The following is a 71741-nucleotide window of genomic DNA, read 5'->3' as shown; positions in this document are numbered from 1 at the left end:
GACAAAATAGAAAACTGAAAACAGATCTCAGAAATACATGACCAGATTGGTTTCCCGATTTTCTGGACTTGACCTGATCGGTGGAAGGGGTGCTTTGCAAAAAAAATATAGCTTTACTCTTATATTCTGAAACAAATGCTAAAAAACAATAGGCATTATAGAAAGGAACGGAGGGAGTAATAAATAAAGTAAAGCTAGCAACTAATTTTTTTGTGTTTTGTTTTAGTGCAACAAACAAAATAGTAAATAAAGTAAAGCAAGGCAAAAACAAAGTAAAGAGATTGGAAGTGGAGACTCCCCTTGCAGCGTGTCTTGATCTCCCCGGCAACAGCGTCAGAAAAAGCCTTGCTGCTTGTGACGGTAAAGCACACGTCCGTTGGGAACCCCAAGAGGAAGGTATGATGCGTACAGCGGCAAGTTTTTCCCTCAGTAAGAAACCAAGGTTATCGAACCAGTAGGAGTCAAGAAGCACGTTGAAGGTTGATGGCGGCGGAGTGTAGTGCGGCGCAACACCAGGGATTCCGGCGCCAACGTGGAACCTGCACTACACAACCAAAGTACTTTGCCCCAACTTAACAGTGAGGTTGTCAATCTCACCGGCTTGCTGTAACAAAGGATTAGATGTATAGTGTGGATGATGATGTTTGCAGAGAACAGTAGAACAAGTATTGCAGTTGATTATATTCGATGTAAAAGAATGGACCGGGGTCCACAGTTCACTAGTGGTGTCTCTCCCATAAGAAATAGCATGTTGGGTGAACAAATTACAGTTGGGCAATTGACAAATAAAGATGGCATGACAATGCACATACATGTTATGATGAGTAGTGTGAAATTTAATTGGGCATTACGACAAAGTACATAGACCGCTATCCAGCATGCATCTATGCCTAAAAAGTCCACCTTCAGGTTATCATCCGAACCCTTCCAGTATTAAGTTGCAAACAACAGACAATAAATTAAGTATGGTGCGTAATGTAATCAACAAATACATCCTTAGACATAGCATTGATGTTTTATCCCTAGTGGCAACAGCACATCCACAACCTTAGGGGTTGCTGCCACTCCCCCAGATTTAATGGAGACATGAACCCACTATCGAGCATAAATACTCCCTCTTGGAGTTACAAGTATCAACTTGGCCAGAGCCTCTACTAGCAACGGAGAGCATGCAAGATCATAAACAACACATAGATGATAGATTGATAATCAACATAACATAGCATTCATTCTTCATCGAATCCCAACAAACGCAACATGTAGCATTACAGATAGATGATCTTGATCATGTTAGGCAGCTCACAAGATTCAATAATGATAGCACAATTAGGAGAAGACGACCATCTAGCAACTGCTATGGACCCATAATCCAGGGGTGAACTACTCACTCATCAATCCGGAGGCGACCATGGCGGTGTAGAGTCCTCTGGGAGATTATTCCCCTCTCCGGCAGGGTGCCGGAGGCGTTCTCCTGAATCCCCCGAGATGGGATTGGCGGCGGTGGCGTCTCTGGAAGGTTTTCCGTATCGTGGCTCTCGGTACTGGAACTATTATCGATGAAGGCTTAAGTAGGCGGAAGGGTAGGTCAGGGGGCGCCACGAGGGCCCCACACGCCAGGGCCGCGCGGCCAAGGCCTGGGCCGCGCCGCCCTGTTGTGTGGGCGCCTCGTCGCCCCACTTCGTATCTCCTCCGGTGTTCTGGAAGCTTCGTGGAAAAATAAGATCCTGGGCGTTGATTTCATCCAATTCCGAGAATATTTCCTTACTAGGATTTCTGAAACCAAAAACAGCAGAAAACAGCAACTGGCTCTTCGGCATCTCGTTAATAGGTTAGTGCCGGAAAATGCATAAATATGACATAAAGTATGTATAAAACATGTGAGTATCATCAATAAAGTAGCATGAAACATAAGAAATTATAGATACGTTTGAGACGTATCAACAATGAATTGTCTCATCATGCATCTCAACAGCAGTGTACTCTTGTGGCCTTGCACGAGACCTTGTGGTACCTCAAAGGCCCCACACGACCTTGTGCTAGCACATAGACACACTCAGGTGTCCTGCACAACCTTTGGAAAATCATGATTTCTTTTTCCAATGTATTATTGAAAGATCTATATTGTCCTTTTAATATTTAGAAAGCATACGAAGTAAGGGGTTTCTGCGTGTCTGCAAGGGACTGCCAAAAAAGGCTCCGCACCATGTATGTTCTCTAAAATAGTAGGCCCATCCCAAAAAAATAGTGGGATTGGGGAGTAACTGAATGAACATAGACCGCTTGCTGGCAGACACGCATGCGGCCTTAGCACACCGCACAATAGGAGGATTGGTATTATTAGACCTGATGTCGTTTTTTGCTAGATCTAGATCGAGACCGATAATTAAGATGGCCCCTCGCCAAATCAGGATCCACTATAAAGGATGGATTTCTAGAATTCTAGGGCCTCGGCAGATCAACCATGGCACTTGATCTCCTACACACTATGTTATCTTGTGTTCTCCGCATTAGAGATGAGTTGGAGAGATGGAGACCCCATCTGCCAAGTGTACAATCGCCGATCGCTGTGCAACAATGCCTAGAAGCCTAGTTGTTGAGAAGGTACTACACTGCATCCACTAGCCACTGCGACGGTGTGATTCTAGGAAAGGTATAACTCTATATGTAGGTAGTTTATGTGAAGGATTTATTCCCTAGAGGCAATAATAAATATTATTATTTAAATCCAATTTAATGATTAAAGTTTATTTGTTTATGATATAATTGCTATGCATGTGTCTTGAATAGGCGATTCAAAGGAAAACTCATATGCATTTGTAAACAAATAAACAAACATTTGTTCTTAATTACACCTCTAGGACTATCTCATGTGTTGAATAATGACCAAATTTTCCTAATCATGGGAAAAGTTATTGTAAGAAGGTTGGCATCAACAATGAGAGTAGATTGGTAGCAGAACAATTGTACTGAAAATATTTTAGTATATTTGTTATGCTATGAGACCTATTGTTATTTTTATTAGTATTAGCTTGATGTGTTTTTCATATGAACAAGTCCTTAGAACATTAGTATATCATGTGCCCTCATGCTGGAAAGTATGATTTAGAGTCATCAAACGTTACATAGTAATTGGGTAATCATAATGTATATTGGAAAGTATCTCTGGGACATGGATAGTTTAAGAATGGATGTTGGATGTTGCTCCTCCAGACAATGAAAATATATACTCTGATCTTAAGGTATATATCACCATTTGGCTGGCCATACACATTTTCATAGTGATCACAGGGACATTAGAATACAAAACAAGATAAAGAATGAAAACAAAACGAGGATAACTAGTAAAGTGATAAAAAAAAGTTTGCATCACGGAGATACCAATGTCTCACATCGGGTACTCATAATTTCGCAAAGCAAAGGGAATGGCATATAGGTATCACACGGTTCGCTCAAAGTTATTCGTACGTACAAGAGCCATCATGGGCGTGCATGGTCTCACTGTTGGTTATTGATCCGAAAGAGCTTAGGAGTCATGTTTATACGGTATCAAATCTGTTGGGTCAAATGCTAAAGTTTCTCTTATCTTTATAGTAATAGATGCATGAAAGAGTATATTGAATTGGGAATTAATCGGAATTATCTTGATGGATTTTATGAAGGAGAAGAGGGCATCCGGATTCTATGTGGAAGTGCTGGAGAGGGTCTTAGGCTGGCTGAACTGGCCTGGACCCCTAGGGGTGGCCGCATGGGCCGTTAGTGGCCCATATGGGCTAGCCGACCATGTCCCTTGGCCCCAAGGGGCCAGCTAGGTTTGACAATGAGGGGGCAATTGCACCCTGACCAACCCCTTCCATAAATTGGGGCGGCCTAGGGCTTGGGTGCACCATCCGATGAACCAGGTTCAATTTTAATCATAAGAAATATATTTTTGTTGTATTTATCTTACTTTTTATTTGCAACACTATTTTAATTTGAAATACAAAAAAAGTTAGTTATCTTAATTGCACACAAAACCCAAAAGCAATTAACTATTTACTATTTTTACTTAGTTTACTTTATTTGTCTAGTCTACTTTGCTTGTGTTACTGCTATTATTTACTATTACTAATATGAAACCTTGTGCTGGACAACACCGGTGGACTTCAGGATACAAGGCTTTATTTTATTTTGCGGGATTGCTAGAAGAAGAGGAGGAGAGATAGCTCTTTCCTAATTTCCCGAGAGTTCGATAACCCTCGAGTCACCCTTGTGGGGAAAATAATATGCTAACTCAACACTCTGCACATGGAGTCCCAACGTCATCAGAGACTTGCAGCGCTGGTCCTAGGGCGAGCCGAGAGGAAGGGCGGGAGGAGAGCGGCCGGCGGCGGGGCGGGAGGAGAGCGGCCGGCGGCGAGGCAGGAGGAGAGCGGCCGAGGTCGGGAAGAGGGCGGTGATACGTCTCCGACGTATCGATAATTTCTTGTGTTCCATGCCACATTATTGATGATATCTACATGTTTTATGCACACTTTATGTCATATTCGTGCATTTTCTGGAACTAACCTATTAACAAGATGCCGAAGAGCCGGTTGCTGTTTTCTGCTGTTTTTGGTTTCAGAAATCCTAGTAACGAAATATTCTCGGAATTGAACGAAATCAACGCCCAGGGTCCTATTTTGCCACGAAGCTTCCAGAAGACCGAAGAGGAGACGAAGTGGGGCCACGAGGCGGCCAGACTACAGGGCGGCGCGGCCTAGGTCTTGGCCGCGCGGCCCTGTCATCTGGGCCCCTCGTGTGGCCCCCTGACCTGCCCTTCCGCCTACTTAAAGCCTCCGTCACGAAACCCCCAGTACCGAGAGCCACGATACGGAAAACCTTCCAGAGACGCCGCCGCCGCCAATCCCATCTCGGGGGATTCAGGAGATCGCCTCCGGCACCCTGCCGGAGAGGGGAATCATCTCCCGGAGGACTCTACGCCGCCATGGTCGCCTCCGGAGTGATGTGTGAGTAGTCTACCCCTGGACTATGGGTCCATAGCAGTAGCTAGATGGTTGTCTTCTCCCCATTGTGCTTAATTGTCGGGTCTTGTGAGCTGCCGAACATGATCAGGATCATCTATCTGTAATTCTATATGTTGCGTTTGTTGGGATCCGATGAATAGAGAATACTTTTTATGTTGATTATCAATTTATGTCTATGTGTTGTTTATGATCTTGCATGCTCTCCGTTACTAGTAGATGCTCTGGCCAAGTAGATGCTTGTAACTCCAAGAGGGAGTATTTATGCTCGATAGTGGGTTCATGTCTCCGTGAATCTGGGGGAGTGACAGAAACCTCTAAGATTACGGATGTGTTGTTGCCACTAGGGATAAAACATTGGTACTATGTTCAAGGATGTAGTTACTGATTACACTACGCGCAATACTTAATGCAATTGTCTGTTGTTAGCAACTTAATACTGGAGGGGGGTTCGGATGATAACCTGAAGGTGGACTTTTTAGGCATAGATGCATGCTGGATAGCGGTCTATGTACTTTGTCGTAATGCCCAATTAAATCTCACTATACTCATCATAATATGTATGTGCATGGTCATGCCCTTTCTATTTGTCAATTGCCCAACTGTAATTTGTTCACCCAACATGCTGTTTATCTTATGGGAGAGACACCTCTAGTGAACTGTGGACCCCGGTCCAATTCTCTATACTGAAATACAATCTACTGCAATACTTGTTTTACTGTTTTCTGCAAACAATCATCTTCCACACAATACGGTTAATCCTTTGTTACAGCAAGCCGGTGAGATTGACAACCTCACTGTTTCGTTGGGGCAAAGTACTTTGGTTGCGTTGTGCAGGTTCCACGTTGGCGCCGGAATCTCTGGTGTTGCGCCGCACTACATCCCGCCGCCATCAACCTTCAACGTGCTTCTTGACTCCTACTGGTTCGATTAAACCTTGGTTTCTTACTGAGGGAAACTTGCCGCTGTGCACATCACACCTTCCTCTTGGGGTTCCCAACGGACGTGTCAACCACACGCATCAGGCGGCCAATGGCGGGCGGGAGGAGGGAAGCCAGGGGCGAGCGGGAGGAGGATGACCTGCTGCGAGCCGAAGATGGCCGGCGACGGGGACGGTGGGCCGGAGACATGGAAGAGGATGCCGGCGGCGCTTGTGTTGGATTTCACAAAGACAAGTTGCGCGTCCCAAAAATTAGCCCTAACCTGGGCTCTCGTACCATGTTAGAGGAATAGCAGTGTCTATTTCACGGGAGCCAAAGGCCACACTATATAGTACATCTACAGGTGTGCAATAATGCAATATGCACGAAACCCCTAACTACTAAGGAATATAGAATATATAAATAGCTCGTTAACACCGCTGCCTGCAACCTGCAAGCCCACCATCAACTGATCGGCCACCAGCGAGGCAGCGAGCGGCGCACCGCTCACAGCACAGTTGGCTGTCCGCACCGATCAGCGATCCCCATCGCCGTCCACTGCCGCCGGTAACAGTTCGCGACATCTCACTATTTTTTTTCTTTCTAAGTATTTTTTCTCTAATTCTGAATTTTTGATGGTCAGTTCGTCGACTCATCATCTGGTTGATTTTCTTTCCCGACAATAGAAGCCCAACGGTACACACATATATATTACCGATTTCACCAATCTAAGGTATATTAAATATTGTGTTACTATTTCCTAATTTCTACCTTCACATATATAATGTATAGTTAGCGTCATTAAACATTTGATGTAGTTATTTTGCAGCATGTGCTTGCCATAACCTAAATCTCACTCTTTGTGATATGGCAAAATCATGTGGGAAAGCATTTACATTTTTTGGAATTGTTCAAAGCATATATGTATTATTTGCTATTTCTAAAAGAAGGTGAAATGTCTTGCTTAAACATATTCTCGGTTTAACCGTGAAATCATTGTCAAATACTAGGTGGGAGAGTCGACTCAAAAGTGAGAAAGCAATAAGACATCAAGTTACTGAGTTAAGGTCAGCTTTGTCCCAGTTATGTCATTCTTCTCATGTTGAGGCTAAGGATAAAACAGACGCGAAATATTGTTTTGATGCGCCTCGCCGCATTGAGTTTCTAATTGATATGTTCATTTGGCATGATATTTTATTTGCAGTAAATAAAGTCAGCAAGATGTTGCAATCACCATCCATGTGCACTGAGCCTACTTTGAAGCAATACAAAGTATATAGGAATTTTTTGAGAACTACAAAAATGTGGGGTTTTCTTTAAGTTTGAACAAGAGAAATTGCAACTAAAATGGGCGCAGAGGCATTTTCCCAAACGTCGTGCTAAGAGGAAGAATTAGTTTGATGAAAGTAATACTCATGAAGAAATTCTAGAAGCTGAGAAGGCTTTTCAAGTTGAATATTTTTATGTTGTGGTTGATATGGTGAGAACTTTTTTGAAGGAGAGATTGAAAGAACTCATGATGTTTAAAGATGTCTTTGGTTTTTTATTCAGCTCGCGCACCCTGAAATCTTTAAGTGATAGCCAACTTGAAGAGGGTTGTGGAGGGGGCTCTCGGATCTTATCATCTCTCCCCTCCACAACCCCCTGAGAGTCCACCGCCTTCTCCCGGTGCTCCCCCGTCTCTTCTCTAGCGGCCGTGCCGCTAGGGATGAGATTGAGCGGGTTGTCTGGCCTGTACAGAGTATCCTAGGTCTAGTCCTCGGCGAGCTGCTGGTAGTTCGCTCTATGACTGTAGTTGGCTTTATGCCAGTAGTAGTAGGGAGGGCGCTGCCCGGGAGCTCTTTTCCCCGTCAAGTTGTTCCGATGGTCGGAGCTGAAGATAGTGGGGAGGAACTCACCCGTGGACTCCTTCAATAAGGCTCCTTCTCGTGGCGGCGGCTTCAGTTGTCGCGTCAACTTTGGTGTTCTTCTTCTACCTCGTCGGTGTGGTGCCGACAAAGAGGAGAAGGCCCCTAATGTTACTGTCGTCGACTTCGGCTGGCCGCGGGGAAGATCGATGTTGCTACTTGGAGATCTCCACGTTGGCGCCATGGCTAGCCACCGTGATATTTGGCCGAGCGGATGGTCTCTCTATACGCCGACGATGGCGTCGTCTCAACCTCTGATTTGGAGGCCCTTCAGTAGATCTGCACCGACAATCTTCGTTCTCGTCTCTCCAACTGGTCTTATCCCTGGTAGCGATGAGGATGGCTGGCGATGGAATCTGTGGTGCGGTGGTGGAGCAAAAGGACCTGATCGCGTTTTCTTTATTTTTTAGGGTCTTTTTTGCATATTATAAGGGTCTGCTCTATAATTTTCCTTTCTGTTGTTGTCCCTCTTGTACCCCCACCGACAATGTTAACGAAGCAGCGAGGCCCTTCTGGGCCTTTCCCTTGGTTAAAAAAAGAGGGTCGTGGAAGATTTGGAGAAACTTTCTCTCTTGAAGATGGTTCATGTGATGTTGGGGTATATGATCTTATTTCTATATTAAAGATGATGAGATTCACCTTGCGATGGTGTAATGTCTACCATGGATATTTTTGAGCATATTAGAGAAATGGATTGTTATCCTAATATCTCCATTGCTTATCGCATCTTATTTACTAAACCGTTGCATTGGCTGAAAGGAGTTTTTCAAAGTTGAAATTATTTAAGAACTATTTAAGGTCAACAATGACTCAGCAGAGGTTGGTTTGGCAACATTATGCATCGAGAATAAATTATTGGATGACATCGACATCGATCCCATCATTAGACGCATCAAGAAATGTTACAAGAAAATTTTAGGGTAATATGTATAAAGTATTATATATGCTATGGTGTTTGGATGCATTTAAATGTTATTGACAACATGTATTTTAATTATATATTCATTATTATTATTATGGTGTCTATATTAAAATCCAAAAAATTTAGTCTCGCGTAGGCTCCTAAAATCTTAGGACCGGCGCTCCCCTCAGGGAGTATTGTCGCCGCCATTCCTCATCGATCCTCCCTTGCCTCTCTAAACTAGCAGTGGTTGTCTCCCTGCACCACCTCATTCGGCTATTGTTGGCAGGCTGGCCACGCTAACAACGTCTCTAACAGAGCCCGTAAATGGCCTAAAACCGAAAATAACTACTAATTTATGGGTTTAGGCCGAAAAACGGCGCCGATCAGTCACCATAAACGAGCCAAAACCGGAAAAAAAGTTTTGGCCGAGACTCAATTTGGCATGTAATTGTGAACAGAATGTGGATCCATTCTAGGGCACACTGAATTTTCACCTCATGCAACCGCTAAGTCTCTCCCTCCTCCCGCGCACCGCCAGCACACTTCGCCACCGCCAGCGCCGCACCGCCCGATTTGGTAGAGCCCGGCGAAGCGAAGCTGGCGTAGGTTGCCCCACATCCCGCCCGCGGTTTCTCGCTCAGCTCCGGATCCCGCCGTCGCCGCTCCAACCGAATCAAGGATGAGCTCGGCCGACGAGATCAATGACGTCGATCTATCCGATTCGTCGAGCTCGGACGATTCCGACCTCGACGAGCTGCTCCATGACGATGACTTGGAGGCCACCCTCCTCGTTCTCTCCATCAAGGAGCTGGAGGACCACACGAAGCCGCTGAATCGGAGGGCTCGGTGATTGGCCGGAACTACATCCAACGGAATCGCCTACTCGGCCACGAACAACTGATGGAGGACTACTTCGCTAAGGTACCTACCTATCCACCACATCTATTCCGTAGGAGGTATCACATGCGCCGTAATTTGTTCATCACAATCGTGAAGGCCTGCGAAGCAAACTCAAATTACTTCAAGCATCGTAGAAATGCTGCCGATGTGATGGGTTTCAGCCACTTTCAAAAAATCTCGGCTGCCGTGAGGGTGATTGCGTATGGCATCCTGATACGTCCAATTTGCATCACTATTTTATATCATAATTTGCTGTTATTCATTGATATATTTCATATTTGGACATAATACTTATGTTATTTCATCTATTTTGCATGTTTCATGATTATTGAAGGATCGAGCACCGGAGCCAGGATTCTGCTGGAAAAAGCGCCGTCAGAATGCAATATTTCGGAAGATCAACAGTTGATGGAAATTATATCAAAAATCCTATTTTTCCAGATGACGAAGGGAGCCAGAAGGGGGAGCCGAGGGGACCCGAGGTGGGCCCACCCCATAGGCCGGCGCGGCCCAAGGCCTGGCCGCGCCGCCCTATGAGGAGGGGGCCCACAGCCCCCTCTCGCCTCCTTTTCTTCGCGTACGCCTTCGTCCCGAAAACCTAAGCTCCAGAGGGAACCTCGCGAAGAGTTACAGCCGCCTCTGCGGGGCGGAGAACACCAGAGAGAAAAGAGCTCTCCGGCGGGCTGAGATCCGCCGGGGAAATTCCCTCCCGGAGGGGGAAATCGACGCCATCGTCACCGCCATCAAGTTGGACATCATCTCCATCACCATCATCATCATCTTCATCATCATCACCGCCGTCTCCACCGCTGCACATCGTCACCGCTGTAGCAATTTGGGTTTGATCTTGATTGTTTGATAGGGGAAACTCTCCCGGTATTGATTTCTACTTGTTATTGATGCTATTGAGTGAAACCGTTGGACCAAGGTTTATGTTCAGATTGTTATTCATCATCATATCACCTCTGATCATGTTCTATATGATGTCTCGTGAGTAGTTCGTTTAGTTCTTGAGGACATGGGTGAAGTCTAAATGTTAGTAGTGAAGTATGGTTGAGTAATATTCAATGTTATGATATTTAAGTTGTGGTGTTATTCTTCTAGTGGTGTCGTGTGAACGTCGACTACACGACACTTCACCTTTATGGGCCTAGGGGAATGCATCTTGTACTCGTTTGCCAATTGCGGGGCTGCCGGAGTGACAGAAACCTAAACCCCCGTTGGTATATCGATGCAGGAGGGATAGCAGGATCTCAGAGTTTAAGGCTGTGGTTAGATTTATCTTAATTACTTTCTTGTAGTTGCGGATGCTTGCAAGGGGTATAATCACAAGTATGTATTAGTCCTAGGAAGGGCGGTACATTAGCACAGGTTCACCCACACAACACTTATCAAAACAATGAAGATTAATTAGCCGTATGTAGCGAAAGCACTAGACTAAAATCCCGTGTGTCCTCGAGAACGTTTGGTCATTATAAGTAAACAAACCGGCTTGTCCTTTGTGCTAAAAAGGATTGGGCCACTCGCTGCAATTGTTACTCTCGCACTTTACTTACTCGTACTTTATTCATCTGTTACATCAAAACCCCCTGAATACTTGTCAATGAGCATTTACAGTGAATCCTTCATCGAAACTGCTTGTCAACACCTTCTGCTCCTCGTTGGGATCGACATTCTTACTTATCGAAGATACTACGATACACCCCCTATACTTGTGGGTCATCAAGACTATTTTCTGGCGCCGTTGCCGGGGAGTGAAGCGCTATTGGTAAGTGGAATTGGTAAGGGAAACTTCTACTGTTTGTGCTGGTTTTATTTCTGCCTGCTGCCATAATTCATTATGGAGAGATCTTCTCTTGAGTTTTTATTTGGAAAATCTGCTACTACTGCAAAGGTAGTGGATGAGGCGCCAGGTGAGGAAGAAATACCATACAAAATACCTATGAAAATTATTGAACGTGTAGTGGATAACCGTTATACAGATGATGGAACTGTCCACCCTAGAGATCATTTACTGTTCTTACATGAATTATGCGGTTTATTCAAGTGTGCAGGTATTGCTATGGATGAAGTGAGGAAGAAACTATTCTCTATATCGCTGTCTGGTAAAGCGGTGCATTGGTATAAATTACTGGATAATGGGGATTCTCTTGAATGGAATGATATTGTGCCCCGGTTTTATTCTAAGTTCTATCCTCCAAGTGAAATTCACAAGGATCGGAACCGCATATATAATTTTTGGCCTCATGATGGAGAAAGTATTGCCCAAGCATGGGGGAGATTGAAGTCTTTAATGCTCAAATGCCCCATTCATGAGCTTCCTGGTAATGTTATTATTGATAATTTCTATGCAAGACTTTCTTTTGAAGACAAGACCTTGCTGGATACTTCTTTTTTTTTTTGAGAACACAGTACAACGCAGACGCTCACAAACACGCACGTACAAACACACCCCTATGAACGCACGCACGCACACCCTACCCCTATGAGCACCTCCGAGAGACTGAGCCGGCATATCTTGAGATTGACGAAGTCACCACTGACGCCTCGCTGTTGACGGGCACGTCACCTACCACTGAAAGCATAGCCCCGGTTAAATCCTGGAATAAATCCAGGTAAATGCAAACACCCATGTCAAGTCTAGGACTTGAACCTGGGTGGGCTGGTTCCACCACAAGGGACCTAACCACAAGAGCCAAGCTCTGTTTGCTTGCTGGATACTTCTTGTTCTGGATCATTTACACGCAACAAGGAAGAGTTTAAAAGGGACCTTCTTAATGGGATCCAGGAAAATACTGAAGGATGGGAGAACGACAAAGATAGAGAATCAAGTATAAATTATGATTATAAATGCATTGAAGCTTTTATGGATACTGATAAATTTCGTAATATGAGTGCTACTTATGGCCTTGATTCTCAAGTTGCTGCAAATCTTTATAAAGCTTTTGCCTCTCATTATGAATTGCCTAAGAAGAATTTTGATAAGTATCATGAACCATATAAATATAAAATTGATTCATCTATTAATAAATGTGTTGTAGTTGAAACTGTTGATCATGTTATTCCTGAAGCTTATATTGAAAAAAATCCTTTCCCTGCTAAAATGAAGGAGTACTCTGTTATAAATAGTGCGGTTAATAAAAGTGAAAAGAAACCTATAGAACCTGAAGAACAAATAAAAGTTGAACCTGCTGTTGCAATAGTTAAAGATCTTGTGACTGAAAATGTGGAGGATGGTCATATTATTTTCTGTGAAGATGCTTCTAATATTGTTTCACATCCTAATAAGTCCAAGCAAGCTAGTGTTCCTATGCTATCTGTTAGAATTGGTGATCATTGTTATTATGGTTTATGTGATATTGGTGCAAGTATTAGTGCTATTCCTTATGAGCTTTACACGGAGATTATGTACGAAATTGGTTCTTGTGAACTTGAAGATATTGATGTGGTTATTCGGCTGGCCAATAGAGAAACTATCTCTCCAATTGGTATTGTTCGAGATGTGGAAGTTCTATGCGGTAAGATTAAATATCCTGCTGACTTTTTGGTACTTGGTTCTGCTGCTAGTAAATATTGTCCTATCATTTTTGGTAGACCTTTTCTAAATACTTGTGGAGCTATTATAGATTGCAAGAAAGAGAAAATTTTGACTAAATTTGCTGGTGAATCTTATGAGTTTAACTTCTCTAAATTTACCAAAACTCCTTATAAAGCTGATTTGCCTAATAATGATTTTAAAGTTGAACAGTGTGCATCTATTGTTCTTGCTCCTAATAATCCTTTGCAGCAACATTTGGAGAATAGTGAGAGTGAAGTTTTTAGGGAAGAAAGAGATGAGCTTGATGAAATTTTCCTTCGTCAACCTATTCTTAAGCATGATTTACCGGTGGAAGATCTAGGTACAACACCGCCACCAAAGGAAGATCCTGTCTTTGATTTAAAACCATTGCCTGATAATCTTAAATATTCTCATATTGATGATAAGAAAATATATCCTGTTATTATTAGTTCTAAGCTTACAGAGTTTGAAGAAGAAAGGTTATTGGAAATATTGAAGAAACACCGAGGTGCTATTGGCTACACTCTGGATGACTTGAAGGGGATTTCTCCTTCTATTTGCCAACACGCCATTAATATGGAAGATGATGTGAAGCCTGTTGTTGAACCTCAGCGTCGTCTAATTCCTAAGATGAAGGATGTGGTAAGAAATGAGGTATTAAGACTTCTTGAAGCTGGTATTATATATCCTATTGCTGATAGTAGATGGGTTAGTCCTGTGCATTGTGTTCTTAAGAAAGGAGGAATGACTGTTGTGCCTAATGATAATGATGAGCTCATACCTCAAAGAGTAGTTGTAGGGTATATAATGTGCATTGATTATCGAAAAGTTAATAAAGTTACTAAAAAAGATCATTACCCTTTGCCTTTTATTGATCAAATGTTAGAAAGGTTATCTAAAAATACTCACTTTTGCTTTCTTGATGGCTATTCTGGATTTTCACAAATTGCTGTTAAAACTAAGGATCAAGAGAAAACCACTTTCACTTGTCCCTATGGAACTTATGCTTATAGACGTATGCCTTTTGGTTTATGTAATGCTCCAGCTACTTTTCAAAGATGCATGTCTGCTATTTTTCATGGCTTTTGTGAGAGTATTGTAGAGGTATTCATGGACGATTTTTCCGTCTATGGAAATTCTTTTGATAATTGCTTGCGGAACCTCGATAAAGTTTTGCAGAGATGTGAAGAAACTAACCTTGTTCTTAATTGGGAGAAATGCCACTTTATGGTTAATGAAGGAATTATATTGGGACATAAAATTTCCGAGAGAGGTATTGAAGTTGATAGAGCTAAAGTTGAAGCAATTGAGAAGATGCCCTATCCTAGGGATGTTAAAGGTATTCGTAGTGTTCTTGGTCATGCTGGGTTTTATAGGAGGTTTATTAAAGATTTCTCCAAGATTTCAAAGCCTCTTACTAATCTTCTTCAAAAAGATGTACCTTTTGTTTTTTGATGATGATTGTAAGGAAGCTTTTGAAACTCTAAAGAAAGCCTTAACAACTGCTCCTATAGTTGAACCTCCTGATTGGAACTTACCATTTGAAATTATGTGTGATGCTAGTGATTTTGCTGTAGGCGCTGTTCTTGGACAGCGAGTAAATAAAAAGTTGAATGTTATTCATTATGCTAGTAAAACCCTTGATGCTGCTCAAAGAAATTATGCTACTACTAAAAAGGAATTGTTAGCTGTAGTCTTTGCTTGTGATAAGTTTAGATCTTATATTGTTGATTCAAAAGTTACTATTCATACTGATCATGCTGCAATCAGATACCTTATGCAAAAGAAAGATGCTAAGCCAAGGCTTATTAGATGAGTACTTCTGTTGCAAGAATTTGATTTACATATTGTAGATAGGAAAGTTGCTGATAATCCTGTTGCTAATAATTTATCTAGATTGGAAAATATTGCTTATGATCCTGTTCCTGTTAATGATAGTTTTCCAAATGAACAATTGGCTGTAATAAAGGTGAGCTCGCGAGACAGTCCTTGGTATGCTGATCATGCTAACTTTATTGTTTCCAAGTATTTGCCTCCAACCTTTTCAGCCCAGCAAAGGAGGAAATTCTTTTATGACTTGAGGCATTATTTCTGGGATGACCCACACTTATATAAAGAAGGAGTTGAAGGAGATATGCCCTAGAGGCAATAATAAAGTGGTTATTATTTATATCTTTATGTTTATGATAAATGTTTATATATCATGCTAGAATTGTATTAACCGAAACATTAGTACATGTGTGATATGTAGACAAACAAGAAGTCCCTAGTATGCCTCTTAAACTAGCTTGTTGATTAATAGATGATTAGTTTCATAATCATGAACATTGGATGTTATTAATAACAAGGTTATGTCATTGTGTGAATGATATAATGGACACACCCAATTAAGCGTAGCATAAGATCTCGTCATTAAGTTATTTGCTATAAGCTTTCGATACATAGTTACCTAGTCCTTATGACCATGAGATCATGTAAATCACTTATACCGGAAAGGTACTTTGATTACACCAAACACCACTGCGTAAATGGGTGGCTATAAAGGTGGGATTAAGTATCCGGAAAGTATGAGTTGAGGCATATGGATCAACAGTGGGATTTGTCCATCCCGATGACGGATAGATATACTCTGGGCCCTCTCGGTGGAATGTCGTCTAATGTCTTGCAAGCATATGAATGAGTTCATAAGAGACCACATACCACGGTACGAGTAAAAAGTACTTGTCAGGAGACGAGGTTGAACAAGGTATAGAGTGATACCGAAGATCAAACCTCGGACAAGTAAAATATCGCGAGACAAAGGGAATTGGTAATATATGTGTATGGTTCATTCGATCACTAAAGTCATCGTTGAATATGTGGGAGCCATTATGGATCTCCAGATCCCGCTATTGGTTATTGGTCGGAGTGAGTACTCAACCATGTCCGCATAGTTCTCGAACCGTAGGGTGACACACTTAAAGTTGGATGTTGAAATGGTAGCACTTGAATTATGGAATGGAGTTCGAATATTTGTTCGGAGTCCGGATGAGATCCCGGACATCACGAGGAGTTCCGGAATGGTCCAGAAGAATAAGATTCATATATAGGATGTCATTTTATGTGAAATAAAATGTCGCGGAAGGTTCTATGGAAGGTTCTAGAAGGTTCTAGAAAAGTCCGGAAGAAACCACCAAGGAAGGTGGAGTCCACAAGGGACTCCACCTCCATGGCCGGCCAGCCCTAGATGGGGTGGAGTCCCAAGAGTACTCCACCATAGGGGCCGGCCACCCCCACATGGGAGGTGGGAATCCCACCTTTGGGTGGGAGTCCTAGTTGGGCTAGGTTTCCCTCCTATGGAAGGTTTTGGTTTCGGGTCTTATTCGAAGACTTGGACACCAACACTTGGGATCCACCTATATAATGAGGGGCCAAGGGAGGGGGCCGGCCACCCCAAGACCACAAGCTGGCCGCCCCCCATAGAGTGGCCGGCCACCCCTCCCAAACCCTAGCCAAGCTCCTCTTCTCCATATTGCCCGCATAGCTTAGCGAAGCTCCGCCGGACTTCTACACCGCCACCGACACCACGCCGTCGTGCTGTCGGATTCAAGAGGAGCTACTACTTCCGCTGCCCGCTGGAACGGGGAGGTGGACGTCGTCTTCATCAACAACCGAACGTGTGACCGAGTACGGAGGTGCTGCCCGTTCGTGGCGCCGGAACCGATCGTGATCAAGATCTTCTACGCGCTTTTGCAAGCGGCAAGTGATCGTCTAACGCAGCAACAAGAGCCTCCTCTTGTAGGCTTTGGAATCTCTTCAAGGGTGAGACTCGATACCCCCTCGTTGCTACCGTCTTCTAGATTGCATCTTGGCTTGGATTGCGTGTTCGCGGTAGGAAAATTTTTGTTTTCTATGCAACGTTATCCTACAGTGGTATCAGAGCCGTGTCTATGCATAGATGGTTGCACGAGTAGAACACAATGGTTTGTGGGCGTTGATGCTCTTGTTATCTTTAGTTTGAGTACTTTGCATCTTTATGGCATAGTGGGATGAAGCGGCTCGGACTAACTTTACATGACCGCGTTCATGAGACTTGTTCCTCGTTCGACATGCAACTTGTATTGCATAAGAGGCTTTGCGGGTGTCTGTCTCTCCTACTATAGTAAAGATTCAATTTACTCTTCTATTGAAAACATTAGTATCAACGTTGTGGTTCATGTTCGTAGGTAGATTAGATCTCTCTCGAAAACCCTAAACCACGTAAAATATGCAAACCAAATTAGAGACGTCTAACTTGTTTTTGCAGGGTTTGGTGATGTGATATGGCCATAATGTGATGATGAATATGTATGAGATGATCATTATTGTATTGTGGCAACGGCAGGAGCCTTATGGTTGTCTTTAAATTTCATGTTGAGTAGTATTTCAAAGTAGTTGTAATAGTTGCTACATGGAGGACAATCATGAAGACGGCGCCATTGACCTTGACGCTACGCCGACGATGATGGAGATCATGCCCGAAGATGATGGAGATCATATCCGTGCTTTGGAGATGAAGATCAAAGGCGCAAGAACAAAAGGGCCATATCATATCACATATGAACTGCATGTGATGTTAATCCTTTTTATGCATCTTATTTTGCTTAGATCGCGACGGTAGCATTATAAGATGATCCCTCACTAAAATCTCAAGATAATAAAGTGTTCATCCTTAGTAGCACCGTTGCCAAGTCTTGTCGTTTGAAGCACCTCGTGATGATCGGGTGTGATAGATTCAATAAGTACATATAACGGGTGCAAGACAGTTTTGCACATGCGGATACTAAGGTGGCCTTGATGAGCCTAGCATGTCTGAGACATGGTCTCGGAACACGTGATACCGAAAGGTAGAGCATGAATCATATGGTTGATATGATGAACACTTTGAGTGTTCGCCATTGAAATCACACCTTTTCGTGATGATCGGGTTTAGGTGCGGTGGATTTGGTTCGTGTGATCACTAAGACAATGCGAGGGATATTGTTTTGAGTGGGAGTTCACTTAGGTTTTTAATTATGTTGAATTAAAATTTGAACTCAATTTGTCATAAACTTAGTCTAAACTATTGCAAATATATGTTGTAGAGATGGCGTCCCCAATCAATTTTAATCAGTTCCTAGAGAAAGAGAAACTTAAGAGCAACGGTAGCAACTTCACCGACTGGTTCCGTCATGTGAGGATCTTCCTCTCTGGCGGAAATCTGCAATTTGTGCTTGATGCACCGCTAGGTGACCCTCCTGAAGATGAATCCGATAAAGTAAAAGCTGTTTACGCGACTCGGAAAACTCGGTACTCTCAAGTTCGGTGTGCCATCACTGTGCGATGGAATCCGATCTTCAAAAACGTTTTGAGCACCATGATCCTCATGAGTTGATGAATGAGCTGAAAGCTATATTCGAGACTCATGCGGCGATGGAATGCTATGAAGCATCGAAACATTTCTTCACCGTATGATGGAAGAAGGCAGCTCCGTTAGTGAGCACATGCTCGCCATGACCGGGCATGCGAAGAAACTCGATGACTTGGGAATAGTGATTCCTAACGATGAGGATTAATCGTGTCCTTCAATCACTGCCACCAAGTTACAAGAACTTTGTGATGAACTACAATATGCGTAACATGAACAAGGAGTTACACTGAACTTTTTGGCATGCTAAAAGCTGCTGAGATTGAGATCAAGAAAGAGCACCAAGTGTTGATGGTCAACAAGACCACCGGTTCAAGAAACAGGGCAAGTCTAAGGGAAAATTCAAGAAGGGTGGCAAGAAAGCTGCCACGCCTCCTATGAAACCTAAGAACGGCCCTAAGCACGATCTTGAGTGCTATTCTGCAAGGAGAAGGGACAACTGGAAGCGTAATTGCTCCAAGTATCCGGCTGATCTGAAGAGCGGCCTTGTCAAGAAGAAGAAAGAAGGTATATTTGATATACATGTTATAGATGTTCATTTCACTTGGTTCTCGTTCTAGTACCTGGGTATTTGATACTTAGTTCGGTTGCTCATATTTGTAACTCGAAACAGAACTAAAGAATAAACGACAACCGCTGAAAGATGAAGTGACGATGCGCGTTGGAAACGGATCCAAGGTCAATGTGATCGCAGTCGGCACACTTCCTCTACATCTACCTTCGGGATTAGTTTTAAGCCTAAATAATTGCTATTATGTACCTGCGTTGAGCATGAACATTATATCTGGATCTTGTTTAATGCAAGACGGTTATTCATTCAAGTCTGAGAATAATGGTTGTTCTATTTTTATGAATAATATCTTTTATGGTCGAGCACCACAAAAGAATGGCTTATTTCTATTAGATCTCGATAGTAGTGATACGCATATATATAACATTGATGCTAAGCGAATTAAACTTAATGATAATTCTACTTATATGTGGCACTGTCGTCTTGGTCATATTGGAGTGAAACGCATGAAGAAACTCCATACTAATGGATTACTTGAATCACTTGACTTTGAGTCACTTGATAGATGCGAAGCATGTCTAATGGGTAAAATGACAAAGACTCCATTTTCTGGTATGATGGAGCGAGCTGCGACTTATTGGAAATCATACATACGAGATGTATGTGGACCAATGAGCGTAGCATCGCGCTGTGGTTATCGTGATGTTCTAACCTTCACAGATGATCTGAGTAGATATGGGTATATCTATTTCATGAAACATAAATCCGAAACTTTCGAGAAGTTTAAGGAATTTCAAAGTGAGGTAGAAAATCAACGTAACAAGAAGATCAAATTTCTACGATCTGATCGTGGAGGTGAATATCTGAGTTATGAGTTTGGCATGCATTTAAAGAAATGCGGAATACTTTCACAATTGACACCGCCGGGAACACCTCAACGAAACGGTGTGTCCGAACGTCGTAATCGAACTCTCTTAGATATGGTTCGTAGTATGATGTCTCTTACTGATTTGCTGTTATCATTTTGGAGTTATGCATTAGAGACAGCCGCATTCACTTTAAATAGAGCACCATCAAAATCCGTAGAAACGACACCGTATGAATTATGGTTTAATAAGAAACCTAAGTCATCGTTCTGAAAGTTTGGGGTTGCGAAGCCTATGTAAAGAAGTTACAACCAGACAAGCTAGAACCCAAAGCGGAGAAATGCGTCTTCATAGGATACCCTAAGGAAACTATAGGGTACACTTTCTATCACAGATCCGAAGGCAAAATCTTTGTTGCTAAGAACGGAACCTTTCTTGAGAAAGAATTTCTCACTAAAGAAGTGACTGGAAGAAAAGTAGAACTCGATGAGATTGATGAATCTATACTCGTTGATCGAGTAGCGCGATCTGGAAGTTGTACCTGTACCGCCTACACCGGCAACAGAGGAAGCTAATGATAATGATCATGAAACTTGAGCGAGGAAACTACTGAACCTCGCAGATCGACAAGGGAACGTGCCACTCCTGATTGGTATGATCCTTGTCTAAATGTCATGATTGTAGATAACAATGATGAGTACCCTGCGACGTATGAAGAAGCGATGATGAGCCCAGATTCCAACAAATGGCAAGAAGCCATGAAATCCGAAATGGGATCCATGTATGATAACAAAGTATGGACTTTGGTAGACTTACCTGATAGCCGAAAGGCTGTCGAGAATAAATGGATCTTCAAGAGAAAAACAGATGCTGATGGTAATATTATCGTCTATAAAGCTCGACTTGTCGTAAAGGGTTTCCGACAAATTCAAGGAGTTGACTACGATGAGACTTTCTCACCTGTAGCGAAGCTAAAATCTGTGAGGATTTTGTTAGCAATAGCTGCATTTTTCGATTATGAGATTTGGCGAGATGGATGTCAAAACGGCGTTCCTTAATGGAGATATTGAGGAAGAGTTGTATATGGTACAACCCAAAGGTTTTGTCGATCCTAAAAATGCTTGACAAAGTATGCAAACTTCAGCGTTCAATCTATGGACTGAAGCAAGCATCAAGAAGTTGGAACCGACGCTTTGATAAGGTGATCAAAGACTTCGGGTTTATACAGTGTCATGGAGAGGCCTGTATTTACAAGAAAGTGAGTGGGAGCTCTGTAGCATTCCTGATATTATATGTAGATGACATATTATTGATCGGGAATGATATAGAACTATTAAGCAGTGTTAAGGGTTATTTGAATAATAGTTTTTCAATGAAAGACCTTGGTGAAGCATCGTATATATTAGGCATCAAGATTTATAGAGATAGATCAAGACGCCTAATAGGGCTATCACAGAGTACATATCTGGACAAGATTCTAAAGAAGTTTAGAATGGACGAAAGTAAGAAAGGGTTCTTACCTATGTTACCGAGGCAAGGTATTGAGTAAAACTCAAGGACCGGCTACGGCGAGAAGAAAGAGAAAGGATGTGTAACATCCCCTATGCCTCGGCGATGGGATCTATCATGTATGCCATGCTATGTACTAGACCGGATATAGCACATGCCGTTAGTTTGACTAGCGAGATATCAAAGTGATCCGGGAATGGAACAACTGGACAGCGGTCAAGAATATCCTGAAGTACTTGAAAAGAACTAAGGATATGTTTCTTTGTTATGGAGGTGACCAAGAGCTCGTTGTAAACGGTTACACCGATGCAAGTTGGAACACTGATCCTGATGTCTCTAAGTCACAATGCTGGGTACGTGTTTATATTGAATGGTGCTGCGATGGCTGGGCAAGCTCGAAGCGGTGCACGGTGGCGAAGTCTTCAACGAGAATCGAGTACATAGCGGCTTCGGAGGCTTCATCGGAAGCGGTATGGATGAAGAGGTTCATTGTAGAGCTCGGTGTGGTTCCTAGTGCATTGGACCCATTAATCATTTCTTGTGATAACATGGGTGCCATCGCCAATGCACAAGAGCCAAGGTCACACAAGAGGTGAAGCATATCAAGCTGCGTTACCACTCGATTCGCGAGTACATCGAAGATGGAGAAGTAAAGATTTGCAAAGTACACACCGATCTGAATGTAGCAGATCCGTTGACTAAAGCTCTCCCTAGGGCAAAGCATGACCAACACCAGAATGCCATGGGTGTTAGGTATATTACAATGTAATCTAGATTATTGACTCTAGTGCAAGTGGGAGACTGAAGGAGATATGCCCTAGAGGCAATAATAAAGTGGTTATTATTTATATCTTTATGTTTATGATAAATGTTTATATATCATGCTAGAATTGTATTAACCGAAACATTAGTACATGTGTGATATGTAGACAAACAAGAAGTCCCTAGTATGCCTCTTAAACTAGCTTGTTGATTAATAGATGATTAGTTTCATAATCATGAACATTGGATGTTATTAATAACAAGGTTATGTCATTGTGTGAATGATATAATGGACACACCCAATTAAGCGTAGCATAAGATCTCGTCATTAAGTTATTTGCTATAAGCTTTCGATACATAGTTACCTAGTCCTTATGACCATGAGATCATGTAAATCACTTATACCGGAAAGGTACTTTGATTACACCAAACACCACCTGCGTAAATGGGTGGCTATAAAGGTGGGATTAAGTATCCGGAAAGTATGAGTTGAGGCATATGGATCAACTGTGGGATTTGTCCATCCCGATGACGGATAGATATACTCTGGGCCCTCTCGGTGGAATGTCGTCTAATGTCTTGCAAGCATATGAATGAGTTCATAAGAGACCACATACCACGGTACGAGTAAAGAGTACTTGTCAGGAGACGAGGTTGAACAAGGTATAGAGTGATACCGAAGATCAAACCTCGGACAAGTAAAATATCGCGAGACAAAGGGAATTGGTAATATATGTGTATGGTTCATTCGATCACTAAAGTCATCGTTGAATATGTGGGAGCCATTATGGATCTCCAGATCCCGCTATTGGTTATTGGTCGGAGTGAGTACTCAACCATGTCCGCATAGTTCTCGAACCGTAGGGTGACACACTTAAAGTTGGATGTTGAAATGGTAGCACTTGAATTATGGAATGGAGTTCGAATATTTGTTCGGAGTCCCGGATGAGATCCCGGACATCACGAGGAGTTCCGGAATGGTCCGGAGAATAAGATTCATATATAGGATGTCATTTTATGTGAAATAAAATGTCGCGGAAGGTTCTATGGAAGGTTCTAGAAGGTTCTAGAAAAGTCCGGAAGAAACCACCAAGGAAGGTGGAGTCCACAAGGGACTCCACCTCCATGGCCGGCCAGCCCTAGATGGGGTGGAGTCCCAAGTGGACTCCACCATAGGGGGCCGGCCACCCCCCACATGGGAGGTGGGAATCCCACCTTTGGGTGGGAGTCCTAGTTGGGCTAGGTTTCCCCCTCCTATGGAAGGTTTTGGTTTCGGGTCTTATTCGAAGACTTGGACACCAACACTTGGGATCCACCTATATAATGAGGGGCCAAGGGAGGGGGCCGGCCACCCCAGGACCACAAGCTGGCCGCCCCCCATAGAGTGGCCGGCCACCCCTCCCAAACCCTAGCCAAGCTCCTCTTCTCCATATTGCCCGCATAGCTTAGCGAAGCTCCGCCGGACTTCTACACCGCCACCGACACCACGCCGTCATGCTGTCGGATTCAAGAGGAGCTACTACTTCCGCTGCCCGCTGGAACGGGGAGGTGGACGTCGTCTTCATCAACAACCGAACGTGTGACCGAGTACGGAGGTGCTGCCCGTTCGTGGCGCCGGAACCGATCGTGATCAAGATCTTCTACGCGCTTTTGCAAGCGGCAAGTGATCGTCTACCGCAGCAACAAGAGCCTCCTCTTGTAGGCTTTGGAATCTCTTCAAGGGTGAGACTCGATACCCCCTCGTTGCTACCGTCTTCTAGATTGCATCTTGGCTTGGATTGCGTGTTCGCGGTAGGAAAATTTTTGTTTTCTATGCAACGTTATCCTACAGGAGTGGATGGTATTCTGCGAAGATGTGTTCCCGAATATGAACAGCAAGAGATATTGAGTAAATGTCATGGTAGTGCTTATGGAGGACATCACGCTGGAGATAGAACCGCGCAAAAGGTTCTACAATCAGGTTTTTATTGGCCGACTCTCTTCAAAGATGCAAGGAAGTTTATCTTATCTTGTGATGAATGTCAAAGGGTTGGTAATATCTCTAGATGCAATGAAATGCCTATGAATTATACTCTTGTTATTGAACCGTTCGATTGTTGGGGATTTGACTTCATGGGACCTTTTCCCTCTTCAGAAGGTAACACTCATATACTTGTTGCTGTTGATTATGTTACTAGATGGGTGGAAGCCATACCTACAAAAAGTGCTGATGGTGAGACCTCTTTAAGAATGCTTTTAGATATTATTTTTCCTAGATTTGGAGTTCCTAGATATATTATGACTGATGGAGGTTCTCATTTTATTCATGGTGGTTTTAGAAAAACTCTTGCTAAATATGGTATTAATCATAGAATTGCTTCCGCTTATCATCCTCAAACTAGTGGGCAAGTAGAATTATCAAATAGAGAGATTAAATCTATCTTGGAAAAGACTGTTAATAAAACTAGAAAGAATTGGGCTAGTAAATTGAAGGATGCACTATGGGCTTATAGAACTACTTATAAAAACCCCATGGGAATGTCACCTTATAAAATGGTTTATGGAAAAGCTTGTCATTTACCTTTAGAACTAGAGCACAAAGCTTATTGGGCAGTTAGAGAATTAAATAAAGATCCTAAACTTGCCGGTAATAAGAGGTTGTTGCAATTGAGTTCTCTAGATGAATGGAGAAGTGAAGCTTATGAAAATGCTAAACTCTTTAAAGAGAAAGTTAAGAAATGGCATGATAGAAGGATTATCAAAAGAGAATTTAATATTGGGGATAAAGTCCTATTGTATCGGCCTCGTCTCAGATTCTTTGCAGGGAAATTACTCTCGAAATGGGAAGGACCATATGTTGTTGAGGAGGTGTATCGTTCAGGAGCAATTAAAATTAGCTCTCTCCAAGGCAATGCCACGCAAGTGGTGAATGGACAAAGACTCAAGCATTATATCTCAGGTGATTCTTATAATGTAGATGTTGATGTTATTCGAGTGGAAACACCGGAGGCTTTCATCAAAGGACAAATTGACAGTCCGCCAGAACTCGACTTTGAATAGGTAATAGTACTGGTAATAAAAAGTTTGCAATTTACTTTCCGAACAATATTTTTGCTGTTTTTGGAAAATATGAAAAATTACGAGATCGAAACGGAGTGGAGGAGACGCACGAGGGCGTGCCCTCATAGGCCGGCGCGGGCCCCTGCCAGGCCGCGCCGCCCTATGAGCTGGCCGCCTCGTCGCCTCTTTCCGACTCTGGTTCGACCTGGTACTTTCCTTTGACGTAAAAATTTCTGCTATATAATCCCCCGGACCCCTGGAGGTCCGTATATCGTTTTCTCGACGTGTTTTGTTTCGAGCTGTTTCTGCCAGGATCTGTTTTCAGTCTAGAAGCACCATGGTCTCCAAGAACAAGGGCAAGGAGCTTTCGGATGAAGATATTCAAGATCCCGAGTGGAAAGAGTTGGACAAGAGCGTCAAGGAAGAGGATGAAGAAGAGGTGGAGGAAGACTCGCGCGCACACCCGCGTGCTACCATCACAAGCATCAAGGTGGTGGATAATCCTTTTAGTGCAAACAAGAGCGCAAGAATTCGCACCGGAGGAAGGGTTCCACGTCATTACCTAGCTCCGAAGACATCTTTCTCAGGCACTCACCATCCCTTCCGCAATCTAATTTTCAATAGTCAAATTGAAAGGACTCCCAGGGCAGCATTGCCTAGCAATTGGGATATAGATCGTTCTAACACTGCAGGAAGGATGAAGCCTGAGGGTGAAGAGTGGGGAAATAACTCCAAGAGTTGGGACTCGCCGTCGGACATACTTCTTAACCGCGTCGAGCACAATTCGGAGATGATTCGCAACCTCACGTATAAGATTGATGAGCTTCAGGAGCTTGTTGAGAAGCTTGTCAGGAATTCATCACCACCATCGCCGAAGGAGTAATTCATCATCGGTATTGGCATCCCCTTGGTTTGTTCCAAGCTTGGGGGAGTGCCGCGGTATCACATCATCACTACCTTTTTACTTTTTACTATCAAGTAGTGTCATATCATGAGTAGGGAAGTTATCATATAAGATGGGTTGCAGTGTGGAAGTATCTCTCCTTTAGCTAGTTGTCTATGTATCCCTTGGTGTGAGTTATCGTTATGGAATATTAATGAGAAGTCTTATCATTTACATATTGCACATCTTATTTTAGTTTGCAATCTCTATTATATGATTTATCTTGTTGTTAGTATTGGTATCACTTTGGGAGCATTGAATAAATCTATTTGGTTTTGGCAAACTTAGCATTGGTCAATAGCAACAACACTTTGAGGTTTAAGTAGAAAAGAGAAATACATGTAGTTGTTTCATTATCTTTCTTTCTTGTTAGCTCATAGCTTATTATTCTGAAGTTAAAACTGTTTGTGCTTACAAGGAAGATGCATGATCGTTTCTATCACATGTATATTTGTTTGTTCCCCTCGACTCTTATGCTTGCTAATTAACTTTGCTAGCCAAAGACCTGTACTGAGAGGGAATACTTCTCGTGCATCCAAACCTTAACCCAAACCTATGTCATTTGTGTCCACCATAACTAACTACTACATGGTATTTCCTGCCATTCCAAGTAAATACTTCGTGTGCTACCTTTAAATAATTCAAAATTTACTATCTCTTATTTGTGTCAATGTTTTATAGCTCATGAGGAAGTATGTGGTGTTTTATCTTTCAATCTTGTTGGGCAACTTTCACCAATGGACTAGTGGCTTCATCCGCTTATCCAATAATTTTGCAAAAAGAGCTGGCAATGGGATTCCCAGTCCCAAATTAATTAACCTAAATAGACACTCCTCCATGGTATGTGATTGATGGACGGCACCCGAAGGATTCGGTTAGCCATGGCTTGTGTAAGCAAAGGTTGGGGGGAGTGTCATCATAATAAAATTAAAATAAAAAGGCACTCCTTCATGGTATGAGATTGTTGGCAGGCACCCGAGGATTCGGTTAGCCATGGTTTGTGAAAGAAAGGTTGGAAGGAGTGCCACACAAAATAAAAATAAAATGGGATCCGCTCTTTGAAGGTTTGTCTGGCAAGGGGGTTAGAGTACCCGCTACCAGTCGTTGACAACAACAAACACCTCTCAAAATGTTACTTTTATTCTCTTCATATGATTTCAAAACTGAAAAAGCTCTAGCACATGATTTAATCCCTGCTTCCCTCTGCGAAGGGCCTGTCTTTTACTTTATGTTGAGTCAGTAAACCTATTTCCCTCCATCTCAAGCAAGCATTTGAGTTGTTGTGATCAAACCATTATATTGTGATTTGCTTCATCATGTCTTTTATTCTTCCTTGTTTAGTACAAGTTTTATCTAAATGAATATTGCTTTGCAAGTTATCAATGATCATGAGGAGACTATTATGATTGAGTATGCAAGTTGTGCCATATAAACTTTAACATGAGAGCGCTGCTCGATAGATAAGAATAACCTGTTAATTGTTCTCTGACCAAGAACGAAGTTTGCCATCACCAACTATGATTTCTTATGCACCTTTATTTGTGATTACCTTATACTTGTTTCAAGTTGAGTTATATGAGGAAGTTGTTTACTAGAATGTCTTGTGTGAATGAATATGATGCTTCTTGTCCGTATTTTATTTATCGACTCTTCACTCCATAAACATGTGGTCCTGTTTACCGAGTTCAGTTTTGCTTGGGGACAAGCGAAGTCTAAGCTTGGGGGGAGTTGATACGTCCAATTTGCATCACTATTTTATATCATAATTTGCTGTTATTCATTGATATATTTCATATTTGGACATAATACTTATGTTATTTCATCTATTTTGCATGTTTCATGATTATTGGAGGATCGAGCACCGGAGCCAGGATTCTGCTGGAAAAAGCGTCGTCAGAATGCAATATTTCGGAAGATCAACAGTTGATGGAAATTATATCAAAAATCCTATTTTTCCAGATGACGAAGGGAGCCAGAAGGGGGAGCCGAGGGGACCCGAGGTGGGCCCACCCCATAGGCCAGCGCGGCCCAAGGCCTGGCCGCGCCGCCCTGTGAGGAGGGGGCCCACAGCCCCCTCTCGCCTCTTTTTCTTCGCGTACGCCTTCGTCCCGAAAACCTAAGCTCCAGAGGGTACCTCGCGAAGAGTTACAGCTGCCTCTGCGGGGCGGAGAACACCAGAGAGAAAAGAGCTCTCCGGCGGGCTGAGATCCGCCGGGGAAATTCCCTCCCGGAGGGGGAAATCGACGCCATCGTCACCGCCATCAAGTTGGACATCATCTCCATCACCATCATCATCATCTTCATCATCATCACCGCCGTCTCCACCGCTGCACATCGTCACCGCTGTAGCAATTTGGGTTTGATCTTGATTGTTTGATAGGGGAAACTCTCCCGGTATTGATTTCTACTTGTTATTGATGCTATTGAGTGAAACCGTTGGACCAAGGTTTATGTTCAGATTGTTATTCATCATCATATCACCTCTGATCATGTTCTATATGATGTCTCGTGAGTAGTTCGTTTAGTTCTTGAGGACATGGGTGAAGTCTAAATGTTAGTAGTGAAGTATGGTTGAGTAATATTCAATGTTATGATATTTAAGTTGTGGTGTTATTCTTCTAGTGGTGTCGTGTGAACGTCGACTACACGACACTTCACCTTTATGGGCCTAGGGGAATGCATCTTGTACTCGTTTGCCAATTGCGGGGTTGCCGGAGTGACAGAAACCTAAACCCCCGTTGGTATATCGATGCAGGAGGGATAGCAGGATCTCAGAGTTTAAGGCTGTGGTTAGATTTATCTTAATTACTTTCTTGTAGTTGCGGATGCTTGCAAGGGGTATAATCACAAGTATGTATTAGTCCTAGGAAGGGCGGTACATTAGCACAGGTTCACCCACACAACACTTATCAAAACAATGAAGATTAATTAGCCGTATGTAGCGAAAGCACTAGACTAAAATCCCGTGTGTACTCGAGAACGTTTGGTCATTATAAGTAAACAAACCGGCTTGTCCTTTGTGCTAAAAAGGATTGGGCCACTCGCTGCAATTGTTACTCTCGCACTTTACTTACTCGTACTTTATTCATCTGTTACATCAAAACCCCCTGAATACTTGTCTGTGAGCATTTACAGTGAATCCTTCATCGAAACTGCTTGTCAACACCTTCTATTTACAGTGAATCCTTCATCGAAACTGCTTGTCAACACCTTCTGCTACTCGTTGGGATCGACATTCTTACTTATCGAAGATACTACGATACACCCCCTATACTTGTGGGTCATCACATCCCTGCGGATTACACCGATGAGTATCTTTGAATTGGTGAAGATACAACCACAGAGTCTGTGTCTAGGTTTGCTCACATGATTATCAAGTTGTTTGGGCTAACATATCTTCGAGCTCCCAATGAGGATGATACAATAATTGATGGAGATAGATGAGAAAAGAGGTTGGCCTGGAATGCTCGGCAGTCTTGATTATATGCATTGGACATGGAAGAATTGTCCCAAGGGACAGTACTGTGGGAAGAGCAAAAAATGCTATCATTGTACTTGAGGCCGTCGCATCACAAGATTTGTGGATTTGATATTTTATTGTTTGCCGGACTCAATGACATCAACGTGCTGCAAAGATCCCCTTTATTTGCGAAAGTAGCAAATGAGGAAGCACTCACTTGCAATTACAGAGTGACAAATAATGAATATACAATGGGATACTATCTAGACGATGGCATATATCCGGACCGGGTAACTTTGTGAATTCCGTGAAGGATCCTGGAGATAAGATAGAAGCCGAGTTTGCCAAGGCTCAAGAAGCTGCTCGCAAGGACATTGAGAGAGCTTTCAGTGTTTTGCAAGCAAGGTTTGTCATTGTTCGGGGTCCAACTCGGTTTTGGGACAATAAAAGCCCTATGAATCATTGTTGAGACATTTCTTCATTTATTTTATTATTTGAAAACGGTTGTAATTTGGTTAAGACATTTGTTTATCTGTTATAATAATTTGGATGATTATTGTGTTCCAAAAACTATTATTTGAATAATTATGATCGATTGTTATACGTTTGTGTTTATACCACGTTGTATATAAATTCTATGAAAAATCTCTAGTTTTACGGGTTTAGATGGTGCTAGCGCAGAACGGAGTCCGTAAATTAAAACTATAAAACAGAATATTATATTCCACGCGAGCAATTTTTTGAAGCCATAAACACGAGTCGATGAGTTTGGGTGTTTACAAGGCACTGTTAGAAGAGATGCTCTGATAGAGTCGGACCCGAGCCGCTCAGGCCGCCATCCACCTCCGAGTCGCCAGTCTCTTCTCCAGGGCTTACGTCGCCGGACCTCCACCCCTTGACAGCCTCACCTCTTTTCTTAACCCAAGTCTTACCGAACGCAGTGGTGTACTGGTGTGCAGGGGCGGTGGTGTCCAGCAGTGTCCAAGAGGCGCTGTCAGGGTCGCCTTACCCGGTGCTCAGTCACCTCCTCTCGCTTGCCGGGATCCGATCGCGACCCTTTTCTTCCCAGCCGTGGTTCTTCCACCTTCTTCCCGCGCCGCTGGCACCCGGCCGCAACTTTGGGACTTCCTGCCCGTACCAACTCCGGTTTTTGCAGGGCCTGAGGACATTGGGAGATTGGAGGCGGCGCCGCCCGTCAGGTGTTCGACGAAACGCCAAGCCTGGTGGCGGCCCCTTGCTGGTTTGGAATCTAGTACCACTCTATGTTTCATCTGTCTTTGTTCGCTTGCACCCAAATCTTAGCTACAGTGAATTGTCATCTCAGCAGGTAGTCGGAGGATGTGGCGGCACAAATGCTCCACACGAACTTGGGCCGGCACGTCGAGACAATCATGTGCCTCGCGCGACCTTGGCAGCCGTAGGCACTATAAGCTCAACAACACAAGGGACGTGCATCACCACCCTGGCCGCGGCACATACACGGTAATAAACTCCCAATCCCTCTGCTGGGTCGCTGTTACTCCATTGTTGTGTTTAACAACACATGAACTGATTGTCTACTACATAGAATGTAGCTGTTAATCAACTGTTGTTTACAAGTACAGAAAAGACAAATCATTATGCATTAGAACCAATATTTCAATAGTGGTTTCTTTTGAATTTATGGGTGTTTGTTAATTCCTGTCAGTATAATGAAGCCTTGACCCTTATGGTGTAGAGCTGTAATTACACTTTAGCTATTTTATTTTTTATTTTGACTAGTCTAGGATTATTGTGATGACATTTGTTCACTGTTCACCATTTTACCTTTCTTAATCTGCACAGGTTTTGAGAATAATAATTGAAGCAACTTTTTTGCTGCATTTTGGTTTCTGTCTTTGATGTGTGCCTAGAAAAAAATATTGTTTTTGTTACTTTTTTGGAAGATAGTGATTTGTTTTTAGGCAGAAGGCTCGAAATGATCCTGACTTTGAATTAACGAAGCCATCAACTGGCTAGGAGTACAAGGATCCAAACAACAAAAGCTAGGGACGCCATCTAGAGTTACAAGCACATGAATTGAACAACTAAAGACAAAGGAAATAACAAGCTTCGAACTGCTTGCATCCTGCAAAAGCCCGAGTCTTCAACTAAACACTGGCGACTCGTCCTGAGTTTGCGAGCACCGAGATGCCACTCCAAGGAATTGCACCGGATCAGACTAGCACCTCTGAGAAGTTCGGTTCGTAGAGATCATCAATACCTAGGACACCGGCTAGTTGCCTAGCTGCACCAATGGGAAGACGAGACCCAGAGTTCTAAGGGGGAGCATCATAACAACGCACCCAGGAAGGGAAATAGCGCATAGGAGCGTCGTTGTTGCCGGCACAAGCCAATGCCATGCAGAGCTTTCGCAGATGCTCCAACGCCCGCCCCAAGCACCACCTATGGCTTTGCCCATGTAACCAAAATAGACACCGGCTGGTGAAAAACACCAATGTCTCCACGTGGCATGCCACCAACTCTGACTACCCCTCTAGGCTCAAGAGCGGCCACGCAAACCGGGAAGCTCGCCGTTTAGAAGAAGCCAAGCCAACTTGACGCAGGACATCGACGAATAGGGGTCCAAGGAGGAACTCGAAGATGATGCAAGACAATGCCCAGGGAGCAGGACATCAACAAAGGATGGGCATCATAGCCACGCCTCCAAGGAGGTAAACGGCCTCCAAAGGCGTCGCCTGCAATCGCCGGAGGCTTGCGATGCTTTCGCACACACCACATCCTAATCACTGATGTCCCTGCCAATCAAAACAGTGAAGAGGGAGCCAATCCCATCTTGCCGCCAGCATCCTGCAATGCGCTGACGGCCATTCGTCCCGAAGACTACGGGATCTAGGAGACTGCTCTGACAGCCGCTAGATCTAGCTGGAGGGGAGAAAAAATCTCAGACGGCGAGGCCAGATCCACTGCCGGTGAGATCTAATCGAGCACACTCCAGCAAGCCCCCTTCCCAACCAAGTCCAGCCACCACGCAGAACGAGGTATGCACCCTAGCTCCCAGGAGAGCGAGCTACGAGGTAGGCGGAAGGTCCACCGACTGCCAGGAATCCATGCCACGTGCGGCACCCAAGCACACCTCAACACCCTCTCGAGGCTAGATCCCAATTAACCCTAGCACCAGAACACCACTTGAGCCTAGCCACGCAGGACAACCCCAAATGGTGGTGCAGGGCAGTCAACAACAACCAGCACTGACTATGGGTGTGAGGCACCACGTGACTTCATCAACCGCAGGAGGCACGCGAGACCGGTCGGCCGACGTGGTTAGCTAGTGCAGGTGAATCCCTACCACCACTCTCAGCCGCGCGGGCTTCGCTCGGTGGTGTCCTCTGGCTACGACTTGTAGGTAGGATGGGGTGGCGTCGCGGGCTAGGGTTTCAGCGTCCGTGTCGCCCTGGCGAGAGCGACGTAAGCCTGAAGCTGTTTGCGAAGAAAAGTCACTCCTGAAGCATAGATCGTGATTTCTTTTGGCAATGTCATTTAGGAAGATCCCGATTGTCCTCTTAGTCTTTAGAAGGCATAAGGAGTTGCATGAGCTTGAAGATAGGTTCATCGTCATCAATATCTTCGTGTCGTCTTCATTATGAGCTCGAAGATACACTAGACCAAAGACACGGATGATTACCTTGGCAAACCTGTGCACACACTCGAGAGTAGTATCTTCGCCAGTGTGAAGATTCTGTCGGTATAGTCTGTTGGAATGCCATATGCAATCATTCACATAGTTACTAGGATCTTTTGATTCAGGCGAAATCCAATCAGCCCGACAACGTTCCTTTGGCGAGTAAAAAAAACAATTGTCCTCGCAACCTTCCATAATTCACACAAACAAATCTCTACACATTGGATATCGCCGACCAAATAGGTGAGGCGGGTTGATGGGTACCTTGGCGAAATGATCACGCACGAGCATCTCATGGCCGGCCGTGTGTTTCCGAGTGATGCACAGCTGTCGATCCTCGCTACTTCTTCTTCCTTCTATCCTCGAGCTCCCTCACGGCGAGGATCACAATCATATTCTCGACATCGTCATCGAAGAGCAAATCCTCAATATCCGCAGCGTCCGACGACGACGAGTCTTCAAAAAAATTGCATGCTTGGGCTTGATAATGAACTAATCTACAAAACAGGCGCATAGATTCTGTGTCAAACTCGAATGGGTGCACGCACAACGAATTGCCTCAAAAAATCAAATCGAAAGAAGTTTACCTTCGGGGTCCGTGGGGAACCGATAGTTGGCAATGCCGATGCGATTGAATCAGGACGCCTTCCTCCAAATCAGCAGAAGGGCCAAGGCTACCGCTTCGGCGCAGCCGAATCCAGGCGCCTACCGCTCCTGCACGGCTGAATCGGAGCTCCGCTCGACATCCTTGGCGGTCGTGAGCTTGGTCACTTCTGCCGCAAAAATGGATCTGCGAGCTTTGAGGTCCCAAAGGTGCGGAATGGTTGCGATGAGCGGCGGACGGCCTTTCGATGGCACGTAATTGTGGGCTGTGGCCGCAATAAAAGGTGGGGGCGGCAACGACGGAGGATGAGAGAGCGCGGGTTGAAATTTTAGAGCAGCAAGGGTTCCGAACGGATATGGGGTGGCCGTTTGGTGGCAACAACTAGGTAAATATGGCAGGCGTTTATGGTGCGCCTTAATTTTTTTTAAGGTTTTCGCAAATATACGGAATCTACGAGGGATGATTATCGATGCCGAAACCATAAGAAAGCCGCTATTATAAGGTCTTGTGCTATTTACGTGATCTGTATTTTGTGTTTGGGAAAGTATGAAGAAAAAAGATTTTGAATCTGTCTTGTCCTTTTTCCCTTAGAAAAATAACTCAATCAAAATCCAATTATTTACTCTACAAGAATGAAATGCTTGTTATGCCTAATATAGTTAGTTTAACCTGTATCTTTTTTTAATATGCTTAGCCATGTGTCGGGCCGGGCCGGGCTGAGGAAAGCCTGACACTGAAAAATTAAGCCCAAGCCTGGCCCGGCCCGCCCAAATACCCACCAAGCCCATCGGGCCGTCGGGCCGCGTGCCGAGCCGTAGTGCAAAATGTCGTTTTTGGGCTGCCCAAGCCAGGCTCGACCCAGCTATTGGGCCAACATTTCCAGGCCCATGCCCGGGTTTTTCGGGCTGCCCATGGCCAGGTATAGTTAGAGTTGCTCTAAATGGGCCTGGGCCTCTTAATAGGAGGCAAAGTGGGTTGGCTATAAGGAGAGGCGCCAATATGGATCGACCGAGAGCTATTTCCCAGATCTAGATCTAGGCCGAGAAGACCTCCATTTTCCAGATCTAGATCTAGGCCGGTTATTGGAATCTACTAAAAAAATGTATCGCCGTTAAGCTAGAAGGCTACATCAAAGTCTCGATAGATTGACGGCAACTGCTTGATCTCCTATGCGCTGCGACATCTTGTGCTTTTCGCGTGAGAGATGAGTTGGGGAGATGGAGACTCCCCGGCTATGTCTTCCATAGCCGCCCCCCATGTGACCACGCCTAGAAGCCGAGTTGTCGAGAGGGCAGTGCATCGCGTTTACCGGCCACCGAGACAGCGTGATTCCAAAAAAGGTATGTAGGTAGTGTATGTACTATGTGATTTGTTGTAATGATAGTTGATTGATAAAGATTTATAAATGATAATCAATATCATGTCTTGTAGAATTGATTGATTTTACATCGTTTAGGGATATATATATATTGTGACTTCTCTCTTGTGATTTCAACGTCATAGTTGGTAAGGTTCCGATTATTTTGAAGTGAAACAACTTTTAAGGAAATACATGTAAATCCAAAGCCCCCAACCTGGTTTCTATCACTATACCGAAAACCCCCATGTACTCTAAGTCCTCCTAGAATTTCCTCTTGGCGCTCATGTCAAACCCAACTTGTGGGGTGTAAGCAAATAACGTTCATGACAAGATAACCCCAACAACTAGCTTGATTAGGATTATCCTATCCTCTATCTAGGTAACCCCCACAATGTCTACGTCGTTCCTACTACCAACCGACCTGACTTGTCGTTCCTACCACCAGCTTATCCTCACTGAATAAGGAGCGGCCATGGAATGGAAGAGTATTTGTCGGGACAATTAATAGACCTTTTGAACCGTCCACAAGAAAATAACAAACTGGTTCACTATCCACGGTGTTGATAAAGCATGACGGCGTAAATATTTTGTTATGTCGATAGTAAACAGCATAGAACACCATTCATGACCGTTGTTAACTATTGCTGGTAAACTTTGTAGTTCATTATTTTTCACATGATAAATTTTCTTAGCTCCATTGGTGCTGAAACATTGAAGCTTTTGTGCTATCTGCACTTGCGTGTCACTTTATTTTAACATTTACAATAGCATGGGGAAAAATTAATAAATCATTGTTGCGTCGAAAATGATGAAACCTTAGTGATTCGCCAAACAATAATTTTAAGATTATACATTGAGATAAATTGGATCTTATTTAGCACACATTGGCTCTATTTTTTGTTGCTTATGGACTTTCTTAGTTGCTAGGACCAACGAATGTCATCTAAGTGAAGCATAGTAAATTGTATCTGCTTATTAATTCCTTGAATAGCTTAGAAGTCAGCCAAGAGTTTTTTGCTTTTTGGTCACAAAGTTGAGAACTTAAACCCACTTTTGCACTATGATGGAATGTCCAAATCATAGTTAGCAGGCCATGCACCCCTATGCAGATGTGGATATTTTTGAACTAATATAGGATCTGACAATAGTTGTCCTGAGGAGATGGGCAAGATGCCAGACCGTCAGAGGCACATTTTCACTGTCAAATGGTTGATTGTTCTAGTGACAAGGTGGAAATAAAGAGGGTGTAACAGCTTTAAAATTATATAAAGTGTTGTACAAGATTGTAAAACGGCACATGATATTTCCAGTGCATTGTCATCTAATTTTTCAGATGATGACATCAAGTCAGTCAGTGGTGGGCTGTCTCCACCGGTCCATTCGAGTATATGGGATGGTATGATCCAACTGAATTCTTCTATCAAGTTTTTCATGTCCGCCTTCTTTAACAGGTAAATCGGTACCATGATTATGCTTTCAAATGCTTGGTTTGACTTTTTTCGTACCATCGGTTTAGTATAATCTTCTCTCATTGCTGTGTTTTATCTTCAGACAAATAGTAGGGATTTTTTTATAGATGAACACCCAATGCATGAGTCATTAACACTATTACAACCCTATGCACCTGTACCTGCTAGTTGTTTTGCACTTAGAAAGTACAACAAATTCCACCAAATATTTGTTTTTCTGTGACGTAGGTACCTTTTCTACGAGTTACGTAAAACAATTAATAATTGTGATATCTGAAGTAATATATGAGCCGTTTTGAACACTAACTGTCAACAAAAGTTAACCTTTTGACTTGGTTACTGCATGGCTTGCGGTTCCAGTCTTCTTTGGAACTGGTCTGTTATTTGCTCAAAGTTGTATAAATTCATGTTGATTTGTTATGGTTATTTCCATTCTGTAGATCTGAACCATAACTAATTTCGTTCTTTGTTATGGTGATTCAATTGTTTTTTAGAAGTTTGAATTAGTATGATTTTGTCTCCGTATAACAACCCATGTCGTGAGTTGATTGAGTTCAGTGATAATGTGGCATTTCTTATTAAGTAGCAATTTTTGCTTGTTTTCTTGGCAGTGGAGAAAAAATTCTAGATATTGTTTGGCCGGATACCATAGAAATCAAAGGAAGAGTGAAACTGGAGGATTTTCAAAAATTTGTCAAGGACCTTCGTCACTCTAAAAACCGGTCAATAATGGTAAGACTATTTTCTTACATTAGAGATGATTCATCCTTCTTTCTTATGCTTTGAAGTTCTCACCTTCTAGGATTATTTACCTTGTGGCCATGAATTTAAAACTGGATTGTGCCATACCTTGATAAGTCTGGGTTATGTACTAGCTAGCAGTTCACTTTCATAATCACTTGTTCCAGTTAACGTAAGATCAGAATAACAAATTTAAAATAATTTAACTTGCAACTAATATCCTATTAGGTAATTTCCCTGTGCTGTAAAGTTGGATCCACAAAAGATGGCGTAGGAGGAATACAGGAGGTAACACAAACAGTTGATTTTCCATTTCTGATATTTGGAAGATATGTACATTCAAACCATTTTGTTTAAGCTATTTAAGACACTCGTGCAGGTTGCAAAGAGATTCGAAGTGAACCAAAGAGTTGGCTTTGCAGAGATCGAAAATGGTCCATATATTTATATATGTCCCAGAAATGAGGCCGTAATAACAAACCTTGGTAAATATGGTTTCTGGAAAGGCGTGTCAACAGTTGATACAAATCAAGACTCATTAATCGGTTTTGTTGTATGGGACCGAAATCCACTAGTAAAGACAAGCACGACAGAGTGCAGTATTGAGAAAGTACAAGCAATTCAAGGCAGTCAAGTGGAAGCACAAGATGTGACAGATGGTAAGCCGTATCTTCTATTAGTTCACATACATGGAGATTGCTGAACCATTTATATTTACTTATCATCCAGATTTTCCATCTCGGTATGTGCATGCTGCCAAAATTGGTAAAGCGGTTTATCACTCAGAAGCAGAAATACCTGATTCACCATCCGAACTAGCATCAAAATTACTTGTGCAGTCGTCTCAGGTCACATCATTCAGGGTACCTTCCTTAATAGCATCTCCGACATCACAGGATTTGCAAATGTCATCACATGACATTCCCAGCATACCTTTGGAAACCCTAGAAACTCGGCAACATGTTCGTCCTATCACGGACTCTCATGCTGGATCTGTGCAAGTGGAGGAACCCAATTCATATTTTCATGAAGTGAAAAAGTTCACTCTTGCTTCTAAACCTTACAAAACCGGTATTCATGGATTGCCCCTGGATGCTATGGGGGAAGCTACCCCATCTGATTTAGCTACAGAAAAGGTATCTTTAACTTACTCATCTGATTTATCATGCTACCAGTTATATTAGTAGCTTCTGGATACTTAATAGATTGACTCGATTCTTATTCTGTAAACAATGCAGAATCATATAATTGGAGGCTTGTCTGGCAGCATAACACAACAAAAATATGTATCAAGTGATGACTCTCCAGAACTGCAGCAGTGTCCATCATTGTTGAATCTCCATTCTTCTCATACACCTGATGATGAAGAGGACCTGCCAGAATTTTTCTTTTCTCCTCCCTATGGACATGACATAAAACCTAATGTCCATTCACTCAACAACGATATTGGAGGGACTGGACAGTTCCAGCAACCATCGGATTCATTCTTTCAAGCTCGTGAGAAAATTGGGGCCCAAGGAACTTCTGCATATATTGGCTCAAGCAAAATAACAAACCCAATATCTCATTACGGTATGGAAAGAGATTGCTTTAGGGAGAATACTGGCTTTGGTGATGGATACAGGATGATGTGGCAGTCCTCAGAGTTTTGTCATGAAAAACTGCTTAAAAATGGTCCAACTGGTTTGAGCCCGCCAGGAGATGAAGGCTTATTTTTCCGTCGTAGCCCTCATGTAGAAGCAGTGCGAGGCTTATTCCCTCGGCATCCACCTCTGATACCAGCAGATCAAGGCTTATTTGATGGGCATCGTCCTCCTCCACTGTCAGATCAAGGATTATACCCTCTGTATCCTCCTCATGTACCAGCAGATCAACAACTATATCGTCGGCATCCTCCTCTGGTACCAGCAGAGCAAGGCTCATATCCACCACATCCTCCTGATCTACCAGATCAAGGCTTCTATCCTTGGCATCCTCCTCCTATACCAGCAGATCAAGGCTTCTTTCATTGGCACCATCCCCGTGTACCAGGAGATCATGGCTTCATTCCTCATTGTCCTCCGAGTTTTGCACCAGGATATTATGGAAACAACAATGTCACTTCTCCTGGCCAGCAACATTGGATGTTTGGCCAACGACCTCAGACCAGCAATGCTTCTGGAAGTTCACAACACATGAGGCCGCCTAGAGGCTTTGCTCCTTGGCGCCCCATGTCTCATCCAAGGCCTGGGAACAATCACCATGGTTTTGAAAGATCAGACGGCTTCTCTGGCTCTAGAACACGTCATTACTCTGGACGTGAAAATGGATCAGGCAGCAGGCCCTCCAGCTCCTCACTTCATTGGTGAAATCAGTCTTGTCACAAGGAACATTCTGAATAATTCGTCTTAGATTGATAATCTTCAGCATTACATGCTAGACACCGAGACATGGATTCTAGTTTCTCTTTAATTTCATTTTGGAATAGTTCCTCCCAGTTTCTCCAGAGCAGAATTTATGTGCTTGATATATTAGATTCATTCTCCTGATGGCATGTCTACCAACAAGGACAACTCACAAGTCACAACAATATGTGTTGCATCCCGCATTGCTGCAATTTACTTCTAGCAAAAAAAAAAACTAGTACTAGATGAAATCTTTCATTGAAGTCTAATGACATTCTCTACATTTTGGATGATATATAAATGCTAGTATAATGTAGCGATGATCTTGGAGCATGATCATTCTGTAGCCCTTCCTGTTTAATAAAGTTCCTATTTTACCCGCAAATACAATCAGCTACTACGCATCACTAGATCTGTTCAACACGGATTTAAAAGTGTTAATTAGCGGTGTCTGTAAAATCTTGATGAGATTCGAATAACGCATGCATCTTAAGAAATGCATGATGGTCTCCCCACCAAAAAAACACAAAAATGTGTTTGGATGCATAGAAAGTTGGCATGGAGTTGAATTGAACTAAGATTCCAAATTCGAGATGGAAATGAATTGACATCTAATTCGATTCTATTGTTTGGATGTGTTTGGAATTTGGTGTTGGAATCAAAGGATGTAACCAATTCCAAATCCCCTTTGGATGAATAAAGTATGGAATTTGATATTTTGTTGAATTTGGACAATTTTAAACATAAAAATAAAACATGTATTTTGTTGAATTTGGACAATCCCGTTTGTGTTGAATCTGGAGGCGACGCTAGGCGGCGCCGGACAAGGGCGAGCAGGGCGGCACTGGGCATGGCCGAGCAGAGAGGCCGGGGCGGTGTCGGGCGAGTGCAGGCGGGAGAGGCCGTGGCGGCGCTGGACACGGCCGATAGCGAGCGGATGGTGGCGAGTCGGGCGACGCCGGGCGTCAAGCGAGGTCGAAACCGCGCGGGAGGGAGACGGGGCGAGCGGGAGAGGCCGAGGCGGCACCGGCGATGGGCACGACCGAGCAGAGAGAGGATGGGGCGGCATCGGGCAATGGCTAGCGGGAGAGGCTAGGGCAGCGCCGGGCGCGACCGAGACCGAGCGGGAACGAGACGGGGCGGAAGAGGCCGGGGCGGCGCCCGCGCTGGGCACGACCGATCAGGGAGAGGATGGGGCGGCGTTGGGCGATGGATGAGACCGAGCGGGAGGGAGACGACGAGGAAGACGGGAGGAGGCGTGAAGGGAGACGGAAGGAGGCAGTTTCCGAGCCTTTCCGAACGTGAGAGCTCGGAAAGATTTCCAATCGGTTTGCACGGGAGGTTGAGGGACTCGGAATTTAGTTGGGTTCCACCGACCAATTCTGAGCGCATACCAAACAGCGGAATTTGCGGAATCGGCCCCAATTCCAATTCCAATTCCATGGCCAGTTTCGATGCATCCAAATTCCAAACACAGCAAAAGAAATGATTCCTGTCAAAAAGGGAAAAACGTTGGGCCCCACGGCAATCCACAGAATCTTCACTCCCGTGGCTCGCGGGCCGCGACGCCGCTGAGCCAACCGAAGCCAAATCATTGCGCTTCGCGGCCACATTCTTCCGGCCGGAATCCACCAGGCACCTACTGACGATCGAGCCAGCAGCCACCGCGCGCCGCCATGTCCGGCTGCCCCTGCCCCTGCTCCATCTCCGCCTCCGCCTCGTCGCCCCTGTCCCTCCTGCCTTCCATCCCCGCCGAACCCAGACGCAGCAGCTTCGCCTTCCCCTCCTCGCGCGGCGGCCCAAGGCGGAGAGGCCTGCGCGTGGTAGTCGAGGCGAGCAGCAAGGACGAGAAGCCAGAGGAGGGAGACCCGGCGTTCAACCCGTTCGGTTTCGTGACGGATAACCCGTCGAGCCGCACCGCCATCCAGCTGCCGGAGTCGCCCGCCCAGGACGGCAATGTCGGCCAGATGCTCTACGTAATGCCGACCTCCCCCCTCCTCTTGTTTGATCCTTCTTGCTCTGCCTTTTGACTGATGGCTAGCTAACCTTGGTGCGTGTAGAGGACAGAGGACAAGGGAAGAGAGTACGGCAAGAGCGTGAGATCAGGAGAGTTCCGATGGTTCGTGAGGGAAACAGGTAATACCTGGTTTTGTTCATGCTTGTGTTGCTGAGATGACTTCGGTAACATTTGGTCCGCGGGGTTGTACTGCACCAATTGAAACTGTAAATGACGATTGCTGACTGGCTGGCTTGGAAGAATAAAACCACATTTAGTATTCGTTAAGATGATGGATTGACACAAACCTTTGTAGGATGGAAACGCCAACTATTGTCCTAATGCAATGTACGTATGTATGATGATGTATCTCCCAGACTCTGTCTTCTGCATGACAAGTGGAAACGAAACTTTCATTCCGTATGCTTTGATCCTGCTGTTATCAAATTATTATTCTACTTTGTTTTTATTTGCTGCGTCACAACATTCACTAATAAAAAGGATCACAGAATGTTTGCCCCATGTTCTATAAATATCAGAATCCTCATGCAAGTTGTTGGTTTTCATAGGATTGGTAATAGTGTAATACCATTGCAGGTTCCCCTGATGCAAGGCGTGGAACAATCATGTTTATTCACGGTGCTCCAACTCAGTCATTTAGCTATCGCACAGTGATGGCTCAGGTTAGCTTCATTGACCTTGTAGTCTAAACCTTAGTATGAAACAACTAACTGTTCTTGATTTGACATAGTAGAAAACAATATTACTACTCCTAGATATTAGTTGAGTTGATTAATTATAAATATAGCTATAATCTGTACCAATCGAATGCTGTTGTGTTGTGCAATTAAAAAAATCTTTTGGTTTTCTATCTAGATGAAGTTTTTTTGTTAGAATGTTCAGAGCCATACATAATCTGTATCATGCCTTAGGGCAGACTAGCAACCACAGCCTGATATTTATGTTTTGATTTGGGGAACCAGATGGGATGGTTGAAATTCCATATGCTATTGATAAAATAACAAGGGTTCAGTTTTGAGCATTTTCGAGTAAACTTTTTAAATACCATAGGAATCATAATGTCAATACAAACACGTCTGCTTTTGTTGCAATCAACTATTCCAGCCCCTAAAAGCTACTGAACTTACTAGATGACAGATGCTGGCTACCACTGCTTTGCTCCTGACTGGATAGGATTCGGGTTTAGTGAGATGCCACAGCCTGGGTATGGATTTGATTACAAAGGTCAGGAAATGTCTATGAAATTCCTGGTACAAAATGGTCTATAAAAATAGAGTTAACCAAGGACTCGTATATGTTGAATCGTTTGTAGAAGAGGAATTCCACAAGGCATTTGATGAACTTCTTGGCACTCTAAATATCACTGAACCATTCTACTTAGTTGTCCAGGTACAAACTTGGAACTTCTCGGAAAATCCTTGCCATAGAAGTTTGCATATCTACGGTCTGAATGATTTCCTTCATTTCCTTGTAGGGATTTATTGTAGGTTCTTATGGTCTAACATGGGCATTGAAGAACCCGAGCAAACTTCGTAAGGTAGCAATTCTTAACAGCCCACTTACCGTTTCTTCCCCAGTGCCTGGAGTGATAAAGCAGCTGAGGTCAGCTATTTATGTTCTCTTTATTCCTTAATATTACTTCTTCTACGTCGTCACTGTTAAAAAAATCGGCCGATTAACCAGTTAACTGGCCGATTAATCCCTACTCGGAGGGCCACCGAGTAGCCGATAAACTGATTAATCGGCCGATAAATTGATTAACTGGCCAATTAGTCCATTAATCCCCAACTCGCCAGCTGACCGGTAAGACAATTTCCCCAACAGTGTACGTCGTAAATTAAACCTGCATGCTTTGTTTGATTTCAAACTAGTATGAGTCTGGACACATAATGAAATGAAATCCGCAGTTAAATTTGACTTAAAATGCAGATATGTTCTATTGCTCTCATATTATTTTAATGGAGCTCTCATTTATTGTTTTGTTTCTTGTTTTGGGTATTTCCGTGTGTAATGATGTTCATGTTTGACTTAGTAGTGTTGTTAATTAATCCAAAATATGTTTTTTGCAAGCTGATGGTGTTATAGAGTGAGTATTGATAGGTATCTTGATTTTTCATATTTTTCACTTAGATTGTAGTTGATGGTCTTATTTTTTGTCAGTATGTGTATACTTATGTTTGTGAACTGAGGGACCATTTTCAATGCAGGTTGCCACTCTTTGGTGAATTTACTTGCCAAAATGCTATTTTGGCTGAAAGATTCATTGAAGCAGGTAGCCCGTATGTATCCTTGTCGCTGAAGCTCTGTTTTTATTGCATACCGATTTTGTTAGCACTTTCTTTTTGTTTCTTGGAGAAGTGCATGTTGCTCGAAACAATAAAATAACTTCTGTTTATTCTCCATAAGATTCTATTTGTGTTCATACTGCTAGTATCTCTCTAGCATTATGACACTATCAATTCACTTATTGGAGAGAAATTTTCATTTGAACCCTGTTTTGTGTGGCAGCTATGTGCTGAAGTCAGAGAAGGCTGACGTATACAGATTGCCGTACCTATCAAGTGGTGCACCTGGATTTGGTCTGTCCTCTACTCCCAGTCTCTTTGTTTCCATTATGTTACTGTGTCAGATATACTGGTTTGAGTACATCTACCTTGCATTGTTGGTTTGAGTACATCTACCTTGCATTGTCCCGAAAAGGACAATGCAAGGTAGATGTACTCAAACCAGTATATCTGACCGTCATCTTGGCGGTCTTCTTCTAATATACAAAGACATCGAGAAGAAAAAACCTTGCATTGTCCCTAGCATGAAATGAACTTCAAATTAACAAACAAGAAAACCCGTTTTTCCTAATAAGTGGAATGTCAGTTTTACATATGTAGCCATGTTTTAGTGATTTTAGATCACCTGAAGCCATGCCTTGACATAACTTGTGCCATTCCATTGAGAATTCTTCTTCACGATATATCTGTGCATATTGACCTCACTGTTCTTTTTGGAATGCTATCTATTCTCATCCAAGTAATTTCTTACTTGCCTCTATGTTTTTCTTGTGAACAATTGCTAATGCGTTCTGAATGATGGATATAATTCTTTACATTCACCTTGTTTGCAATTGTCGATTCATATATATTATAGTGATTGAGTCAAGTTGCCTATTTTCTGCAATAAAATTTTACCAATCGCAAACTTACTAGTCCTGATAAATTTGGCAACCTTAGCATCTCATTAATTTATTTGTTTATTGTTCCAGCATTGCTTGAAGCTGCCAGGAAAGCCAATTTTCAAGATGTACTAAGTAGAATTTCGGCTGGATTTTCATCCAACAGGTAGACTTATCCAAGCAATTGATTAAAACAGTTGGGCTATGCCTTTCTATATGCAAGGCTTGGTATAGTAAGCTCTAAGGCGACTGATTAGTCATTTTGAAATCTTAACACCCAGTATTAATATCAGACTGGGAAACCACTTATCAAACATCTCTCACTATGCTGAAACTATCTTTTGGGTAATTTCCTGCAGCTGGGAAATACCAATATTGCTTGCATGGGGCGAATCAGACAAGTACTTACCACTATCGATTGCTGAGGAGTTCCAGAAAAGCAACCCGAAAGTGGTGAAATTGAAGACAATAGAGGGGGCCGGTCATATGCCACAGGAGGACTGGTAATTTCCCTGAGCAGTGCAGTAAATTCAAAGTATTTCTGGCCTGCTCCTATATTTTATTATTCGTGCGCACTACCCAGTTTTGAAAATCGTGATTCCCAGGAGCTTGACATTGTTGTATTTGTGCTAACATTCAGTCTACTTAAGCACTATATACAGCATATACTGTTGCTGATCCTTGACGCATCTCGCATGCTATGCAGGCCAGAGAAGGTGGTGAGCGCCCTGACATCCTTCCTGTTTTAGTCGACATCCCGCAATGCCATCTTACAAGGTGTAGAGAGATAAGAGGTCACTTAGTTGCTGTTTCATAAATCTATTTGTACAGGGTGTAAATGAAAGGATTCGGGACAGTTTGTATGTAATATATGATGTCTGGCTCGACATCAACATCACGAGTTATATATGCACAGCCGGATGCTTTATTGCATCGAATTTGTAGTTATTTACCTGACTCGACACTGACATCGTTACTGTCACGTTCGCCAGTTCTTGGAGCTATGGATGCGCTATGCATGCAGCTGTTCTCGCACGCAGGAAGACCCTTTCTCTCAGCCGGTGGCAGGCCTCGCAGAGTAGAGATGAAAACGAGCGAAAAAGGATGAAACTTGATGTCATATTACTTGATGCTAATATAGATATATCTAGATATATTTTAATTATAGATACATCTACTTTAACATCAAGTAATATGGATCGAAAGGAGTATATTTTTATTTATGGAAGCAAGAAAAGGAATACAGAAACCTGGAAACAAAAATAGAAGTAGGTATTATTTTTTGAGAATATACCCTGGAAATGTGTATCATCACATAGAATGATGCTAAAAAAGGTATGCATGCTTGTTTGGTGGCCTGAAAGCACTTTTAACACGTGTGATGCAAATTTGTAAGTTTGGGTGCATCCGACCCACGTTTTCTGGAAACCACTTCTTTCAAGTAGGTGACCTCACCACTACAAACACATATAGCAGCAACTCAAAAAACAAGCACATGGTAGTAAATCAATGACAACAGTTCATCATCATGAACAGTGGTGAAGGACGGAAAAAATTTGAGGTCGGGCAAACTTTAGAACATAAAAAAGTAGACGAAAAAAATTAAATTGTCTTACACTAATATTTTACATGATGTTTAGCATAGTCATCTTGGGTGTTTCGTTTAGATCAACTGCCACTAGGAAGCGGCATAAAATATCTCTTCAAATCCACAATTAAAAACAAGAAATGCAGTAGTAGTTTGGCCATGTTATTGAGATCATAATTCACAAGTTTAAACTTTATTAAATTGGCAAATGACAAAATCTCCTATAATTATACCTCCTCCCTTAGCTGTGGGGTTCTTTTCCTTCCTGTCCATCTTACTTCTTCTCAGCGGCTCGGCCACAAACAAAGCTACAAAGCGTCCCTACTTTGCAGTATCGCAAAAACCTACAAGCTGCGAGCAAGCAGAGGGCCAGGAGCATGCGCCATGCAGCACCTTGATGCCAGGTGATCTGCTGCATGACCAGGGCCCAAGGGCGTGCCGCGTGCGGGCGGGCCATCAGGTGGAGTTGGACTGCCAGAGGGATCTGCTCGGTAGGAAGGCGGCTTAAGGACAACGGCGCGCTTTTAGCTCGTGCTAGTGTTTATTGTAGTCGCTAGGTGGTTCGAGTACCAATCTGTAATTTTCTTTACTTTTTAGATTATTTGTACTACTGTTGATGATTATTAATAGATCGATGAATTTCTTGCAAAAAAAAAGGAACTGATGCGTAGGCGTGTGACTCCCGTCGCGGCGTCGCGTCCAACTCTCGAAAACGAAGAGCCTGGACTCCCATCCTGTCCGTACGACTCGAGCAATGGACTGGAGATGTTGATTTTCCTCTCCACCACGCGCGGTGCGGGCCAGCAGACCCAATTCGGTAGCCTATCTCCCAGCGCGGCCCATTTTCTTCTTTTCTTCTCGTTTTTCTGAAAAACGCACAAATCTTGTGCAGAACAGTTTGTATGTATGTAGATGCATACGTATATGCGATTTTTTGCAAACAATTAAGGTAGGGCAGCTGCCATACCTTGCCCAAAGAGGAGCTTCACATCAACAAGTACATGACATAAACTATTTAAAGCATCAACAAGTAGTAGTTCATCATCATGAACAAGTAGCAGTTCATCATCATGAACAAGTAGCAGTTCATTAGCATCAACAAGTACATGATATAAACTATGATGAACATCAAAAGCACCAGTTCATCATCTTCAAAACCAACAATTCATCAACAATATCTAGCTAACGATGCCACACTAGTTAAAGCAGCAACATGTGGTGACACATCAGTGGAGGCGTTAACATATATACCACCTCCACCTTCGCCATAAGTTTTCATCAAGTTCTAGCTAATGGAGGGGGTATATCACCACCTCCTAAAATATAAAAGTTGTTCTTCAAAAGAGCAGTAGTTATCAAGTTCAAGGATCTCACCGAAGTACCCGAGCAGGATAGTAGAAGCACAAAATATAATGCTTGCGAAGCCAAGTCTTCAACCAGACCTTCTTCTCACGTGGTTTCATCGCAGAGTAGCTTGCAGAGTCGGTCGTGTTATCACCTAAGTGGCTAATAGCCATGATGAGCAAGCGGAATTTTACAGAATTTTCAGAGGAACATGGTCATACGTGAAGATGATCTTCATCTGAGCATAGTTTTTGACGGACATGGTGAGCAGGCCCTGCTCTCTCGTGTGTTTCTAAGATGGAAAAGGAAGTGTTAGTCAAGCACACAGAACTACATGTTCATGCTCATAAGGAAGAAGTAAAACACCACTACAATTGCAAGCATTTGAACTTAGAGTAGTTCCTTCAACTTCTCATTGCGCAGTCGAAAGGTTGTGGCATGATCACACTACGTGACTCGCTCCTTCCACATCTTTAATCATGTTCAGGAAAAATCACCTACTCTTCCACTTTCTCGGATAGTTGTAAATCCGAGTTGGAGGAGACACTTTTCCATGTAAATTCAAGAACATCATTGAAAACACGTTGTAGGTGCACTTCCCTAAAGTTCGGCTCAAACCTAGACCTAACCCCTTTTTTCACTAGCTCACATAGCCGATTCAGGAAGAACAAGGACAAACAAGAGTGTCATACCATTAAAACGGTGAAACATGGAATGGCCTGAATCAGAACTGTTTTATCAGGCTCATTAGGAGTGTTATATTCTGATCCAAATTCCAAGAAGAGGCTAACTTTTGACGAGCGGAGCGAGGCCCGTCGCCGGTAGGCTTGGGCCGAGCGAAGCGAGTCTGAAGTTAGCCCACACCGAGGCCCAGCAGGTGCACCTGGGGGTGCGCGGGGGGGGGGGGGGGGGGGGAACCCCCCCGCGGTACGGATCGTTTCCACCGTCTATATATTTTCCCTGTAAGCCGCTGCTAGGGTTTCGTCGCATCATTGTACACCCACGGCGTTTGTAAACACCACCGAAATAGTGAAGTTTTGCTGGCTGGCGCCCGTGGTTTTTCCCTTGTGTGTTGCAAGGGTTTTCCACGTTAAAATCTCGTGTCCCCTGCAGGGTTTTACTTTTCGTTCTTCGTTTATTGTGCATCTCGATTATAACAAGGAGCAGGCATTTCCACAATATTGCCCTACAATTATCGATGAAATACTAAGCATTATATGGCTACAAAAAACAAGCAATCATTTTACCCAAATCTACCAGAATCCTATATGATTGCTGCACCACGAAGGAACATAACTAGCACAAATCCACCATTGCTACAGTAAAAACGGACAAACCTAAATGCAGATCTACCGACATCTACCAAGAAGGTTAGAATTTTTGTGGGTATAGCCGGTAAGACCTGCGTCGACATGGTCGATGGTGTAGCCTGCAGGTACGTTGTCGCCGTGCTAGACACAACTACCTCGTTCGACATCACCGCGGATCTCAATCTGGAAGAGGTCGAATGAGGGAAAATAAGGTCGATTTGGATTTTCGAAGTAGAATTCGGCGGGCGGTGAGCGAATTTCTCCCGCTCCATTTTCGCAGCTGCCCCCGAACTCCCGCCATCTCCCTGCCTGCATGACCACCTATGTCACTTCTTTGGTTTTTCACGCACCGAGGCTAGCTGAGAAGAAACGTCTGATTCGGATGTTGTCCTCTATCCTAGCCTAGAGATATTTTACAACGCGTGCTGATCAGGCTGAAGCAAACATGCAGGCAACCAATCAAACCGTTTTCTACTTCTCACAGCATTCTTTTCTTGGGTTGAGTTGTATGTCGGGGTGTGTTCTCCAGAGAGCTTATACATATAGGAGTTGTTTGGTTTGTGCCACGCCAAATCATGGGCAAGCCAAAAATTTGGCGAAGAATTTACCCGCCTGTTATCACCAGATTTTAAGCAAATTAGAGGTGGGCCGTGATTGAGATGGGCTTAGTAAATATACGTAGAAATTATTCATGAATCGGCCTTGTATAAAGAGTTTGGGCTGAATTGCCCGTGTATCTGTAAATATAGTAGGATACGTGTCGGTTAGGATTAAAAGTAGAGTTTAGCTCGTACACGGTTGGGATTATTCCCACGTTAGAAAGTCTACGGACTATAAATATGTATCTAGGGTTATTGAGAAAGAGGACAACCACGTTCACAACAAAACCAATCTAGGCGCATCGCCACCCCTTGTTTCGAGGGTTTCTTCCGGGTAAGCGCTATGCTGCCTAGATCGCATCTCGCGATCTAGGCAGAATCTTGTTTATCTGTTGTTCATGTGTTGCTCGTACTGAAGCCTTTTTGATGGCGAGCAACACCGTTATCATGGATATGTTAGGGTTAGCATCAGTACTCTCTCTCGATGTATTTGATTAGTCATGCTACTCCTGGATATCTAGCCACCCTTGTACCGATCTTAGGTACAAGGGTGGCACCCTGCTTAGTCATTATTTAGTAGATTCGATCCGTTACGATTGCTCCTTGTTCTTCAAGGATTAGTTTAATATCTACATAGTTATGCCTTATAAACGGGTTGAAGGATCCAGTAGCACGTAGGGTATAGTTTGCTAGTCCTAAATAAGATGTTCCGGGAATCAACTCCGCGTTGGTTTTTAGGCCTTGTCTAGAGCTAGTTTATTATCACCTTTCGTGTCTGCCAGGCTCAATCACGTGTAGGACGTTCCGGTTATGTGGTGAAAACCCTAGATCGTCGTAGATTGTTTTAACTTAATATTGATCAAGCAGGACCACCATGTTATCGTAGATCTCATACGAATCATGGGTGGATCGGCTCCTTGAGCCGATTCACAGGATAACCTGAGAGCCGATCGAGGCTCGTATTTAATGTTTACGTGTATGCCATGCAGGAAACTAGTCGAAGCAATCCATCACCTTCCCGACTGTATAGAAATGTGGCACGCCCTTGCACCAGCATCGGACGTGCGTGCCGGAGCTTTGCGGGCCGTCGATCTCGAGGGACCAGGGCCCTCCAGCAGTCCTGGGAGCCTCCCGGCTCTTCGTGTTTCCCGTCGCTACTCGTCGGTGGGTTTTGGTGATCAACACCGCCCCACTTTTGCCATCGCGTGGGCGCAGAAACTAGAGTAGGAACCAAAATTTTGGTGTGGCTGAGAAAAGACGGCTTTAATTCAAACACTAGCCCATGATGCTAGTCAACGTCCAAATTTTGGAATGGCAACTGGTGGCCACAATTCAAACATATCCATAATCATCATTTCTATTAATGCATCGAAACTTAATGGTTTTACGTTTTCGCGAGAAAACAGCCTGACCCGGCCATCTGTAGGCTACCAATTTACCAAACACACCCTTGCATGATCTAGCGACTTGCAGTGCTTCTCTCTTGAGCTAGCTACCAGCAGCACATGGGCATGAAGCCGTGGACAGATTGATCGTATCCCAAATCCCAATCGATCGGAACTCTTTTGCTCTGCTCCAGAGAAAACAGATCCGTGTTGTGTGGAGGAGATCCTGAAAGGCTGAGGAAATTGCACTTGTGTCGCCATTCGCTGCGTGCGGCCCCGTCGTCTCCCTGTGCCTGCTTTGTTCCATCGATGAAGCCATCCATCGTCACATGTATGAGCTCTGAACGCGCGCATTCAATCAGGAGTCGCCCATACACCATACGACGTGCGCTGCTCTTCTTGACGAAGTACCGGCCATGGACGATGGACCACCCACCGGAGTTGCCATCGTGCCTTGTCATCGTTGCCCGTCGGTGTATGCGAGAATATTTCGATCACTCCAAGGCAGTATCATGGAATGTCGAACACGCATCATATTGCAGTATCTCAATGCTGCAACATTGTAAACGTAAACTACAAGCCGTATGTGTACATGTCAAAATTAATATACCGTCTCGATTTCCCAGTAGTACATCTTCTGCAGTGTACGTGTACCGGCGGGGCAGTATAAAGGTGTATGTAACACACGAGCAAGGGTGGCAGCGGCGGAGCTAAAGATTCAAAGCAACCGTAACAATGGCAATCCGCGGCGGCACCGCAGTCCTGGCGCTCCTCCTCGCCGCGGCGATACTCTCCTCAGCCGCCACGGCGGTCACGACCGGCGAGGCGCGCAAGGTGCTGTCGACGAAGGGCTGCCCGGCCGACCCGTTCTGCCCGTGGGAGGCCGTCAAGTTGGGCGCGTGCGCCGCCGCGCTCGGCGTCGTGGACGCGCAGGCCGGTGCGCAGCTCGGGAGCAAGTGCTGCGAGCTCGTCAGCGGGCTGGTTGCCGCGGAGGCGGCCGCGTGCCTCTGCATCGCCGCCAAGGAGAGCGTGCTCGGCGTCGTCACCGCGGAGTGGTCCGTCGGCGTCGAGCTCCTCGCCAGCACCTGCAAGAAGGAGATCCCCGACGGCTTCAAGTGCGTGTGATTGCTTGGTGCAAGCTGCGAGCGTCGTCCAAGTGAAAATAGCGATTTCTCTTCTCTGGCTTCTGACTTGTGAACATTTGCATACTGTCAATTTGCTTCAGAAGTGTATTTGCACGATGGAGTGGAAAATTTTGTTTTTTTTAGAAGAAGTATTGCTTTCTTTGACTTCTGAGTTGTGAACATTGCATATTGTCCTTTTGCTCAGGAAGTGTATTCAGTTGCATGAACCGTATATGAATCAACACAAGTTTAATCACTATGCTTTTGCACGAAGAAAATATTATGGATGTGTCTAACATCGACGGTAGAATGACATTAACGGTTTTTGTGGATTGAAATTAGGGAAATGATACAGGCAAGCGCCGCACGAGCGCGTCTCCCGTGCGACGGATGCGTCGCGATTCGCGCATCGCCATCTAAGGGGCCGCGTGTGGTGGTGGGCCTCGTGGTGGACGGGTGGGCGGGCAAATGTTTGGACACCGCATATCTGGATGCCTGGTCGGATGGTGGGCTCCACCTGTAAGTGAGTGGCGTTTGAATTTCGGGAACCGTGCCATTTCTCCTTTGTTTTTTCGTCCGAACCGCTCACAGTTCTTCGCTCTTTCTCTCTCCTCTATCTCCGGCGACGCGGAGGCGATTCGTGGCGGAGCTCGATTCTTCGCCGTTTTTTCTTCGATTCTTCGGCGGCGACCGGTAGATCCGTCGCCGCGCTCAAGGTGGTGAGTCTCCGCGCTTCTCCCCGTGTGCGTTTTGTACGCATTCCTCTCGCCCTCTCTCTCTGCACCGCATCGCACCGAGCCACGCCTCTCTCCCACTCTCCGGCGACGAGTCCGGTGGACGGCCGTAGGCGCGGACAGAATCGGGCGCGACCTCCCCCTCACCTCTCTCTCCGGCTTCCATCTCACCCCCTCGCCTCGGGTTGGTGCGGGTGTATGCTCCGACCTGAGGTATGGCGCCTCCAAATCACGCGATGGGTGCCCAATTCGTTGGTTCCACCTTGGATTTATGATGGTTGTTGGTAGATCTGGATGCCTCTGATGCGTAGCCGTAGATGAATTTGGGTATACCCTGTATTTTTCGTCCTAGGGTTATGATTCCCCCCGCCCCTTCATACTTGTTCGTCTGCTCCCAGATTCGCTCTGTGTATGTAGGCATATGGAGGTTTAGGCAAACTCGTGACATATTTCCTGATGCTTTGGATGATGCGAGCCATGGTTTTTCAGCTTGACTCGCTGCATGGTTTTGGAATTTACCTTCTTATTATGCCATGGACCAACATCAAGGTTTGGAGTAATGATTTTGTTCCCCGCCGCTAGCCTCGGGTTCGTGTTTTCCGGCCCGATTGGATAGGAAAGGCGCGGCGGAGGGAAGGCGCGTCCCCGGCGTGTACCTGTTGTGGACGTTGAGGTCTCGGCCCGTCATCCCCCGTTGCTTCTCGCACGCGGGTCGGCGGAATTGTCCCCAGCTTAGTATACACTGGTTGTCTCCTTCAGCGTTCGCGCAGCAAGGTGGTCAAGTTGTATGTGCTGCTGGTAGTTCAGTTGTAGGTTCCTTTTTTGTGAAGTTTTGATGCCTCCTGCGCGGTCGATTTTTTGGATTTTTGGAAGCTGTTTTTGGCCTGTGGTAGTTTCTTCGGGGAGAGTGGTAGGGATTTTCTTTTTCAGATGCAACCTACATGCCTAGAATAGTCAGATCTGTTGCATACCTACATGTTGTTGTTTGTTTCCATCATTTTTTATAGCTTGTGGTGGACTAGCTGTAATTTTTTTGTACTGGTTTGCTGAAGTTTCATGCCCCTGATGTGGCATTTTTGTATTAGGTTTTCTAGATGGCCTGCCCTGCTATGGATGGATTTTCTTTTGGGAGCTTCTTCATGTTCTATAGAGTAGAAGTGTATGTAGGGATCTTGTTTTTTCTTTGCGATACCTTTATCACATATCCCTGCATTTCTAATATATTTTATCTGGTAGTTGTGTTCACCATATAAGTGTGATGTGTTTTGTAGAATTAGTTGGCGATGTAGACTGTTTCTGATGTCCATGTCTACTTTTTTATATCTGGCCACTAGTGAATAAGTTTATGTGAGAGCAAGCATTTAGATGAACATGCGTGGGTTTTTTTTTGTGCAGGCAACAGTTTGATGGCTAGGAGGAAGGGAGTACGAAACAAGGCTGCTGTCAAAGGGAAAGCAGTACGGAAGCGTCACCATGTAAGTTCTCATGCGGCATAACCATGTGTTTCTTTTTGCATAATAATATCGCACATTTTCCCGAATCATCTATGTTGAACTTTAAATTTGATACAACATTTAATATCGTAGCACTCCCGAAGTTCTTGTTTAATGTTTTTTGCCATATATATGATGATTTTCTTGTGTCTCCAAGGTTTTATATTTCCATGTAGTTGCCATTGTCCTTTTTTTTCCTAACTACCTATTTATGCCGCAATTACTGCCAGGTTTCCTGTTCACTGTCACCATATATATACATCCATTATACTTTGTGTTTTCCAAGGATTTTTATTCCATGTTTATGCCATTGTCCTTATTTTCCTAACTACCTATTTTATGCCTCAATTACTGCCAGATTTCCTGTTCACTGTCACCATATATATACATCCATTATACTTTGTGTTTATTCCATGTATATGCCATTGTTCTTTTTTGTTTTTTCTAACTACCTAATTATGATGTACTACTGTCGGGGTTTCTTTTTGTTCAGTGTCACCAAATATATATGCATTTTTATTTCTGGTTTCGTAGTTTTACTTCCATGTAGATGGCACTATCCTTTTGTGTTTTTGTAGCTACCTACTACTGCTGGTTTCATGCTTTTTCGCTATTCTTATTTTTCCACAGGGTTCCAGTATAGACAGGAATAGGGCCTCTCCAGCTCCGGTAATTAAGCTTTATGAAAGCTTGACTCCTGAAAAGCGTGAAGCGATAGTAGAAATGGGGCAAGGCAGTTTACTGGACATTAAGTGCGAGCAGCTGCACAACCCAGTGATCAATTGGTTTGTTCAGTGTTATCAGCCCGCAAGAAGAGCTTTTGTTATCCCTTGTCGCGGTGTGATCCCATTGACAGACGAGTCCGTCCGTATAATGACGGGTCTTCCTCAAGGGCAGTTGGATGTCAAATATTACGCTGATTACACGTTAGAGGCTGAAATTTCTGCAAGGCTTTTCCCTGGACTAAGCAGTAGGCCAAGGGTTTCAGAACTTGCAAGGCTGGTTGAGCAATACGATGGTGCTGATGAAACATTTAAGGAACTGTGGATGCTTTTCATCATGTCAACAGTGATTGCCCCTACAACAGATACTAAAATGAGCAACAAATGTTATCCCATGCTGGTAGTTACTAATCTGCTTCATTTTCAGACATTTTTTCCCATATCATCCTGTGTGCCCATCTGAATTTATTGTTTCTTTTTCCTCTTTTTTCTGTGGCATGTATCTATTGCTTCCAAATTACAAAGGCCGACATTGCTCGTGCAAATGAGATGAACATCTGCAAGTTTGTTGCTGTTGAACTACATGAGAGTTTGTCCAATGGGAAGTATACAAAGGGTTGCTTGCTGTACTGCATGGTGAGTAAATTTTCCTCATTTTCCATGTTTTTACATGTAACCTTTTCTTCTTTTTTCTCTGCTATATATATAATTTGTTTCAAATTTTGTTGTTGTTTTGTGTGGTAATACCAGTTGCGATATTTTGATGCTCTTGAGACAAATCATTTGGAGCTTGAGATTGAGGACGCTCCATTTGCTATCAACGCATGGTCGAAATTAGCCATCGATGCGGTCGGGGCACTTGATGCGCAGGAGTATGATACAACCACTTTTGGGGCAATGCAGGTATGCATTTTTTTTGTGTGTTTTCACATGTGTTACACACTCTGTGTTTTCTGATTCAACATCTTGTATCTACCATATTTTTTAATATGTGTTTTTTATTGTGAATTTATGAAACAATACAGCTGAAGGATGAGTACAAAGAGGAATTTGCTACAGGGATGGCCCTTTTGGTGGCCCTGATGGTTTTGATGCTTGGATGAAAATTAATACACACCCCACTTGCACAAAGAAGGTATACTAGCTTTTATGCCCCCATTTTTTTGCTACTGCATATGATCTCTCGTACAGAGGATTTTTTCTTGTAGCAATCCCACAGTTTTTTATGGATAATTAAGGTGGCGCAGTGGCGTATATGGCATTTTTTTAGCTTAACTATGTATGGGTTCATCTTAGCTATTTTTTGTAAATAATCTGGTATCCACTTCTAATCAATTTTGCTAGCCATTTCTAATCAACATGGTAGCCACTTCTAAATAAGGTGGTAGTTGCTTTTTTTGTTGTAAATTACTTGGCCATTAAAGAAGCTAGCATTTTTAGGATCGCAAATTGATTGCACCCTTTTCCATTATGTCCGCCAACAGATCGCAAATCACCGCGAAGTACAAGAGAATGTCGATTGGACAATGTTTAAATATCAATGGCTACTGGCTAGCATACAAATAATTTCTCACATTCAAACTTGTAATACTTTTTTTGACACATCTACTCAAATATTTTGGTCACTGTCTAGCATTACTGACATGCATCGATCTGCAACATTTGGGACACATCTCTCACTCGACCTTATTTATGTGTATTGGCATTCTTGAAAAATGTCAAATCTGCATATGTGTAAACATCTACTTGTGCAGAAGACCACTGCATTAAAAGCATAAGATTAGATCAACCTTGGGCGCAGGAAGTACAAGCAATATCCAAGAAATCTTAGAGCTGATGGAATTTATGCATGTCGTGTTTGTACAGCTAGGTGGAATAGGCTTTTTGTTCGCTAGCTCTGCTCCATCTCTACTTTAATTTATTCGCATTAGCACTCTACTCTGACCGCAGCCATACTCGGCATGCGCTAGCTAAGCGGAGCAGAGCTCAATACTGTTTGACGCTCCAACGCCGAACCCGTGTGAAATCATAGTCCAGCTCAAAATAATCGATTCAACAAACTTCAGGCTGGAAAATACATTATGACAAATAACAAGTGGATGAACGTTACGCTAGAATCATTATAAGCTTTTTAGTTAGATCGACATTTTCTTCTCTCGTTACCCGAAGAATACGTCGCAATTTATCTCACATGCCGGTAAACATAGCTGATATGTCATAACTTCATACGCTTTGTCTGAAATTCTTCTCTCTTTATCAATCTCCCTTCAAAGACAACGACATACGACACATCCTACTACCCCGTCTTGTCCCTTCTCTCACCCTGGCAAGACTATCCACCCCGGGACGTCAGGCACCATGACCTGAGCAGCGGCTTCCCTGTCCCGAGGCGCTACAGCGAGTTTCCAAATCCCAAGCATTACCGGCAGCAGCCCCGCCCCAAGCAAATGGGAGCTCCTGCACCCGAGCAAAGCAGCGCTCCCCTTCTTTTTTTCTGGCACAAAATCGACTGTATCTGGTGTGAGGAACATGGATCCGGGCTCTCCATGGCAGAATTGCAGCCAGCAACCTCGATGCCCTCTCCCCAGATCTTCGGCCTCCCCACATCTCGTCCCTGCACTCTATTGTTGATCATCCCCTCTCTGCCAGCCTAGTGTCGGCCTCACCTCCTCATCCTTGCAACCCACCGGTACCACCGCTCACCGGCGGATCCGGGAGGCACGAAGGGGAGAGGAGCGCGCCGGGGAAATCCAGAACAAGGCGAGGAAGGGAGTACCTCGGCGGCGCGCCGGAGAAGCCAACGTGCAACCCGATGGGGTCGGTGGTCGGTGGTCGGCGCTCGGTGGGCTAGGTGGGGTTGTTTTTCCCGCGTCTCGCGTGTGGCCGGCGCTCGGGAGGGATAGAAAGGAAAGAGAGGAATCGATAGACTGCTAGGTTTGAAACAGCTTGACCGTTTTTGACTAAAGCGGTGGCAGGTCCCGTAATTACTATCGAACAATGAGGGCAAGAAAAGACGGACGAACAAGAAGCCTTATTTTCTTTATTATTAGGTATAGATTTACTGGTAGCTAGGACTAAGTTAAATGGCAGTTTCTACTGTTTTTACTAGCAGCTAGTACTAAATTAAATGGCAGTTAGTAGAAGAGAATTTGGTAGCCACTTCTAAATAATTTGGTAGTTGTGTGTTTTTTGTGAATGTTGTTTTTGGAATTATCTGGTTGTACAATCTTTTGTTTCTGTTGTGTCTAATTGGTTATATCTGCTTTCGTTTGTTGCAAGAAGGATTAAAGCATCCACCTTAATGCAATCTTTTGCATCTCGGACTCAATGGTTTGTTGAGTACTCTTGTTCAAGGTTTGACAACTATGAGTGAGTCAGATTTGGATACCGAAGTTAGTGATGATGAAGGAACTGATGATGAAGTCGAAGAACATGAAGACATAGAATTATCTTCACATGAAGCAGATCAGGAGGAAGGAAGAGGTTCACCAGCTGCTACTAAAATAGTTGGTCGTAGAATCCGCCATTATGTGAAGGAGGTAGCACCTACAGATAAAGAAGTTCAGGGGAATGAATTTGTTCTTGTATATCCAGATGCAAGCAATAGTCCAGATGCAAGCAATAGTCCAGATGCAAACACTAGTGCTGTCGCATCCCCTTGCGACACAAAAGCTGATGAAACAAACAAGATATCGCTTTGGCTAATACTAAAGATGCAAGTTATAGCGAATCTCCTCCCTGCCATGCATTCACAGATAATGATTCCATCACTCAAGTGACTTGGATACATCCGATTGCACGAATGAAGTCAAGTGCGGGCCTGATTCACCATTAGAGTGTACACAGAGAGATGATGAAATGATAAAGGGGAGTGCAAATGGTCTTGCAATGGTGTTGAGCAAAAGGAAGAAGCATACCATAGGAACCTCGTCTAAAGCAAGTGCTCACACAAAGGACAATAATGCAATTGCAATAGAGCTTACTACACCAATTGGTCGTGCGCTCACAATTCATGAGAGGTAAGTAGTTTTGCTAAATTCATGTTTTGATAGCTTTCAGCTTCATAATGCCTATCTGAATTTTAACACATACTTATCTGTTAACAAATACTGCAGAATCTGGCAGCTGAAAATCTCTTTTTGTGTTTGTGTTTTCTGCAGTGATAAAACTGATTCGAATGTAATGCCACCGGCCATGAAGTAGAGAAAACAGTGCACGATTCTAGGTGTGAAGTTGCATCCGGAAATCCTTAAAGAAGAGGTTTGGTGTTTTTAATCTTTTTTTTTTTGCACACTGGCCATGAAGCTGTAATTTTACTTTTTTGGTGTTTTCCCTCCAGTGTTTTTACTTTATCTGTATGCAGGAAACGGCTCAGAATCCCAAGCATTACACCGTCAAGGAAATCTCCAAGGCTCGCAAGTATTTCTGCTGTAAGCAACTCAGAGATACCAACCGAAGGTACAAAAACTGTTGATGTTGCTGTTGATGGAGTAGGAAGCAGAGATTCCATTGGTGTTTTTACGCAAGCTTCATCACAAGTGGATGGGAAGTCATTAAGAACAGCCATTGTACTTTCACCCACAAATAAGACAACAAACTCTCAAAATATGTCCTGAAGTGGTGTCGCTGATGGGAAAACTTTGAGTACCGCTATTGCTATTTCCCCATCTGTTGCATCTATGACACCAAAGCAACCATTGCTTTAACCAAGAGCAACGAGAGCAAACAGATTTCATCAAGCGATGGGAAATGCAAGGACACCGCTATTGCAATCTCTTCGACTATTACTGAACAGCAGCAATTGATCCAAAGTGCTGAAGGGAATCTGTGCAAGCCCATTACGGCATTCGCTGATGCTAATAGAACAAGGAAACCATGGGCACTGTCTCCTCAAGTCAAGGCACGCCTAGGCATACCTGGCCTGCAGAGGGGCAGCCCTGCTAGTGTATCTCCAGAAGTTGCAGAAGCTGTTCGGAAATTCTCCGAATCTGTGGTGAAGTCCGGTTTCTTGTCAAGGTTTGCTGCCAACCAGTCAAGCTCAGCAGGAGATGGTTCACGGAAAAGGAAGCATATGAGCGAAGGAACATCATCATCTGGTGCTACTAGAGATAACCGTGTTGGTATGTTCACTCCACCGGGTTTTGATCTTGGGTTCAGCTCACCAGACACTATAGTTAGTGATTCTCAAAAAGAAGAGTTCTCATCGCAAGAATATGCGGTCCTAAGTCCATACCACCTATTGCTCCATTAGATTGGGCAGGTCCATCAGGTATTTCTTCTTTCTCTCCATTTCTTTTGATCACATGTATTTTGTGCACTGTTTTGTTTTTTGCATCTCAGCATAGTTTTTTGTGCTACTGTCTGTGTCTTTTTTTACATGCCCATGATAATAGTGTACACATGAGATTAAACATGTATATGCACATAATTAAAAATACACTTTTTTCATAATGTATATGCAGCTAGCAGGGATGATTTTGAAGAGTTTCAATTTTCAGAAGAAGTTCAAGCAGTTATCGCAGGAGATGCCGTTCAACTGAGCGAGAAAGGTATGGCAGAACTTGCAAGATATGAGGAATTGTCAAAGGCGTTCATTGCGAGGCAAAAAGCATTGCAAATTGCTTCAGCACCTTCAGTGTCATTAGGGGCTTCTAATCTGCATAGTGTCACTCCAAAGGTTCATCCATGCAAAGTTAGGGTGAAGAAGTCATCACACTTTATGCAGTCACCATTTGACAGTTCAATAAAAGTTAGTGCTGAGCAGGAAGAAATTTACCGGCTCATGCTCGAACAAGCATCAGAGGCCAGTGAAATCACAGATTAGGACGTAAGCCTTTTTTTTTATGTTCTTTTTTCCCAATATAGTGTGTTCTCATTTTCTACCTATCTGTATATCCATGCCTACAAACCAAAATGCAGCACATTTTGGATACTAACTTAAGTTTATTTTTTATTTTTCCTCATAAACATCAGGTACCAAATCATCAAGTACCATGATAGTTTCACGACCACAAATGATTTAGCTAATTCAGTTCATGGAAGAGGTGAACTCTCAAACCACTCGTATGGAAGTTGGCATTGAGTATCTTCGCGCACCAACACTTCGGTCGGGAAGATGATTGTTCCGTACCAAGTATCTCGTTTACTTGCTCAATGGGGAGTTCCAGAAGAAAGCACTTGTTTCCATGTTCAAGAGGACTGAGAATCATTCTCTTAGTGTGATGAAGCAAGTGAGTTTGTGTTTTTTTGTATTTACATGTCTACTATCTTTTTTAGCTAGGGGGTGGCTAATCCACTTTTTTTTGTGTGTTTCTTGTTTTATGCAGATCTCATTCCCTGTTTTGGAAGAGGTTCAAAAGGCAAATAAAGAGGGGAATCACTGGTACTGTTTGTCTATGAACTTTCAAGCTGAAAGGTTTGAAGCACTCGATTCCATGCGTTCTCAAGGGGACGAGTCGCTTGTTAGTCATGCAACTCGTCTTATCAATAGTATCAAGGCTTTATGGGAGATACACTACAGCACATCAAAGGTTCAGATCAAGGACTGGAACCGAAGATCATAGATGTGCCAATACAGTGCAAATATGTATGTCATTTTTTCTCTTTACATTTTCTTTTGCTTTTTCAGACTCCCTCATTGTGTGTTTTTTCTTTTTTGCGCATTGCTTATTTAATAATCTAGTTTTCCCCTTTTTTTCATGTGAAAGTTTTGATTGTGGTTTCCACACTATCTATAATATCGACAAGTGGGATGGGCAGAAGGTCCCTGCACTTGCAAAAGATGATGTGCTGAAGTTAAGGAGGATTTATCCATATAGATGGTTAACTGCAGATTTCAATGAAGAGAAAGATAGGTGGAGGTACAACCTATTCAACAATGTAATCAGGTAGGATATCTTCTTTTTTTTCTACTTCTGTTAAATGCATTCTATAGGGGCATGAAGGTTCGAAAAATTCTTGTTGATTGCTTGCTGGTTTTAATGTCTAATTGTCAAAAGTTTACTGTTTTGATTGTCAAAAGGTTCAGAAAATTCTTGTTGATGGCTGCCAGGGTTTAAATCTTTACTGTAACACTTATTAAGTTATTTCTTCACAATTACAATGTTGTTTTAACTGTGAAATAAGTCAAGAGGTAACACTCTAAATGCAAAATGTTGCAAAAAAATGAGAAGTACACAATTATAAGATAATTGGTACCTGGCTGCCAAGTTCATTTCGAATGCTTGCCAAATTCTTGTTGATGGCTGCCAGGGTTTAATGTCTAATTGTCAAAAGTTCTTGTTTCGCTGAGTAATCTTGTGTTATCATCGCTGCTAGAATCCCATCGCCTAGCTGCCAGATTCGCAGCCGCCTAGCTGCCATATTCGCAAGTCCTAGCCTGCCGATTCTCAGCGCATAGTTTGCGAGCCTCCAAAAAACGTAGCTGCCAGATTCTCAACACCTAGCTCCCAGATTCCTAACGCCTAGCTACCAATATAATTGTGCCTGTAAATTATGACTTCAAATTCTCTAGATATAAAATTGCAATGAATACCATGTTCTTAAAAATAGAGACAGATGCAACTGAAAATCACTCACAAGAGAGTAGTTGACAGGCAAAAACCATCAGTACCTCCATCGGATAATCAAGAGATAAGGTTAAACAGACAGATAAGATGTTAGGTGGAGTAGGCGGTGCCTATAGGGGCCGATGTAATTTTCCATCGTGGCGCGCCGCACGGTGTGTTGTTGGCTCCGCCCGAGCATGCCGGCAAGATTCTCATGGATGAACCCAGATTTTCCCCTCCTACTACATCTTATTTTGCTCATTTTTCTCGCTGAGATTCCAACGAAGGTTTTTTGCATAACATTCTCGTGAGTATCCCTTGTTGCATGGTTTCCAAAAAATTGGGGACAAAGGATTCATCTCAATTTCAACAGCTTGTTGGTATCTACCAATTCGAATCTGGCAGCTACACATTAGTAATTTGGGAGCTATACCGCTAGAATTTGGCAAATATCATAGTACTGGTACCCTAATTAATCAGTGACAATGACAATTCTGTAAATCATGCACTGTAAATTTGGCTACTAGGTGTAATTAACCTGGTAATTAGGTACTAATTCTAGCTAGCACTTTTTTTGTTGATACTATTGCAAAAAAAACTGAGACGTGCATAGCTAATTGCTAAGTTCGTCCTGACTGCCTGCCCAATTATTTATGGCTGCCAGGTTCTAATGCATAGCGGCTAAATGATCATTGACTAGTGATTTATTAGTACCGTGATCGCCAGATTTTCAGCACCTAGCTGCTGGATTCGCATGTCCTAGCTGCCAAATTCCAAAAAATCCTAGCCTCAAAATTTTGCGAAGTCATAGCTGCCATATTAACAAGACCTAGATACCAGATTTCGATGTATGGCTGCCAAAATAATTATGCTTGTGAATTGTGACTTCAAAATCTCTACTCCTAATTTTAATACCCTAGATGACGGGACACCTTTTCTCACATGCATGCACAACAGGTTAAGCAGAAAAGTAGTCAGGTGCATGAGTGCGGTGGTGTGGGATGCATGCAATGTAGTCCGGGCCCATCATAACACTTCACGAGCATGGAAACGTCAAGCTGGGAAACCGCCGCACGGGAGGGGTGCGCGTGCAGCGCCGCCGCGTAGTCCCATCGCCTTTGTCTAGATTTTCCCTTTTAAATATAGGGGTCGCGGGGTTAGCTACTGCTGCATGCAAACTCGCATAACCACAGTTTGAGGCAACTGCATAACCACAGTAGCTAGTGTGCGGCGCTCGCTAGGTACAATCTGGTAGCCAAGCCTAATTAAATTGGAAATTCATGACTTCCAAAGTAGGATGCATAACCACGCTTGAAGCAACTGGAATTTTCAAAGTCCATGAACACGGCACTGCCTAACACTACCATTTTTGGTACCAGCAGATATCTTATGTAATAAATAGACATAAATAGATATTAGTTCTCATTATTTTTGCCTAAAACAACTTGATAGGAATGGAGTCAAATAACATTACAGTAACTGGAATATGTCCCATAATTGAAGATCATTTTACATTCAAGAACAAATCATCAGTACTTCTTAATTCTCATCTGCGAGCTCTCCTCTCTGTGTACATGTCCTGAAATCATGTTGTGTGGAACCACACTGTTTGCAAACACGTATTTCTTTTCTCCCTATATCCAGTGGTTTTTGGAAAGCTTTCTTGCGTTTCCTACCCTTAGTGTTTGATACACGAGGATCTCGTATGTTGTTTGCTTGTGATGTTTCTGAAGGTTCTGCATCTGTGAATCCCCCATTGTGAGCTGTGGCAGTACTGTTATTCGCCGCAGATGTTGAGGAACCTGTTGATTTTCTTTTCTGGCATGGGGGCTTGCGTGCTCGGGGTCCAGTGCTTGGTACCTGTGGAGGGACTTGTTGTGTAGGACAATTTGCCTGGGCTGTTTGGGTAGATGGATTTTCTGCAGGATCTGTAGCACTTGATGTAGCTACTTTTTTAGCTCTCTTTTCTGTTTCTCTTTTTAGTGCTGCCAAGTCTTTTTTCATAGCTTTCATGTGCATGCGAACTATTTTCCGGCCATCTTCTGTTTCATTCCCACACATTGCAAGACCTTTGAACTCGTTGCAATTTACCGAAAGCCACATTTTCTTTCTTGATTCTTCTGGCATAACAGCTGGTTGTCCAGGAAGCTCTTCAACTAGATTTTCTTGTGCACTCCATGTCCATCTGCGGAGGACATATTTCAGTGGGAACTCACAGACTCCTAGCTGCACCATTGCCTGCAATTTTATGTCAAATTAGACATTTTTTCATCTTTTTTTCACCATTGAATTGAACACAAAGTATATCATGTTAAACGTTATCAAAGTACAGACTAAATGTATCAACGATTATGTTTTTTTACCTTGAGAATGTGACAACAGACTATGCCATCCCTTTCAAACTTGCAGCATGTGCATCTGTAATTCTCATTGGGAGGATCAGCATAGACTTCATAGGCTCTGTTGTGGTACTGTGGAACAAATTTTGTTATGCAGTAAACCTCATATCTGTTTTCACCTATCGGTTTTATGTTATATGACATGCTGGACTGCATTTCAAACTGAAATCTATGATAGATGTTTTTGGTGTACAGTTTTTCCACCTGCTGCTCTATTGGGTGCCAACACCACTTTTTAGCCGTTAGGAGGGATGAATCTGATTCTTCCTTGTTCTCTGCTTTCATAATTTTTGCTTGGATATCTTCAGATCTTTGAACGAACTCAATCACCGAGTTTGTGGAAGTTATGTACTTTTTCAGAACTGCATTGAAGCCTTCACTACGCTGAGTTGTCTGTAGGAAAGGATAGAACTTGTGCATAAAGTATGCAGGGACCCAGTTGCTTCTTTTTTTATACAGAGCTGCAATTTTCTCATGCCCTTGGATATTAAATTTGTTTATCATTAAGGTCCATCTTGTCTCAAAATCTTCCGTGTTAAGCTACGATTGATGCAATCATTCATCTCTTCCCTGAGTCTCTGGTATCTTTGCAACAAACGGGCCAACCTCTTCGTTGCTTTGTCTACAATATGCCATCTACAGTTTCGATGCGTTGTGTTTGGGAAGACCTTTTCCATTGCAGCACGCATAGAACCATCCTGGTCTGTTATCATGTTTGTTGGGGCAACTCCATCCATTGCAATCAGGAACGACTCGAAAAGCCATATGTAGCTCTCGCTAAGCTCATTCTTTAGGAAACCGCAACCTAGTTGAATCGACTGACCATGATTGTTTATTCCAATGAATGGTGCGAAAGGCATTTTGTATTTGTTTGTCATGTATGTTGCGTCGAAAGATACACAGTCATTGAAGGACTTGTATGCTTTTCTTGCAGCACTATCTACCCAAAACAAGTATTGGACACGGTCCTCATCATCCAGTTTGTATCGGTAGTAGAAATCCTTGTCTCGCAACTTCGTGGCCTCAAAGTATGCCATGGTATCCTGCATATCAGTATACTTGTTTTTTGCTCGTAGTGTTGATCTGAAATTTGCCAATTCTTTCGGGGTATATGGCACACCTTCAATCGACTCGTACAGCGTAGCCATCACTTGCATCATTCTCGCTTGTTTCCATGTTAACCGAGTGTAGGATTCTAATGAAGTCTTGGTCTTCTTGTGGTATATCCTTGTGTGAGCGTAAGAAACCAGTCAAGGACCACTTTAACAGAAGGGGGTGATTGTGTTCATCACAGAATTCTGTCACTAACCAGCTTCCATTCCTGACCTTTAAAGCCATTCTAGCTGGACAGTCAGTCCTAACGTTGTTGTTCTTCATTCTTTCTGGCACAACTGGGTTAGGTTTTTGGGTATCCTCTTTTGTTTTTGCTTGGTGACCAGATTTGTGACAAACCATAGCTGCTCTTATTAGCTCACCAGTAACCTCAGATTTTTTTCTGTAATTGTACCTTATTCCAAAACCCCTCCTGCGTGCAAATGCCAAGTAGTGCCGCTGGGCATCTTCAAGTGTATCGAATCTCATGCTTGCAGTTGGCGCATGCGGGGTCGACACTACTTCTGGATTTGCTTCATTGCCAATGTTCTGTCCACGTGGAGGAGTGTGCTGACCACTGGATTCCGGAAGTGTAATCTCAGTGTATGCTGCCTCAGATGACAGAGCTATGGAGCTGCCCCCTTCATTGTGTGTTCCTGCAGAAAACAAATGTATTTTTTTAGTAATGAGTTACTGCCAGTATGTGGATGTACATAAAACAAGTGATTAGGCCAGGGAGCAATAATGTGGTAGTTCTTGTCTTCTTTTTGCAATTTATAGGTGGAAGTTGTGTCTGTGGAAATCTATATGGTTGTTTTTCCTTTTTTGTCTACCAAATTATTGTGGAATCAAGTAGTCTGGTATTTGCTCATAATTAACATGGATACCGCTTTGGTAGTTTATCTCGGCAACTAACCTGGTAGTTATTTTTGGCCACTAACCTGGTAGTTTTATCTCGGCAACTAACCCGGTAGTTTATCCGCAAAAGTTATATGTGTTATTTTTTGCTCTGTTCATACTGACCTGTCTTACTAGATCCTGCATGATCTGATAAAGTAACTGCTGGTACTTCCATTTGCATATTCATGTTCATCTCCTTTTCTGCAACCTGCATCAAAGTTTGTTCAAAGTAGTCAGTTGATCTGATCCTTCCATGTTTACCTTGTCATGGTAATACAGGAAGAAGATCTGATCCTTTTTTTCCAATGTTGATCAAATGAAGGTGCAGAAAAAGAAGATCTGATCCCTTTTTCAAAGTTGATCAAAAGTAAGGTGCAGAAAAGCATGCAAGATTAATGCGGAGAACCAATATCTTGGCTTGTCAAGTTTCTACCAGATTTTTATTTTGATGAGCCCTTATGTTGGTTCTACCAGATTTCTTATTTGTTGGGATTTGCTACGTTTTCCCCATCTATTTTGCTTGTTCATAGATACAGAATCCCAGAAGTATCTACTGTGTTTACAGAATGCGATGGGAAAAATCTACCGTGTTCAACCCATCGTGTTCTTATGGATCAACCTACTGTGTACAATCCCAGAAGTATATTTCTTCAGTAACAAGTTATTTCTTATGGATCAACCTACTGTGTTCTTCTCTACAAGATGAGTTTTTCTAGCCGATTTTTGAGGTGTGAGACAAGGGAGGTGAGACGGACTACTTTTTCCCTGTGAAAGGTGCTCATACCTGTATTGGAATCTTCGAATTTTAGTTCTTCTAGATGTAGGAGGTCTTCAGTTTCTCTGCCATGGTTTTCCCCTTCTTCAGATCCTGTTCGTCGTTCTCTCCTCAAGATCTAGTTCTGTTTTCAGGCTGATTTGTCTTGAGGAAGAAGGAGATCGTCAGGGGTAGGGACCACCTGGCTAATTAATGGGGTGGGGCTGGCAGGAGAGCTGTCGGGAGGGAGGCATTTTTCCCGCTTGCTACGCGCGCTCTCGTCACGTGGGTGGGGCCCAATCGATTTGTCTTGAGCGAGAAGAAAACGTCGTGGGTGGGATGTGCTGCGCCAGCCAGCTAACGTGGGTGGGCCCGAAACCGTCGCACGGGCAGGGCAGATGTGCGGCGCCGCCGCGTAGTCAAGTCCTTGAAATTAAGCCCAAGTTTTTACTGCTTATTTTGTTGGATCATTATCATGTTGAGTTGTTAGGCTTGCCTTTTGTTGAGCCTAAAAAGAATACATATGTCAAAACATGGGAGCCTGTTGAACAACCAAATAAACGCCCTTTCAGTGTTTCCAGCGTGCGAGAGCAAATATGTGCGCCGTACTTTAGGTCCCCTGCATAGGAGAATAACTTTTTTTTTGATAAAGGGCGTTTTATTACTCTATTAAATAATACACCCGGCCTCTGCATTGCTAAGATGCATACAGCTGTTCAAACAAAGTACAACATCTCAAAAAAGAGAAATACAAAAAAAATTAAAAATCGCATGAAAAGCTAATTACGTCAAAGGAGCGGCAATCCTTTTTTTCGAAATGGGGGAAATATTGTCCCAGCTTCTGCATCCAAAGGATGCACACGGTTTTTTATTAGATTATTCACGAAACTTTACAAGAAACAATACAAAATATCAATCTCGAAGCAACCTAACTATACCTACAGTGGGATGTAGAGGGTGACAATACACCAACTCACATCATCCAAACTAAATGCCTTCCAAAACCGCCCAATAGCAGGTGAGAAACACATCCAGTCAAGCAGACTCTCAGCGCACGCCAACGCCCACGCCACAGGAGTTGCTCCCGCCGTCTTCCTCGACTCCATCTTCAAGAGAGATAATCGCATTAACCTTGCAAGACCTACCGTTGATGCCACCATGACGGCAGACAGCTCCACCATCCTGCACCTATACATCATCCCGCATCTGTCATTGATACCCTGCAGCACCATGCCACTGAGACTCAACGCCAACAATGTGGTAGATGAACACCACTCCACCGAAAACCGCCAACATCCAGCAGCTGCTCCAAAAACGATGCCCCAATAGGTAGAACGACGCAGGACGCGCCGCCATCGTCCGATCCGGGAGACCAAGACCTAGGGTTTCCCCCGGAGCAGCACAAGTGAGAGACCGCAGACTGCGACGACGATTCCTTCAAGAAGGTAGCGGCGTGACACGTCGCCATCGTCCGCCAACCGAGGTCGGAGCACGGTTTTCACTGGCAGCCGTGCATCCCCAACTCGCCGAGTGTAGTGCCAAGACAGACAAAGATGACGCCTTCGACAAGGTAACGACATCGACCAACGCCGCCATCATCCGCCAAGACCGAGGTCGAGGCTCAGTTTTCACCGGACGCCATGACACCCCGGACTAGATCACCATTGCCGGAAACCTGTGTGAGATCCCATGATCCCCCACACAAGACAACCAGCCTGGCCGACCACCTCCGACGAAGAAGAAGGCCGCCTGTCGTTGCCTAATCGACGGTACCTCGGAGGAGGGATCCTCACGAGGGGGAGAAGAAGTAGGGGCCATAGGGCGGAGTGCTCTCGGGACGGTGGTACGCGATTTACCCAGCTTCGGAACACCTGCACGATGACAGGGCCTACTGCTGCTTGTTTGGAATTATCTGGGCGCTTTCGCGTTGTTACAATGAGTTGTGGTTGCCCCTCTAGGGCTCCCAGGATCCGGCTTATAAAGGCGCACAGATCTAGGGTTTACATGGAGAGTCCTAGCCGGAATACAAGTTGCCTAACTACGGTACAATGTCTTGCCGTGTACGTCAAGGATCCGCCTTCCTCCAAGTACGTGCTGGATCCGGATACTTCATGGGTTGTCACGGATCCGGCCTCCTTCGTAGGTCGGTTGAGATCCGGCTTCCTGTTCCTGGGCTGGACTTCATCCTTCATGATCTACAGCAACTGGGCCGCCCGATGGGCCACATGCCTCACCACCAACTATGGGCCACCCGGGCTTGCCGGATCTAGGCCATGCCGTTGATATACCCATAAAGTATACCCACAACAGTAGCCCCCGAAGTTCTCCGAGATTCATCATTCCTCCGACTTCATTCAGCTCGGATCCGAAGAGAATCTTGAAGAGCTTCAAAACTTTTACTTGATTCCGGGTTCATTCACTCGAAAGTCCTTCATCTTCAGATTGGGTATGGCAACGGAGATTCCGCTTTTCCCGCGTACAACCTCCTTATTTCCCGCGCTAAATTTTCGCAGATGCAAATCTTTAGCCGGAACTTTCAGGAGTGCATGGTTAAGTTACCTCCACGTCGTTTTACCGCACTTGACCTAAGACACGTGTCATCCATCCAACGGTGCGACCGTTCCGTTTCCACCATTGGATCCGAATCCCGAATCTCCGCGAGTGGCCTATAAATACCCCACGACTCGGTAATTCTTCATTCTTTCACCGCTCCTCACCACTTCATCTTCCTCCTCACGCCGCGCCGCCCGACGGATCTCAACTCCGGCGAACTTTGCCACAGTGAGCTTCGCGCGCCGCCATCCCAAACCTCTCCTCGAACCAAGATTGCCACGGTTGATCAGGAAATCAACTCCGCCGCCGATTCGTGGTCATCGGAGGCTCGAAACCGCTAGCTCGTCGACCTCTACTTCGCCGGAGCTTCGCCGGACCGTCGCGCCATTGCCGGTACGTGCACCGGTCTTGTAGAAGAAGAAGTAGCTGTAGCGTAGGTTTTCCGGTTACTCAACTTAGCTCGCATGGGTGCAGCCGGAAGCATGTCTCACGGTTCTCCTCACTGCACTGGTAGTTCTCCGAGTAGCCCGGATCCCAGTGCCGTGGAACCATTTTGCCCGGATCCCATTGCGTATCTACCACCATATGTTTCCGACGTTAGGCTTGCTCAACCGTTCTCCGCCTCTTCCAGTACTTTACTAGGCCGGATCCCAACAGCCCAAGAGCTCGAAGAGGAGCTACAAGGCCAAGCTAGAATGGCAGCCAAGGTACAAGAGGCGGAAAACAAGAAAGCTTCCAAGGCCCGGAGCCGTGAGGGGGTGCGGGGTCAATGGTGGCCCTGCGAGACAACTGACGCGGAGCTCCGGGAGCTTCAAAACGAAGGCATGATCTCCGAGCATTGGAGTTTCACGCGCGACTCCGACATTCCCAATCCCGACGCGGACGAACGCGTCATGACAAAGGCGTGGGTCGAGCGCGGATTATCACTCCCTTGCTCGGAGTTCTTCCTCTCCGTCCTCGACATGTACGGGCTCCAGCCCCACAACATCTGCCCCAACTCCTACCTCCTGCTCTCGAACTTCGCAACTCTTTGCGAGGGGCATCTCGGAATCCGACCCGACATCAAGCTATGGCAGTTCTTTTTCCGAGT

The 71741-nt window shown here is 43.8% G+C and overlaps 3 protein-coding genes and 1 long non-coding RNA gene across 6 annotated transcripts; 3 read left to right on the top strand and 1 right to left on the bottom strand.

The window, feature by feature from the left end:
* The first annotated feature begins 30482 nt into the window (after positions 1-30482).
* On the top strand, positions 30483-40068 carry LOC127329630 (uncharacterized). 3 transcript variants are annotated; one of them, XM_071826786.1, is made up of 9 exons: positions 30483-30779; positions 30862-30945; positions 31033-31187; positions 36664-36781; positions 37411-37531; positions 37769-37828; positions 37908-38199; positions 38270-38676; positions 38779-40068. In XM_071826786.1, exons 4-9 carry the CDS (start codon positions 36729-36731, stop codon positions 39886-39888), a joined length of 2043 nt encoding a protein of 680 aa, XP_071682887.1. In that variant the 5' UTR covers positions 30483-30779; positions 30862-30945; positions 31033-31187; positions 36664-36728; the 3' UTR covers positions 39889-40068. The 3 variants fall into 3 exon arrangements, with proteins under 3 accessions (XP_071682887.1, XP_071682886.1, XP_071682888.1); XM_071826785.1 differs by having other exon boundaries at positions 31030-31187; XM_071826787.1 differs by having other exon boundaries at positions 30483-30945; positions 31030-31187; positions 37920-38199.
* Positions 40069-41490: 1422 nt separating this feature from the next.
* Positions 41491-46055, top strand: LOC127336924 (uncharacterized). Its single transcript, XM_051363792.2, has 11 exons — positions 41491-41900; positions 41985-42060; positions 42518-42603; positions 43072-43165; positions 43254-43330; positions 43416-43543; positions 44149-44220; positions 44450-44520; positions 45198-45273; positions 45467-45610; positions 45814-46055. Exons 1-11 carry the CDS (start codon positions 41601-41603, stop codon positions 45854-45856), a joined length of 1167 nt encoding a protein of 388 aa, XP_051219752.1. The 5' UTR covers positions 41491-41600; the 3' UTR covers positions 45857-46055.
* Positions 46056-52012: 5957 nt separating this feature from the next.
* Positions 52013-52713, top strand: LOC127330818 (uncharacterized). The gene has a single exon (XM_051356902.2). The coding sequence runs from the start codon at positions 52069-52071 to the stop codon at positions 52456-52458; it is 390 nt and encodes a 129-aa protein (XP_051212862.1). The 5' UTR covers positions 52013-52068; the 3' UTR covers positions 52459-52713.
* Positions 52714-66728: 14015 nt separating this feature from the next.
* On the bottom strand, positions 66729-68493 carry LOC139835351 (uncharacterized). The gene is made up of 3 exons (XR_011751154.1): positions 68129-68493; positions 67468-67552; positions 66729-67100 (listed from the first exon to the last, which is right to left on the bottom strand). It is a non-coding gene; the product is annotated as an uncharacterized lncRNA (long non-coding RNA).
* Between the last annotated feature and the right edge of the window lie 3248 nt (positions 68494-71741).

Source organism: Lolium perenne, chromosome 2 (assembly GCF_019359855.2).
Source record: "Lolium perenne isolate Kyuss_39 chromosome 2, Kyuss_2.0, whole genome shotgun sequence".
NCBI lineage: Eukaryota > Viridiplantae > Streptophyta > Magnoliopsida > Poales > Poaceae > Lolium > Lolium perenne.
The sequence above is the reverse complement of the archived record's forward strand: the minus strand, read 5'-3'. Positions and strand labels throughout refer to the sequence as shown.

Coding starts and splice junctions, on each gene's coding strand:
- LOC127329630 (XM_071826786.1), top strand. CDS start 36,729: ATGATCCAACTGAATTCTTCTATCAAGTTTTTCATGTCCGCCTTCTTT. Junction 36,782..37,410: donor ATGTCCGCCTTCTTTAACAG/GTAAATCGGTAC, acceptor TTTTCTTGGCAG/TGGAGAAAAAATTCTAGATA. Junction 37,829..37,907: donor GCGTAGGAGGAATACAGGAG/GTAACACAAACA, acceptor AAGCTATTTAAG/ACACTCGTGCAGGTTGCAAA.
- LOC127336924 (XM_051363792.2), top strand. CDS start 41,601: ATGTCCGGCTGCCCCTGCCCCTGCTCCATCTCCGCCTCCGCCTCGTCG. Junction 41,901..41,984: donor ATGTCGGCCAGATGCTCTAC/GTAATGCCGACC, acceptor TGGTGCGTGTAG/AGGACAGAGGACAAGGGAAG. Junction 42,604..43,071: donor ATCGCACAGTGATGGCTCAG/GTTAGCTTCATT, acceptor TGAACTTACTAG/ATGACAGATGCTGGCTACCA.
- LOC127330818 (XM_051356902.2), top strand. CDS start 52,069: ATGGCAATCCGCGGCGGCACCGCAGTCCTGGCGCTCCTCCTCGCCGCG.